The following is a 50,857-nucleotide window of genomic DNA, read 5'->3' as shown; positions in this document are numbered from 1 at the left end:
GCCCTATTTTGTATTTTATTAGAGACAAGTTCTCACTGAGTTGCTTAGAGCCTCACTAAATTGCTGAGGCTGGCTTTCAACTCACAACACTCCTGCCTCACCCTCCCAAGCCAAGGGGATTACAGGCATGCATCGGCCATTAGCATTAATTTTCTTAAAAAGATGTAATAAGGCTGGGGTTGTAGCTCAGTGGTAGAGCACTTGCCTAGCACGTGTGAGGCACTGGGTTCGATCCTCAGCACCACATAAAAATAAATAAATAAAATAAAAGTATTGTGTCCATCTACAATTTAAAAAAAAAAAGATGTAACAGGGAGGAAATTTGGTGATTACTGGCTAAGATTTGAATAGACCATAATTACAGTTTCTAGAGCATAATTTCAACCTACCGATGCACTTGAAGAGAGATTCAGTTTAATATCCCTAACTTTTCCTGAGTTGTCTAGGGAATTAGAGCGGACATGCTTCAGAAAAATAAGATATATACTCTACTTAAATGTATGACTTAATGTCTACTACCTGAGATTATACAAAAATTTCACTGATGGATGATTTGTGTTGTGTCTTCCAGTCTCTTTAAGACCTTAACATAACTCATTGAATTTTATTTTAGCTTCAGCTTCTTCATATGAAATCAGTGATGATAACAAGTTTCCAAAACAATGGAGTGTTTTTGTGTTTTCATTTTTAAGTCTTTTGGATAGTAGAGTCTCAATTCCTTATGGATACCTGCTATACACCCAATCTTTGACAAACAGAAAAAGGTGTCCTAAAGGTGTTAAGAAAGCACCCAAGCTAGAACTATAATACAGGGCTCCTAGTTTATTTGATTGTCTTGTGAAATAAAGAAATAGATTGCTACTACCTCTTTTGTGGATCTATCCAGGAACAACTTAGAGCAGGAAGTAGATCCCTTTCTGGGATCCAGATGCATCTTTCTGGGAAGAAACTGTTTTATAAATAGCATCTGGTGAAGTTGAAACCATACTATACTTCAGGTATATTGTGTCATTTTTATGGGCTTACTAGGAAACCTAACTATTACTATTTCCACGAAAACAATATATTTAGGATTTCTAACAACCAACTTGCATGTGCATTTCTGGAATAAAATCAATTCATAAATAGCCTCAGACTGTGGCCCCTGTCATATGGGTTTTGGAAATTCTTGTGTCATCTCCATAGTAACAGACACCCCGTGACTATGAGGTAGCTACGCTAGTAGGGAGTTCCCCCGGACATCACCACTGGTATTTCTCCCCCATATACACTTCCAAGTTCAGAATGGCTGTACCCCTAGCAGCTGAGGCAAAAAGTCCCTCCTGAAGATAGGTCTGTGGCACATCTCCATGTTTGCTACAGAGATTTCCTGAGATAGACATGCTGATACGATGGGCCTGGAGGAGATACACCACCCAGATCCACTGTCATGGAGGAACTCGTTGTCCACTTGCAAGAAATGTGACCAACAGATGGCCTCCAGTTGCCGTGGGTCCATCTCAGCTGGAAAGAGCCACTTGCCTGAGATTGTGCCTTCCTAGCATAGTCGACATCTAGTGGCCCATCACCTGGGATAAAGGTCAAGTCTGGTTCAACATTGGAAATACACATAGGCACTACTCTCCAGAGCACACCAGTGGGTTGTCTGAGGTTTTGTTAGAATTAATTGTGATTTAACTTTTTTTTTTTACCCAATCTATTACCTCCCCTTTCCTTTGATAGGTTTTTGTTTAAAACAGACATGGCTTTTTAGAACAGTTTCTGATATACAGAAAAATTGAGCAGATATTAGAGTTTCTATACACACTGCATCCAATTTCCCCTAAATTACCTTTTATTAGTATCACAAGTTTGTTAAATTCATAAACCAATATCAATATATTTACTATTAACTGAAGTCTATAGTTAATTTAGTTTTCCTTAATGTTTATCTAATGTCCTTTTCCTGTTCTAGGATCACATCCAAGGTACTACATCCCATTTAGTCATCATGGCTCTTTAGCCAACTCTCTTTTCACAGATTTGGATCCTAATAAATATCTGACATCCAAAATTCCATCTTGGAATCTGCTTCCAGAAAACCTAACCTGCGATGGTAGGTCACATACCCAATAAGCCTTTCTCCCTTCTTGCTTAAGAACACCTCGGTTTTTCATGGAGAACAGCAATGGGCCCAGTCCCAGGACATGAATCACAATGGGTCTTACACAATAGGTTCTTCCTAATTTTGTTAGGAATTTTGATTGATCCAGCAATGCACTTCTGACAGTCCTGACAAGACACAATGGGATATCTGTCAGAGGCTTTCTGGGAAAATGTTCCTACTTGATTAAAAAAAAAATACCATAAAGGTTCAAGGAGAAAGTTTGCTGTTTGTTTATTAGCCCATTTCCTATCCTATCTGCTTTGGACACTGGCACCTGAGGCCTGGAACTGCAGCGACCTCAGGCAACAAAGCAAAGTAGAACAGCAAAATCTCTAGACCTCTCATGACACCACTGAGCAGCAGAACCAACTCAGTAACTGGAATTCCTGTAAAGAAAATAATAAATGCCCTTATGTTTGAGACACTGATGGTTGAATTTCTGTTTCTTGCAGCTGAAAGCATTTCTAACATGCACTCACTCAACTTAGCACACACAAAAAAAGCATACTTTAAGGATTCTCATGGCTAAAAGACAGAACCTCATAAAATTTTAAGAACAGTATTAGAGCCTGAACTGAACACTAGTTCTTTCTATGGAAGCTGTAAAAACCCTCATTAGCAGTTTTAGAGGTCCTTACTCCATTGCTCAACTCAGCATCTTTTCTCTGCCTGGTAGCTTCTGCTTCCTCATAAATGTGACTCACTTGATGCTTCCTATGTTTCTCTTAATCTAATGCCGTTTTTTTTTCTTTTAGTACCAGGGATTGAATTCAGGGACACTCAACCACTGAGCCACATCCCCAGCCCTGTTTTGTATTTTTATTTAGAGTCGGGGGTCTCACTGAGTTGCTTAGTGCTTCACAGTTGCTGAGGCTGCCTTTGAACTCACAATCCTCCTGTCTCCGCCTCCCAAGTTGCTGGGATTACAGGCGTTCACTACCACACCCAGCCTATCTCATGACTTTTAATTTCAACTCCCACTAGAAATTCTCAATATGTTCCTGTTAAAACATTTCAGAGAATATACTTGATCCAGTACTTCTTTGTCTGCCAGGCCATACCATAGTACAATGGCCAGCCTACAGTTTCTCTCTGACACAGAATCCTATCTTAGTCCAATTGATTATCCATGGAAGAACAAGGTCCCCTGGTATAAAATGTAATCATACAGAGCTTCCGATTCAACAGTACTATTCAGGGGACAGAGGGAACAGGGATACACAGGGTCTAGCACTGCAAGAGTTGGGAGTAGAGAGATGGAGATATTGTTGCCCTGTGCTCTTGACCTAATTTTTGCTCCCAACATCCACCAAACTTTCTAGTTCCAATACTTTCAGTTTGTATTGTTATTAATGGAAATATTTCTGTCCCACATGCATAAAAGACAAGATGTGCCCAAATATGTCTCTGGTTACTGCTAAGAAGGAAAAGAGAGAGAGAAAAGAAGAAACAATAGAGCAAGAGAGGATTGTCTTTGACATGAATAGACAGGTGTTGATGACAAAGACTTGGCACTTTAGCAAGAGAGGGAGACAGAAAGCAAAGCCATGGAGGAGTGAGGTCCAAGTTAGCTCCCAACTCAGCCCAGAACCAATGGGAAACAGAGATGGTTTCATGGAAGATAGAGCTTTAAATGGGTGACATAAATTAGACTAATCCAAGAGGCTCCTGTGGCACAATCCTGCTCCACAGAAAGCATTCCACAGACTAAGCCTCGTCATCATAGTGTCCTTCCCACAGAAGTGTCATCTCCCTTCCCTGCCATCAGCATTGATATGTTTTTATTGCATCTCATCAGAGTGGCCTTAGCTAATTCTATTTCCAGAAAAACAAAAGTACCAACTTACCCCTGGGGAATAAGACAAGCAATGGGAAAGCTCAACCCAATGTAAAAACACAGAGCAAAGCTATGAAAATGGGATTTTACTCCATGACTACCAGAAGTTTCTTGCAAGCATTTGCTTTGCAGAAACCTTGGCTTTCATTCCTCTCTTGATTTTTTAAGCTGGTCTTTGAACACTACTCAGTAGGTAGTTGGCCCTTTTGATGTTTGGCACTTACATAAAAAGGATGAGTTATTTAATTTTCTGCAAAGGCGACCAAGCCTGTTCTGTATGTAAAAAGGCAAGCCGTTCAAGCATATGTGACCATGCGGGAGTGAAAGCTTTTCTTCTTTGAAGGTTCAAAGTTAACATGTCAATTGAATTCCAAGGAATTGTGCATCAGACCTTGAAATGTGGAAAATAAGTTAGGCATCTCAAGGTGCGAGGTTAAAGCAATTATCAGGGAAATTAAGAGGAACCACAGAACTGTTCATGGTTGAATTTTTTTTTCTCTTTTTTTCCAATTATCTAACTTGGCTGTCTTCTTACCAAGTAGAAAGTTAGCAGTCCAAAGCAAAACCCAAAAGGAACTCAACCTGGCTCTGTCTACAAAAGCAAGACAAATTAGAAGTCTGGTTTGATTATGTAGATGGGTCAGGATACAGGATACTAGGAAAGGCATTTTAACTGGAATGGCCCAGATTAGTCATTTTTATGGAATTAAATTGATAGGTGATGATTTAAGTTTTTAATTTGTGTATAAAGAGGGCCCGAGGAGACATGAACAATATTCAACAAATGTATTAAATGTAAGTATATGTAGATTGTATGTGCCAAGTGCCAGAAAGATAAAAATTTTTAAATCCACCCAAACTATTCTATAAAATGGACCTAGAAGGATAAACTGGAAATAAAAAAAAATCCATGTAGACCAAGTGTTTTGAAGAGGATGGATCATTTTGAGCTTCATGAACTTAGAAAATTCCCAACCTACTTGAATCTAATCCAGTCACCTTAACATGGAATTGAACACCCTCCACAATTTGGTCTCAAATACTTTTCTACTTTCTATGTCCCCAGATCCACACCCTACCCTCTAGGGTCAACTTGGCTGGCTTTCTTGCCACCTGCACTTCTCATAACCCCATTATCTCTACCAACAGTTCTCTGCCCTACCACATATAACCACTAAAGCCCACTTTTTTATTTTATATATATTTATATATGTTTTATATATTTTATTATATATATATATGCTGGAGACTGAACTGAGGGTCTTGTGCATGCTAGGCAGGTACTCTATCACTGAGCTACACCCCTAGCCCTAAGTTCACTTAAGTTCACTTTTTAAAGCATGATTAAATGCAAAAGTCTCCATGAAGAGCATCACTGATTCCTCTTCATCACTATTAGAACACACTGTTTTGAATTTTTAGTTCATTTTGTTTATACCTCTTGTTTGGAGCACACTGCTTTAACCTGGCATTAAAATAATATGCATATCTGCATCCCCCACCCAATGGTTGTTTTTCTGAAGGCAGTCATGGTCTTATTCATTTCCTTAGTTGTGCTAGATTTTACAATGCAGGTACTCAATACATGCTCATCGATGTATTAAACTGGGTTAAAGAGGCCAAGCAAGATGCATGACTATATTGTCCTTAAATAGCCAACAAGTAAATTCTGGTCAGCCTATGAAAATTAGTTTTTTTTTAAGTATCTTTTATTGTTTTCTATATCAGCATGTTGCTTTTTCCACAGGCTTCCCTTAGGGACTTCTGTAATTCTTGATATTTCTCATTTTTAAAATGTATTTTTGTTCAAAGACATTCTCCCTTTGTGTGTCTATCTGTACCAGGAAGCTGGGCCACTTCAGGAAAACATGGACCAGTATGTGGCTAACAGAACTTCCTTATCTCAGAACATGCTGCCATCCAGACATTTCAAGGAAATGCACATTTTTTCAGGAATATTCTTGACACTGTCAGAGGAGGTTTCTTTATTCCAGAGCATGCCTGTCAGTACACAAGGATAGGAGAGATAAACTCAGAATAAGGAGTTTCTTATTTGGAGTCAAAACTCATTAGATCCCTGGACGAATTTTGGCTCATTCTTCCAGAGACAAAAAGAAGAAAACAAGGTCTAGGAAGAGGATTATTTTGTCAAGAACTACAAATATTTAGGATAGAGAAAAGAGCAAGGGATGAGGTAAAGGCAACAGGGAAGGCATCCTGTACCTGAATCAACTTGCTTTCAACTTCACAGACATTTGAGGTTTCAAGGAAGAGAATGGTTTGCCTTACAAATTTATCTATCTAGTGAGAGTCATTCATTCAATCATTCAATAAATATTTATTGAGTGTCCAATATGTGGCAGGACTGTTGACAGGACAAGTCAAGACAGACATGTCCCTCCCATCATGAAGCTTTCAGTCTACTGAGGAGGCCGGATCTTAAATAATAACCACACAATTTAGCTCAGTGGCAGAGAGTGTGCTTAACATGTGTGAGCCCTGGGTTCCATCCCCATACCAAAACAAACAAAAGGCCCATGTAATTAATTGTGGAAATTGTTACAGTGAAAGTTGTGTGGTGCTATGAGGATGCATGTTGAGGGCACATAACATAGCATAGGGGTCAAAGAAGAACCCTCTGTGGAAATGACACCTAGGACCCAGAAAGACAAGGGATGCTTGTCACATTATAAAGTGAAGGGAACTCATACCAGGTGTGGTGGTGCACCCTGTAATCCCAACTTCAGGAGACTGAGGTAGGAGATTGAAGCCAGCTTGGGCAATATATCAAGATCCTGTCTTAAAAGAGAGAGAGAGAGAGAAAGCTGGGGATATAGCTCAATGGTAGAACATCCCTGGGTTTAATCCCCAGCACCAAAAACAAAACAAAACAAAAAAAAGGAAATTCATATGAAGAGAATTCACATTAAAAAGTGAAAAGAGAATGTGAACATAGATGTAATCAGGCCTGGAAGTTATAATGAGAAAATGGCCTTTAAGGTCAAGAAAAAGTGGGATGTGGATTTGGACATACATGGGCTCCCAACCCTGACTGCCCCACCAACCAACTGTCTCCATTATGTGTTTTTGTGGTACCCTGTCTTTATCCTCCAGGGTTCATTTTGTGTGCATGTTCATGTACACGTTTGCTCTCATCAAGAAAGACTGCTAGCAGTTTCCATTACTAAACTATAAGATCATGAGTGTGGGAATGATTCTCTATTCTACTCATTATTGCAAACCTAGTGCCAACCACAAAACCCAGAACATCATAGGCACTCAGTAAATATTTGTGGAATTAATAGATAAATAAATAAATGATTGATATGGAATAATAAACACTGCAAGGAGTTGGTTACAATTCCAATTCTAACATTAACTCCTTATTGATCTTGGATACTTCTCTCAACCTCTTTGTACTTATTTTCCTCCATGATTAAAATCAAAAAGTTGAACCAGGCGCAGTGGCGCATGCCTGTAATCTTAGCAGCTAGGGAGACTGAGGCAGAAGAATTGCAAGTTCAAAGATTCAAAGCTAGCCTCAGCAAAGGCTAGGCACTAAGCAACTCAGTGAGACCCTGTTTCTAAATAAAATACAAAATTGGGCTAGGGATGTGGCTCAGTGGCTGAGTGCCCCTGAGATCGATCCCTGGAGCCCACCTCCAGTTAAGAAATTGAATGTGATTATCTCTAATCTCTTTTCAGCTCAAAATTTAAATACATCCCATTCTCACAGGTTATTTTTAAATTTATTTTCTTGTTTTTATATTTTCCACTCAGTAGTACATATTTTCCCCATAACTTACAATTTTCCTGCTTATAGGCAAACCCCAGTACTCCAGATGCTGCTATATAAAGTTAGAATTTATAAGTTTATCAGACTCTGGTCAAAGGGTACTAGTCTTAAGGAGCTGATCTTTTCTCTTCCCGGAATCCTATGAGTTATCAAAAGACTAACATCAAAGCTGATCACTTTACCAAGAGGTCCTCAGCCAAGTAGCCCTTTGATTTACTTTCACTACTTATGCACCAAGATAAAGCTAGTTGAAAAACAAAATTTAAAAGCTCTTTTTACTTAGATTTTTGGTTCTTCTAGTAAAACAGCTTACCAAAATCTAATCAACCTTCAGAGGGCTACCATTACTCCACAATGAACCATACACACAGTGGCTTTCCAGAAAGAGGCATTTTTTCCTGAAAAATTCTTGGGATTAACATGGATCTATTTCAGTGGTTTATTAACATGCCTGCCTTAAAAAAATAATATGGATAATATATTATTTATTTTTTATCTGAAAAAGTCCCAATTTATAATCTAAAATGTTCCCAGTGGAAAGAGTTTAAAATATCTTAGGAGAGGGGGAGGGGAGAGAAAGAATAAGTACTGGACACTGAAATGGAATGAATTATATTTCATGCATATACGATTGTGTCAAAATGAACCCCACCACTATGTATAATTATAATGCACTAATAAATTTTTTTCATTTATCCATTTATGAAAACACACATAAGAGTTTAAAATATCTTATTTTTCACTCTATTGATTATAATAAGAGAAAAGATGTTAAAAGTCTATGTTTGCACTAATCTACATCATAATAATATCACATAGATATACAATATTTTAAATAACTGATTGACTCTACCATGTTTTGTAAACATAAAGCTTTTTTAGCAGGTAACAAACGTTATTTTAAAAACTGGTTTAGAATCCTCTGAAACATTCTTTCTAAACTTGAAACATGAGGCTACTGCAGTTTATGCAAAAGACGTCTAACACATAACAGTATATCTGAAGTGTTATGGCCACATTCAAGAATGTCGGCCTGGAAAATAGAGATAAATATCAGATCTACTCTTCCAGCCTGCCTCTTAATTAGTCTGCCTCAAGCACTTGCTCCTTATTGAGCACTCACCTTATTCAACTCAGGATGATGATATTATGAATGTAGAAAATAATGGCTATTCTAGCTACTTGGATACATATTCTAATAACACAAAATCAAATACAATTCTCAGGTGGGACCTTTATCAACCTTGTTGGAAGCAGTAATGAGACAAAGCAATAAAGTGCCAAAAAGTATTTCTTAGCAACCAGAGGCATCACCCAACTAAAATCATCTCTCTAGTCCAAGGCCAATCTATGGAAGTTTGAGCAATTTTCTTCTCACCAAGAAATCTGGCTTTGTTGTTCAATTGTTCCTTTCTTTGTAGAAAGAGACTTTTATTCTATCAATGTTGTTGACATATGTTGATATTTAATATATTACATATTTCAAATATTATATATTTTTCTTTTGAACTTTAATTACAGATATAATGCAAAAAGAGCTTTACAGAGATAGAATTCACATACCCTGTAATTCACTTCTTTAAAGTGTAAAATTCAATGACTTTTAGTGTGTTTGCATAATTGTGCATTCATCCTATAATCATGGTATCTCATGATGGCTTTTATCTATATTTCCCTAATAATTAACTATATAGAATGTCCTATTATGTCCTTATCGGCTATTTGTAAGTCTTCTTTGGGGGAAATATCTTCATATGCTTTGCCCATTTTTACCTCAGTTTTTGTCTTTTTATTATTGATTTATTAACAGATACTGATTTTTAAAAGGAAGATCAATGTGTCAAAACTCTCTATTTAATTAACATATATTGATCACGTGCTGTGTGCAATTTGGAGCAGTGCCATATGTGCAAAAGGCAAGGAAAAAAGCACCAAGAAACTTATATTTACAAAGGGATCAGCATGTGATACAAATAAACTAGTGAAGAAAAATCATATTGGGTTAGAAAATCAGAAAAGTCTTCATAGAAAAAAAATTGTATCTGAAGTTGTTTTAAAGTGGGGAGAATCTTGTAAGACAGATGAGGGAGAGTATTTCAGGCCATTGGAACATCACAAAGTGGGTGTGGGACACTGATGTTCAAGGCATGACAAAAGAACAGCAAGTAGTCACTTGGCTAGGTAATGGAATGAAGAAGAGGGCTAGATGATGAGGCTGGCTAAAGTTAGATGGGAATATATTTTGAAGGTTTAAGTGTCAGGTTGAGGGGGTTTATGTTCAAGTCTCTAAATCAGTTGTTCTCAACCAGAAGTAATTTTAGCCCCCAAATGAAATCCGGCAATGTCTGGCAGCACTTAGTTTTCACAACTGGGAAAGCTGTTATCAGTGAATAGAGGCCAGAGATGATGCTAAACATACTATAAAGTTCTCCAGGCCCCACAACAAAGAAGTTCATGTCCCAAATGTCAATAGTGCCAAGGTGAGTCCTATGATTACTTCATGTACCACCTTGAGAGGATTCCCCTTCTGGAGCAACAGGACCCCAAGCAGAGCCCATGATCCACCCCACTGTCCTCCTGAGAACTACATTAAGTACCACATGTATGTTCTTTCCCCTGGCTTTCCAGTTCTACCTAGGGGAAAGGACCCCCTGAAAGGATGAAAAGTAACCATATCTGGTATTCACATAGAGTAGGGGATAATGCCCACTCCTACTAACCAAACTGGAAAAAACATAATCCACACTATTCCCACCAAAAGGAAAAATTCATAATATATAGTGCCCAATCAAAACCTACCACATACATAGGGCTGGGGTTGTGGCTCAGTGGCAGAGTGATTGCATAGCACGTGTGAGGCACCGGGTTCGATCCTTAGCACCACATAAAAATAAAGATACTGTGTCCATCTACAACTAAAAAATAAAAAAAGAACTTACCACCTATATAAAGAAGTAGGAAAATATAACCCACGAAAAGAAAAAAAAATCAATGGAAATACACAAAAACATTTTGCAAAGAATTCCATTTGCAAAGAATTAATTAGAGACATGGAAGACATTTTTAAAAACATAAAACTTCTATAGATGAAACTACAAAGTTTGAAGAAAAATATACTGGATGAGATTATCAGCTGAATAGTCATGGTAGAAGAAAAGATGAGCAAACTTTAAGACACTGCAATAAACCCCATCCAAAATGAAATGAGGAAAGGAAAAAAAAAAAAAGGATCCAGTGAACTGTGGAACAACTTCAAGTGGCATAATACACATGTAATTGGAATGCCTGAAATGGGATAGAACAGAAAAAATATTTGAAGAACTTAAGAGAGAAATTTTTTTCAAATTTGTTGGAAAAATATTAACTCAGATCCAAGACTGAATCCTAATTATATGAAATAAAGAAAACTGCATGAAGATGAATAACAATCAAATTGCTCAAAAAGTATCATGAAGAGACCAGAGGAAAATGAGGCATTATATAGAGAGGCACAAACTTTTCTTTGCAAACTGGGCAAGTGAGAAGAAAGTGGAGCAACATGTTTAATGAACTGAAAGGCTGAAAGTTGTCAACTCAGTCTTTTACACCCAATGAAAATATCTTTCCAAATAAAAGTAAAAGCAAAATACATTTTTTAGTAATATAAAACCTGAAAGAACTCATTACCAATTACCCAAAAGTAGTACAGTGTTAGTTGAAAGTGGACTTTTTGTAAACTGTAGGACAACCATTTAAAAAAATTTTAAAGTATATTTATATGTATAGAGAGAAAAGAAAATAGAATCATATATATGTGTATGTATATGCATAATGCTCCATTAAGAATAGAAAAAGAGGGAAAGACAAATGGGATAGGAAAAGATATACTCTGCTAACACCGATCAAAAGAAAGCTAGAGTAACTATTAATTTCAGAGAAAGCCGAATTTAGAAAAAGGAAAGTTTTCAAAAATAAAGAGGGATACTACATAATAATAAAGGGGTTATATCTCCAGAAGGTATGACAATCCTTAGATGTACTAACAACAGAGAATCAAAATATGAGACAAAATTGATAGAACTGTAAGGAGAAAAGAAAATATTATAGTTGGAAACTTTAAGATTTTGTTTTTTTATTTACTTTTTAACAATTGACAGTTTCAGCAGGCAGAAAATCAGTAAGGATATAGTTGATGTGACTAGCACTGTCAAGAATCTACTGGCAATTGTAGAGTACTTCATCCAACAAGAGCAAACTATTCATTCTTTTCTCAGATTCACATGGAACGCTAATCAATATGGTCCACATTCTGAACCATAAAACATATTTAATGCTGGGCGTGGTGGCACATGCCTATAGTTACGGCAGCTCTGGAGGCTGAGGCAGGAAGATCTAGTTCAAAGTAACCTCAGCAACTTAGCAAGGTCCTAAAGCAACTCAGTGAAACCCTGTCTCTAAATAAAATACAAAAAAGGGCTAGGAGTGCTGGGATTGTGGCTCAGTAGTAGAGCGTTCGTCTAACACGTGCGAGGCCCTGGGTTTGATCCTCAGCACCACATAAAAATAAAATAAAGATATTGTGTCCAACTACAACTTAAAAATAGATATTAAAAAGTGGGGGCTGAGCATGTGGCTCACTGGTAAAGCACCACTGGGTTCAATCCATGGTACATATACATACACACACACACCCACACACACACACACACATATGTGTGTGTGTGTGTGTGTGTATCAACAACAAAAAGAAACATACTTAACAAATTAAAAAGAACAGAAGTGATTTTTAAATGTTCTCAGACCACAATGGAATTAAACAAGAGATCAATAGCAGAAAGATAGAAGGAAAATCCCCAAATATTTGAACATTAAATGATATATTCCTGTTTAAAAAAAAAACTAATATGTCAAGTATTGGTAAAGATGCTTAAAACTGGAACTCTGACACATTACTCATGAGACTATAAAGGTGTGGAAAATAGCTTCACGGTTTTTGAAAACTTAAGAGACCTTAGAAATACTTCTAAGTATTTACCCAAGAGAAATGAAAACTTTTAAAGATTTATAAATGAATTTTCATGTAGCTTTATTTGTAGGAACCCCAAACTGGAAACTACCCAAATGACCTTCAACATGTATACAGAAAAACAAATTTGTATAGCCATCCAATGGAATACACCTCAGCAATAACAAAGAATTGATGAATGTGACAATCTGAGTGAGTCTCAAAACAGTTCTTGAGAAGGTACATAACAAACAAGAGTGCATTCTGCATAATTACATTTATATAAAACTTAGGAAATGCAAACTAATCTATAACAGAAAGGAAATTAGTGGTTGCCTGGGGATGGTTGTGGGAGAAGGGAATGCAGTAGTCATGGGTTAGAAAGCAGAATGAGGAAACCGGTTATGATAGATATGTTCATTATATTTTTTTTAAAGAGAGAAAGAGACAGAGACACAACAGAGAATTTTTTAATATTTATTTTTTAGTTTTCAGTGGACACAACATCTTTATTTTATTTTTATGTGGTGCTGAGGATCAAACCCAGCGCTCTGGGCATGCCAGGCGAGCCGGCTACTGCTTGAGCCACATCCCCAGTCCTGTTCATTATATTGAAGTGATGGTTTCATTGGTGGAATGTGTGTGTGTGTGTGTGTGTGTGTGTGTGTGTGTGTGAGAGAGAAAATATCAAATTGTACACTTGGCTATTGGTAGTTTATTGTGATCAACTATATCTCAAGAAAGTTGTTTTTTTTTTCAATATGAGTAATGCAAAGATTCAGAACATTCTGAATTTTATACAATGTTTCTCTTGCCCTGAGGCCAAATTAAGGCATTCGCCTATCTAAGCTTTTTTACTGGCTAGTTCAGTTGTCTATCACAGACAACTGAAAATCTAAAATTGTTAGTGATAAACTTATTTGAGCAGCCCATCTTGTCTTGTTTTGATCCAGGAATTGTTCTTTCAGAAAATGTGAGTCTGAGGGTTGGGGCTGCAGCTCAGCAGCAGAGCGCTTGCCTAACATGTGTAAGGCACTGGGTTTGATCTTTAGCACCACATAAAAATAAAATAAAGGTATTCTGTCCATCTACAACTATAAAAAAAATAGAAAGAAAATGTGTGTTTGGTTATGAGGGTAACAGGGTGAGAGTATGTGGAGAGAAAAGAGGCTCAAAAATAAATGTTGGTAGTTCAAGAATGTTACCTTCTTATATATAAGAGCACACATTATATTTCTACAAAAAGGTACTTTATATCTACACTCTTACTGAGCGCCTCCTTGCAAATGTCAGCTTCTAGAGATGGAAATCGCAAGATTTATGAATGCTTCACAGAGCATCTGGGGCTTAAACATACTATTTGATGAGAATGAGGATGTTCCAACTAAATCTTGATTGTGCTTTTAAAAAAATCTATTTTGTTATTTTGCAGCTGCTTAAAACAAGTATGGTCTTTTAAGTCTCTAAAAGATGAAAATGAGCAGACAACCCATTCCTTTAGACACCACCTGAATACCATGAGGCTCACTTTGTGTAACTGTTTTAGATTCTGAACATGTAGGCTTTTGTTTTCATGTCAGACATCAGACTTAAGTACTCTCACCTTTGCAAGCTTTCCTTAGAAATCTGCTGATGGCTTTTTTTTTTTTTCTTTTCAGTACAGAGAATTGAACTCATGGGTTCTCTACCACTGAGCTACATCCCCATCCCTTTTTATTTTATTCTCTCACAGGACCTCACTATATTGCCCAGGCTGGCCTCAATCTTGATATCCTTCTGCCTCAAGCTCTCACATCGCTGGGGTTACAGGTGTGTCACCACACCCAGCTGCTGATGACCATGACCTCTTTCTTTCTTTAAAAAATATTTTGTTCTTTTTAATGTTTTTTAGTCATAGAGGAACACAATACTTTTTTTAAAAATTTTATTTTTATATGGTGCTGAGGATGGAACCCATTGCTTCACATGTACTAGGCAAGCACTCTATCACTGAGCTACAACTCCAGCCCATGCTGAGGACCTCTTTATTTGAGTTATCCAGAATCACACAGGGTGATTTATCCAGAATTTAACTAGCTTAGCCTGTCACCTCTAGATATCATATATTCTAATCATGTGGTGAGCCTATCCACTACGTTGAGGAAGAAGAGGGAAGTTAATGTATTTTACACACAATTAATAGGTCAGATGAAGATATTAAGCAAAGCAATGCTTCTATATTTACACTTTTATGGGTAACATGAATAGCTTTTCTCTCATGAACCAGATTCTTCATTTCTCTCTTCCATGAGATGGCTTTTCTTTCTTGGCACCTTTGAAATGAGTACTCTTTGATAGGTAAAACTGGACCATTGCAGACTCTACCTGAGATAGTAAACACCCTTCATCAGAACATGGATTTAACCTACTGTGTTAGTCAACCTTCCATTACTGGAACAAAATACCTAAGAAAATCATCTTAAGGGAGGAAAGGTTTATTTTGATTCATGATTTCAGAGCTTTCAACTCATGGTCACTTGTTTTGGGACCCTTAGCAAGGAAAAGGCTCATGGTGGGGAGTGCATGGTAGAGCAGAACTGCTTACCATGGCAGGCAGGAAGCAAAAAGAAAGGAAGAGGCCAAGTTCCAACATCCCTGTCAAAGGCATATCCCCAGTATCCTTAGCTTCCTTTCACTGGGCCCTACCATCTCCCAATAGCTCCATCAGCTGGGGACCAAGCGTTAAACACATGAGGTTTTAGAGGACATTTAAAATTCAAACTATAATATCTATTGCCTAAGCCTTTCATATGGACTTTAGCAGAGCGTATTCAGCATTTTGCTTTTATTTTCATGCACAGATCCTTTCCCAACAACAAAACTGTGTGTTTACTGAAGACAGGGATAGCTCCTCTATCTTTGGATCTTGATATTAAACATATCTCACTTTTAATATTGTTACTTTTAAAAAGTTCTCTTCAGAGACTAAGTATAAAACAAAAAGAAAAACTTAAGAAGATCCCATCATCTTCAATCAACACATAGGAAGCACTACACTTGGTGCCTAGATTTGTAAGAAATGCAAGAATATGTTAAGTTATCACAGAAACCCAAGAGATCGGGCTGAAGAGGGTCGCCTGGGTGAGGCTAAGGAATCAAGCAGAATAGATGTTATGGTTTGGATATGAAGTGCTCCCCCAAAGTTCCTGTGTTCATACATGAATATTCAGAGGTAAATGTGATCGGATTATGAGAGCTCTAACTTAATCAGTCCATCCTAGTTTGAATGGACTGATTGGATGGTACCTGTAGGCAGGTGAAGTATGGTTGGAGGAGGTGGGTCACTCAGACATGCTCTGGAAGAGTTCACCTTACCTGCACTGCAGTCCCTTCCCCTTTCTCTCTCAGTTTCCTGGCTGTCGTGAGGTAATTAGTTTCCCTGCACCACACTCTTTGGACACGATGTTCTGCTTCACCTTGGGCCGAGAGCAATGCAGTCAGCCAACCCTGGACTAAATCTCTGACACCATGAACCAAAATATACTTTCCTTCCTCTAAGTTGTTCTTGTCAGGTATTTGGTCACAGCAACAAAGAGCTAACTGACACAATAGAGAAGCATTACAGGTCTTCAAGAATAAGTTGAAAGAGCAAGGACAAGTTGAAAGACAAATTGTAGGAAGAGTCATCTAATGGAATTACACAAGATAGATAATTGCAGGGAAAATTAGAGGCAAAAAAAATTATATATGTATATGAAAGGGATATACACATATCCCTTCTTCCAAAACAGAATTCAGGGAGTTTATAAAACTTCAAGGAATTTTCATAAAAATTCATACCAGATAAATTTTTAAATAAGAAGGTTATAAAACTGAATCTAATTATGGTTAGATAAAACTGAGAGTGAGATTGTTTTACAAAATTTATGCTGTGTGGAGAACACAATCTGATCCATGAATCATTGCCTAAATAAGGTAAAAGTAAACCATTTTTTAAAGATAAGCTTAATAGTTTTCAGTCCTAGAAACAGAGAAAAATTTGTCTCTGAGGTATTTAAACAAAGGATATTTATGCTGTTTGATGAGTAAAAAGTGCCTTCAAAAATATTCTTAGAGTAAATAATATAGGCAGTTGATTACATAATATGGGGATGGGAGGAGGAGACTGGATGTAAAAAATCAGTGAGGATACTAGAAATGAGAGGTTCCAAAGCAAAATGGTATGCTTCTGTCTAATCTGGTTTAATTTCAGGATGGATTCTTCTTTTTTTAAAAAAAAATATTTTTTAGCTGTCAATGGATATTTATTTATTTATTTATTTATTTATTTATATGCGGTGCTGAGAATCGAACCCAGTGCTTCTCACATATTAGACAAGTGCTCTACTGCTGAGCTACAACCTTAGCTCTCAGGATGAATTCTTTAACAATCTCTAGATGTCATGTTTCTAAAAACATGGTGGATAGACCATCATGGAGGTACTTGATTAAAAAAAAAAAAAAAAAAAAGTAGATTCCTGGGCCTTCCCCAAGAGGTAATAAATCAAAGTCATTGGGGGAAGAACCTCAGGAAGTTTTAAAAAAAACCTCCCAGTAATTCTACTGCACACTGATATTTGAGAACCTTGAGGAAAGCCAAATTTTTAGTCTTTGGGTAAACCTATTGTGGGTTGTGAAATAAGTACATTGAATTATAATTCGTATTTTTAAAATGAAATAAAAATAGGAAGATAGACTCTATCTGAGTGTATCCAACTTAATCAGGATAAGAAATTAGGATAAGTACTATTTAGGGTAATTTTTTTTTTCAGTGCTGGGAATTGAAATCCATGGCCTTGTACATGTGAAGCAAGCACTCTACCAACTGGGTAAATTTTGTGAAGACCTACAGGTTATTATATATGTGTGTGCATACATATATGTATATCACATAGTGATTATAGATTATATTATACCATAAAATTATATAAAAAAAATATCTTATAGTTGAGCTTTCCTACTCTAAATTTCCATGTTACTGGGGATTGAACTCAGGGGCACTTGACCGCTGAGCCACATCCCCAGTCCTATTTTGTAACCACTGAGTTTCTTAGTGCCCCACTTTTGCTAAAGCTGGCTTTGAACTCGTGATCCTCCTGCCTCAGGCTCCTGAGCCATTGAAATTAGAGGTATGTGTCACCCACAGAGCTGAATTTCCATGTTCTAAAATTCATTATCATAATATATCTTTTCTAAATCTATGCATTTAAGCTGGGAACAGAACTCAGTGATAGAACACTTGCCTAGCAAGTTCTAGGCAATCCATGCTATTCCCCTTCTCCCTCAATCCCAAGTACTACAAAACAAATAAATCTATGTATTTACTCCAATATTTATTAAGTGCCTATTGTGTGTAGGTATTGCGATGGTAGAATATTCAAATGGATTTGAACTGCCCACACCACTTAGGCAAAGGACACATTGTTCGACTCTAAGTCAAATGGATATTATTAACTAATTGGCTATTAATATGCATTTTGCTTTCTGTATATGTTTTTCCCCTTTTGTCTTTTTTTTAACTTGGGTAAAAATAGATGCGGTGAAAGAACGTGAAAGTTCAGAACAAATAGCTGTGCTCATTTTGTTAAAGCTTTACAACATAAGGCTGCTCTTGTATAGATGTGACCTTCTTAAATCATTTTAATCAAATTAAAAACACTTATCTGAATACATTCCAAGCATCATTTATCCTAAAAAATCATATCTCTTGAATACATTATAAACTTTTTCATTTGTTTCAGTTTGATCAACCTGAGATGCTTAAATGAATACATAATACACTCTCATCTCCCTTGAATACCCTAAACCAAAAGCTAAGAATAACTGGCCTTTCTTTGTTATACAAAATTTAGGAGTAAATCTATTGCCTTTATTCAGTTTTTAAATATATATGTATTATAATGTATAGTATATATAATATATTATTATATATAGTAACATGTATTATAATATATTATATATCATATGATATATAATATATATTTAGTTGTAGATAATATATTTTTTTTATTTTTATGTGGTGCTAAGGGTTGAAACAGTGCCTCACACATGCGAGGCAGGTGCTCTACCATTGAGCTACAGTCCCAGCCCCGCCTTTATGCATTTTTTTAAAATTTTTCTTTATTTATTTTTGCATTACAATTCTTAATACACCATTATAACATAATTTATCATATCTCTGATTATATATAAGGTATGTTCACACCAAATTCACATCTTCATACATGTATTTTGTATAATGATGAGGGTCTCCTTTCACCATCCATGCTATTCCCTTTCTCCCTCCCTTTTCCTCCCACCCCTATTCCCTATCTAGAGCTAATCTTCCTCTCTTGCTCTCCCTCCCAACCCCAGCCTTTATGCATTTTTAAGCCATGAAAAAAGTATTTTAATATCTTCTTGGGATCAGAACAATTTATACTCGATTTCTGTAATTGACTAGTTTGAAACAGCTAGGAGCTGAATCCATTCCCCTCTTATGATAAAACATTTGAAATACATGGTAGTATATGTTAGTTTTAGAAATTTTTGAAAGTACCAACACAAAAGGAAAACATTTTTTAAGTTACCAATAACCCTACCACCTTTGTTTATAACAATAACACTTAGAATATATCCTTCTGGATCTGACTTAAGAATCTTCTTGTTCATCATATATTTATACAAAATCTTTGGATTTACCAGCCCTAATGATAGAAGTTTGTATCTAATCTTTGATATAATTGTAGAATCAGATAGAAGAAAGTAATGTGAAACAGTCTGTTCAGAGAAAATTCATTATGCACCTTTCTTAATGCAGTTATTAAAATAGGGGAGAAAAACATGTTAACAAAAGGTAACTTTATCACCGGGACAAGATATGCTATTATTGTCTTAATAACTAAATTACTGTGCAATATTACTTTCACTCAAGAATGTTAGATGCTTAATAAAAAGTGCCAGGACGGGATGTGCTCAGCATTTTCACACTCATTTACTGCAATACTTCAGAGCATTATAGAATGTTCAATTGAAATGTAATTTTCCAGCTAAGTTTCAGCTCTGCAAAGGGCTAGGGAAACTCAAACCCTAGATTTTGTCCTAGAGATTTTGAAGTTTAATGTTATTATGACTATTTCACATGCCAAGGTAAACCCAACAGTGTTAAGTTACACTCCTGGGGATGGAGTACAAATATAATCTCCGGCTTACAACTGACTTGCAACCAAAAACCCGCAGACTTGAACTGCTTCTCAAAAAAGAGATGTAACTGATGTCAGCACTGGAAAGATGAAAGCAAATTGATCCCTACATATCAATGCCAATGTGCCAGTGCACATCCAACTATGGCAATAATACAAAAACGGAAGGAGATCAGGATATCCAAACTTTAGAGGCTTTAGAGGCTAGACCAAATTAAATTTGATCAAAGATCAGAAACATTATAACTACCAGTCTAAATGCACTCTGTTAAGTTTAATTGCAAGTGTATCCATAATTTATTTCCAAGAGCTTCAAGACATCCTGGCCAGTACTTTGAAATTTTTTTACCTAATGGTTCAAGAATAGAGATATTTTAAGAATCTAAGACTATAATGGCATATTTATAGGTGATTATATACAGTGGGATGTATAACATGATTCCCTGATCTTTTGATAACACTTGGACCGTTGAATGAGAGCCTGAGTGAAAGCAGTAATTCAAAATTTCCTTCCTTTGTGATTTTTTTGGTCTAAATCTCACCATTACTTTTTCATTGTTTGGCCCTTATTGTATTAAAGGGCAGGGCAAGTCTGATAAGAGCAAAGGAAAGGCTTAGCACAGTTTGGAGAAGGCAATATGGACTTCCTCTAAAACCAGTACAGGGACCCACCCCGGGGGGCTGGAACCATGGGAATTTCCTTCTGTAGCATGTACCAGCCTATAACTTAACCTTTACTATAAGATTGATGAGACCAAAGAATGGAGCATTCTCGACTCAAGGTAAAATCAAATACCACAAGTTAGAAGTTCAGGTGAATTTCTATTTCATGGACAGCATATTGTCGAGAAGACCCTCAGATTGCAAGAAGGGAGAAAAAAGTTTTTCTCCTACAACTCCACTCAACTGTGATGAATTGAAATTCTATGCCTGAGGACAGCAACCCCACAGAGCCCCAGAAGAAAAAAAAGAAACTTTAAAGTCACTTCTAAAAACCGATGAATGTCACATATTATGCTCACAGGATATCCTATCCAAAAGGATTTGCTTCTTTCCACCGTCAACTTGCAGCTGTGACTGTCACATTCTTGGGGTGAAACTATGCTCCAAGTCCACTTAAGCCTGATCTGCTTATGAAAACTACCAACCACAAATATGCAGCCATTGGAGCATCCTGACCTCCCATCACTAACACAAACACTTTGGATCTGCTTGATTTATTAATATGATGAGTGATTCTACTAGAACAATGGTTCTCAATATGGGGCTGATTTCCCCCACACACAGACATAAGGGACATTTGGCAATGTCTGAGAACAATTGATTGTTATAATGGAGGGGACAGTGAAGAGGGGCTTACTATTGTCATCCAGTGGTGGGTAGAGCCAGAGATTTTGCTAAACATCTTACAAAGCAAAGAATAACCAGGGAGGGGAGGCAAGCAAACAAACAAAAATCTTGCCCATGTCAATAGGGCTGAGAGTGGAATACTCTGAACCTCTAAACTGGAGTTCTTTTCTTTTTTTACAACTCTTTTGTGGAAATGAGCATGTATGTGACTGGGTGAGGTTGGGGTAGGAATGTATTTATTTGCTCCCATATTTCTCTACGTCAACACCTCCTCTATTATCATTTTCCCCCCAGTCCTGGGGATTGAATCCAGTCACATCTTCAGCCCCTTTTATTTTTAATTTTGAGACAGGGTCTTGCTAAGTTGCCCAGGCTGACCTCAAACTTGCCATCCTCCTGCCTCAGCCTCCCTAGTCCTCTTCTCACCTTTTTTGTAACTGTTCACTCTTCTCTTTTCACCTGAATTCCTGGCTCCTTACACAAAGGATGACTTTTAGAACAAAACAAATGTTGCTGTCTTCCAGAAGCCAAGTGGTAAGTGCTAACTTTTCAAGTGACTTCAACTGTTTTGATGAATAGAGCTTCTTTTATAGCTGGTGAAGAAAAACAACCCAGATAATGGTCTCTGCAGCTGTTGGGAAGTTTGTCAGTTTATTTGTTTATTTTGTCTAGATTAACTGCCCTGGCTACATCAACTGCACTTGACCAAGCAAAATGTCTCATTCCTAAATTAGGATAGTCAAAGACACTAGATGAACGTGGAAAGAAACATGAAACCACGGGAAAGAAGATAAGGCTGACCACCTAATCATCTTGTTTTCAGAAAAATCCAGACATCACCTGCTATAGTCCAGAAAAAGAAACATGGAAGAAAACAAAAATGCTAATAAGAATGAAAAGACAGGCCAAACTAGAAATTGAGATCAGGAGAAAGAGGAGACCACATTCTTTTCCATAACTACTTTATACTCATCCTCCAGGATACAGGCATTGCCTGCTTTCTTTAAAAGTGCCAAAGTATAATCCACATCCTTTCTAGTTACATATCAAAAAGCTCACAGCCCTATTCTAATCAAAAGGTAGGGATTCCCAAGGATAGTTGAGTCTGGAAGCAGGGTTATCTAAATGACCTGATAAACCCTTATCTGTTATCATCCTGTGATATGGAGCACATTTTTATTATGAGTTGCTGGATTACAGGAAATAAAATGAGAGGGAAAAGGCTGTATATCTTTACCTAAAGCCATATACCCTTATTTGGGAAGGAATTTAAAAGTTATAATTAAACAGAGTGACATAAAGGAGCGTCAGTAAGTTTCCTCCTGTCCATCACAAAGCTAACAGTTCATCCTCAGAGACCCAGTTCTCCCTGCCCCTGACACTCCAGCTACACAGGAAGTTTGATTTTTTCACACTTCAAGATTCTGTTTCTCACCCCCATTCCCTTTATCATGCTATTCCCTCAGTGGACAATGCTCTCATCTTCATCCCCACTCTTGTCTTCCTCTTTATTAAGATAGGATCAGGTGTCATTTTTGGAACTTCCTTTTATTCTACCCCACCCATTTCTGTACTTCCATAGTAATCAGTTCATAACATCATCATTATTATACAGAAGACCTTTTCACATCCATTCACTTTTCCAGTAGATCTCAAAAATTTAGTGAGCAAAATGTTCACTTGAAGAATTTGTTAAAATACTTATTGATTTGCTCTGTACAAACTTTGATTCAATAATTGTGGAGTAGGCTCAAGAGACTACATTTGTAAATAAAACCTTCCCTAATAATTCTTTTTTATGATTTTTTTCAGCTTTGTTGAGGCATAATTGAGACATTAAAATTATATTTATTTTTTTAAGGTGTACAATGTGGTGTTTAGATACAAGTATACCTTATACACACAATGGAGTTTTATCCAGCCATAAAGGGAAATGAAATTATGCCAATCACAGGAAAATAGATGGAGAGACCATTATGTTAAGTGAAATAAGCCAAATTCAGAAGGTCAAGGGTCATGTGTATTATCTCATATGTGAAAGTAAGAAAGGCAAAGGAGAAAGATGGGGTCACGGGTATCTTATGAAAATCAAAAGGAAATTGATAAAGGATGGGAACTAGGAGTAGGAGGTGGGAGGGAGGGGGAAATGCTAAGAGTGATACTAAATTAAAAAAAAAAAAAGATAAAAGCCTACCAAGCACAAAGATTCACACAGTCGAGTTAATTAATATGCCTCACATAGTTCCTTGTGTGTGTGTGTGTGTGTGTGTGTGTGTGTGTGTGTGTGTGGTAAGAAAATTTAAAATCTATTCTGAGAAAATTTCTAGAATATAATACATCATTATTAATTATAGTTACAATGTTGGACATTAGGTCTACAGACTTATTCATCTTTTAAATGAAAGTTTGTACCCTTTGTCAACATTTCCCCATTTCCCTCCTCCTCTCCCCTGGCAACAACTATTCTACTTTCTGTTTCTCTAAATTAAACTTTTTAAGATTCCACATATAAGTGATATCATGCAACATTTTCCTTCCTATTCCGAGGCTAGTGTTCAACCACATTGGAGAGACTGGCTTCGTCTGTATGCTGAGCTCCCTGATAACTCCAAACTAGAAGCCATCTTTAATTCACCTTTATATCCTCATTCCTCGCCAGGATCTACACAGAGAAAATCCAAGTTCAGTAAAAGTCTTTGAAGGGATAAGTCCTGAAACATCTTAGTAAGAGAGCAGTAAAAGAAATTAGAAGGCAGGAGTGATGGAAAATCTTTGAAGTCAAATTTCCAGTTACTTCAAATTTACCAAGAAATTTACAATTTGCTTTCTTCACTTTGGGCATCAGCTCCCTGTACTGAGCTTCCCTCTGCCCACCATACCTGAGGTTATACCAATCAGCTACCTAGGGGCTTCTCTATCTCTTTATACTGTATACCACACTCTCCTAGTGTTGCAGTCAGGAAAAAGGTGTGTTTCATGTTAAATGCTTCCCTGTACTTTCTCATTGTCCATTCTTTTGTTGTTACTGCTGTTGTTAGTTGTTTTAGCTTTGAGATGTAATATACAAAAAAAAGTATACACAGTGCACTTCTTGGTTAGTTTGGACATATGCATATAGCCACGATACCATCACCACAATCATAGTATTAAATATATCCATCTCAAAAAATCTCATTTCCTTCCTTCTTTCCTTCCTCTCTTCCTGAATAATTAACATGAGAGCTATAGGTGTAGCTCAATGGTAATATGCTTGCCTAGAATATGCAAGAACCTGGGTTCAATGCCCAGTACGACCATCAGAAAAAAAAAAAAAAAAAAACATGAGATCCATCCTCAACATATTTTCCTCAACATATATATTTTTTAATATCCAAAATGTGTTTATTGGGATGTTTTCCCACTCGTCTTGATTCAGGCTGCTCTTAGTGCTGCTTCCTCCTGAAGGAACATCCTTCTGTAAGCCTTGCTTTTCCTCCTGTAAGCTCACAGAAGACAGTGGAGCAGCCAACACACAAAATTACTGTTCGTGCATGGCTAAAAACTGTGGTAATTTTATAGCATTCTGGGCATTTCACATACATGAAATAGGAGTTGGGGCTCTGCACCAGGCATTTCTTCCAGTGTTTCTGCTTCTCTTCTTCCAGAGAGGAATGAAGGAGATCTTTTGCAAGAGGCATGTTCTCATGGGGAGGTCGTCACCGCTGGAAAGACTGAACATACTGTAAAGTGCACAATACAGTATTGCTGTTACTATGTTGTATAGCAGATCTCTAGAACTTAATCCTTATCTATTCTTAATTGAATAGAAATATCCTACTACTTTTACATAAATATAAAGAAAGGTCTGTATTCATATACTAGTACAATTGGGAAAGGAATACAGATCCTGGTTTTTAAAGCAAAGTCTCAATTATGCTTTCTTTGGTATAGATGTTAGCTGGATTACAAAATAAAGGAGTATGTGTACACACATGTGGGTGTGTGGTTAAATATGAGCTAGCCAAGAATTTTCTAGTTTCCTATTAGAGCAAAATGGGTTTGATTCTTTGTCCTGATCTCTCCCATCCTGGTTCAGTGGGAGCTGAGAATATTCTTCCACCCAACCCACAGGTCAAAGAGTTCTGTGTTATTGGAATGCTATTATCTTTCCAGGCTCTGTAATGTTAATGATTTAATTATCAATATAATTATGTAGCAAGTTTGTTTGATTTTGGGAGGTCTTAGTACCATATGTCAACAAATACTAACAAAAAAAATTCCTTCAGATCTCCAACAGAGAGAGAGAGAGAGAGAGAGAGACCAAACTTGACCTACTTCCCTCCCTACAACAAATCTCTTTCCAAACATTCCATCAGAAAAGATTACCACTTTAAAAACTTTTTAAAAATAAACTTTCTATTTTGGAATAAGCTTAGATTTTCCAAAGAGTATAGAGAGTTCTCATTATACCTTTCAGCATTTTTTCCCAATGTCTTAATCTTACATAATCTTGGCCCATTTGTCTAAATCAGGGGATGACAAACTGCAGTAGACTGCAGATCAATCCAGTTGTCTGTTTTTGTAAGGCCTGCAAGCAAAGTGTAGTAGTCCCTCATTATCCACAGTTTCAGTTACTTGTGGTCAACCACTGTCCAAAAATATTAAATGGAAAATTCCAGATATAATTTGTAAATTCCATATGCAGCTGTTTTGAGTAGCACAATGAAATCTCAGGCTGTCCATCCCCATCTCAACCAGGATGTGGATCATTCCTTTTGTCCAGGGTATCTATGATGTATATGCTACCCTCCCATTCATGAGTTTTTAGTTAACATATCAGATTCCCTGTATGGAAGTGCTTGTGTTCAAGTAACCTTTATTTTACTCAATAATGGCCTCAAAGTGCATAGGTAGTAATGTTGGAAATTTTACTACGGTATATTGTTATTATTCTTTTATTTTTATTAGTTATTATTAATCTCTTATTGTGCCTGGTTTATAAATTAAACTTTATCATAAGTATGTATGTATAGAAAAAAATCATACATAGGGTTCAGTTCTGTCCATTGTTTAAGTTTTCGCTGGGTAAGATTAATATGTTCATATTTTAAATAGTTGGGGGGGGAAGGCTATAATTCAAGACACATGAAAGTTATGTGAAATTCAAAATTCAGTTTCCAAAATTGGGAGTTCATAACCCACTTCAATCTAATGTATGAAATATGATATGTCAAGAGCTTTGTAATGTTGTGAACAACCAATAAAAAAATAAAAAATTTAAAAAAATTCAGTTTCCATAAAGTTTTATTGCAATACAATTATGTCCATTCCTTTACATATTGTCTGGTTACTCAGACACGTCAGAGAACATCTGGCCCACAAAACCTAAAATCTTTACCATCAGGTTTGCTGAGTTCTGGTCTTAACTAAGAAATGAACATTATTACATTACTATTAACCAAACTCTGAGCTTCGAATCAGTAGTTTTTCTACTAATGTCTCACGATGCAATCCAGGAACCACGAACCACGTTGCATTTAACAATTGCTTTTGTATGGTGAGCAGGTGCGTGATCATCCTACTTTGGAAAATATTCCTGCCTAACAAATGAATTTCAGCTGGCCACTTGAACAGGGCTTGTTTTTTGTTGTTTGTTTGGAGTTGTTTACGTATTTTACACAATAGGCAGACAGTTGAAAACAACATCTGGGCTAGGAACGCTGTGAACTTGAAGATGGAGGAAGAGCTATATTTGTTCAAGCATTCCACACGCCGGGCCAAGGCAAAAGGGACCAACTCAGCCCCTTGAGAAAAGGAGGCTCCCAATGACCCTCTTGGTTCATACGGTATGAGGCCTTCCTCGGGCCCCACGCAGTCTCGGCCCCAGCGCCCCGGTCCTTTGTTTCCTCTTCCCCCACCCGAGCCTGTGAACGCGGCGGCTCCGGCTTTCACCCTACGGCGGCTGCATTCAGCGGGCTCCGCGGGCGCGGGCGGGCGGCGTCCGGTTGCCGGGCAACGGCCTGAAAGGCAGCTCACGTTGCCGCCAGGGCCGAGACACATCCGCACCAGCCAGTCTGCGCCGAGAGCCTGTGGCCTGATTTCTCCCCCTCCATTGTTGCAGCTCATACAAAAGGCTACACCGCTAGTGTGGTCACCTCGGCTGCGATGAGTCACTCGCCAGGGCATTTTTCGGGCCGGAGCCTTTGTGGGCTGAGATGCGCCCCCTCCAGGGCACAGCTCCGGGCCTGTCACTGGCAGGCTCGGCGCCTCGCCGCCACCCTTAGCGAGGGGTCTCCCTCCCTGCCTCCGCCCTACCCACCACCTACCGCTTTTGTTCCTTTCAGCAGGCAGCCAGGCCCTCGCTTGCCTTTTGGCCGCTCTGAGATCACTCCGGCGGCGGCGGCCCTGGGCAGTCTTTCCTCCCCACCCGCGCCCTCGCGCTCAAAGTAAGCGTCGCCTATAAAGTCCCAGGCCTCTCGGGTCATCTTTTCTTATCTCTTTTTCAGCCATCTTCCCCGGACCCGCCCCCATCCCTCTCAAAAGTTTCGAAGGCTGCGGTTGCCATGGGACTCAAAACAACTTGAAGACTGAAGGGAAGATTTCTATGGTAGCTGACAACCCTCCTCCCAAAACTAGAGAATGAAGACCGAGGGATGTCCTTGGGATTCTCCAACGTTCCCCCTGTCCACCAGTCTTTCGAATTACATTTAACCCACCACCCTTTACTCCAGGAACCAGTTTTCAACATCGTGTTTGGATTCTGGGAAGTTCAGTGGTGAATTGGGAAAAGAAATTTTGTCATGCCTAGGAGCAAATGTATGTAGAAGCTGGAAGGGTCTCCCTCCAAAGGAAAACTATCCCAAGAATTTTCAACAGTGTAAAATAGACAAAGAGCACCGTTAAGTTAGCTGTTTGTTATCACATCTTAGTTGCTGAGGAAGAAGTGCAGGAAGGTAACAGATAATTGGCTTTTTTTTTTAAAGAGAGAGTGAGAGAGGAGAGAGAGAGAGAGAGAATTTTTAATATTTATTTTTTAGTTCTCGGCGAACACAACATCCTTGTTGGTATATGGTGCTGAGGATCGAACCCGAGGCGCACGCATGCCAGGCGAGCGTGCTACCGCTTGAGCCACATCCCCAGCCCCATAATTGGCTTTCTTTACATGTGAAATGCCTGCTGTTCAGGTTCCAAAGAGTGGGCACTACTCTCAGCGCCTTCAGCAGGCCAGGAGCAAAAGCACAGGCCCTTGCCCCACATCTCAGCACTGGCTCCTGCCAGCGTGGGAATCCAAGTGTACCATGCATCTGACAACATCCTGCCATCTCTCATAATTCCTATTACTGTCCCCATAAGATGCTGTTAAACCCCAGGCACAAAGTAGTAAGACCATAAGAGGGATTCAAACTGTAGTTGTAACTTAATTTTTATATAGAATTCGTATTATAGGGGTGACAGGGAGAGACCCAAAAAGTCTATATGCTTTTCATCTGTTTTACCTCTTTCAGCTGATCTATAGCAAATTGCAGTTACCATAAATCAGTAAATCAGATGAAGTGCAAATATTTGTCTACAAATGTGGCATAAACCCTGACCCCTCAGAGCAGATGCCTACCACTGGGAAACAACTAAACACTGCTCTCTTGATGACTACTGGGATCATATCCCCATGCTAGGGAATTGGAAGTGGGTTGAAAGGAATCCTCAAAAATAAATTATGGTTTCTTAAGATTATTGTTATTCCACTAAAAAAATTCTAAATATAAATTTCATACATGGAATGATCCCCAGTATAACTATTCATAGCTAGAGTTTATCATTAATAATAATACCTAAACTTTCACAACAACCTTATGAAATTTTTTAAATTACTACTATCTCCATTTCACCTATACAAAAACAAAGAATCATTGGAAACTTCTTGCTCCAGCTTTTGTACATGTAGGAGAGACAAAAGGAGAAGGAGAAGGCATTTATTAACTGCCTATAGTGTTTCAGGTGTAATTCCAGGCAAGGTAAATCATGCAAACAAATGACACTTTAGAACTATCAGCCATGTGTAGGACAAACAGAAGGAAGGAAAGTTGTGCTCAAGAGCACTGATAGAAGTTTGGACATATCTAGATTAAAGATTATAGAGGAAGGAAACTAGGATTATAGTAGTGACTAATTTTAGTTACCTAGGAAGCTCAGGGGAGCAAAAACAAGATAATTATGTTTTGCAGAAAAAGGAAAAAGAATGTCCGGGTTATGGGGGATTCCTGAGAGATGGGGCCCCAAGTTTCAACCACAGACCTGAGGTAGCAGTTAGGTAATAAGGCCTTCAAGACGCAGATGAAGAAAGAAAAGTGATGTAAGAGGCACTTGGGAAAGAATCTTGGCCACTGATATATGTGGGGGATGTGAAATAGAAGAGTCAAAAGTGGTGGAGTCTTCAAATACGCAGAAGTTTATTATAAAAAGCTCTCAAGTAGGTTAAAGGAGTTAACTCAGCATCCCAAAATGCCTAACCCACTCCTGAGTAGTTTCTGACAGAAAATCTGAACCAATAAATAAATATTAAATTACATTATGTAAAACAGTGCTAGGCTCACAAAAGAAGTTAATTGAGTATTCATTGAACGACTGACTGCTTAAATAAATTTAGGAACAAAGATGTGCAAATCCTAAGCTTTCCTTCAAATCAATATGTTTTCAGTTTCTGCCCTGGTGACTATCTGAATAAAGTGTCCAAGACATGGAGATGCATTGGGAAGGAGCAGGAGCCTGGGGCTCATGTCCTATTCTGCATATAACTCGAAGGAAGTTGTTTATACAGGGTGCAATGGCACATACCTATAATCCCAGTGATTCAGGAGGCTGAGGCAGGAGGATCACAAGTTCAAGCCAACCTCAGCAACTTAGCAAGGCCCTAAGCAAGTTAATGAGACCCTGTCTTAAAAATAAGAAAATGAAAAGGGCAGGGGATGTGGCTCAGTGGTAAAGTGCCCTTGGGTTCAATTCCTGGTACTGGTACAAAAAAAAAAAAAAAAAGCTTCCCTGTACTTGGACCTTCTTGTCCATTAAGTGTAAAGGGTAGACTGAATCTTAATCATCTAAACTACAAAAATCAACATTTTACAAAAATACCTCCATCCAAAATACTTGAAGAAAAATCAATGAAGCATTTTTCACTGAGCAGAACTTGGCAATTTTCTCCCACAGTAATAGAAATGCATCATACTAAATGGTGAAGGAGATATATTTCTAGGCTCTTTTTCTATAAGAATACTGGCAGTGTGCACAAGTTTGGTGGGACTTTCCCATCAATTTTGATTCTCGTGATTTCACACTCATGGAAATTTCTTCAGAGAAGCAGTTTCTTTGGCAACCCCATGCTCACAATCATCTTAGTATCAATAGAAGTTATGCAGACATGTCAGCAGGAGAATAGACCTCTTCTGGGCAAAGGGAAAAAGGAGCTGTCTGCTTTTATTTCCAAAAGCTAAATACAGAAGACACAAAAGATTTTTACCACACTTGTCACATATGGTAGAATAAGTTGAAGATAAAACTCAAATCTATTCCATAAAACAAAAGGCTTTGTGTGTGTTTCAAAGGCATTTTATATTGCATGATATGAAATTAGCTCCAGCTCTTTGAGCATTACATATATATTCTAAAATGAAAGTATATATAATTCTTCCTTATACTTTCCCTCCCAGGAAAGTAGACTATCATTAAAATAAAGAAAAAAAAAGACTGAAGGGAAACATTGTTTGTGGTGAGCTTATAAATAATGAAGTGTCTGAATACCAAACAGTTCCAGCAATCTGTATCAGTGGTAGTAGTCAAACTCACTCTGCTTCTCCTTAGTATTGATTGTATTTCTAAAATCTAAATTTAGCTTTGGTTCAGTATTATCTTTACATTGTGAGGTGTGGGTCAGCAGCAACATCACCTGGATGTTGATTGTAAAAATATGCAATATCCAGGCCTATCCAGAATGTGCTTCTAATGAAATCATCAAGTAACTTGAACATTACTATTGGAGAAGGCATGCTCTACTCTACAGCATACATCTACAGAGATGATGTTTTGAAGCAGCAGTTTTCCTTTCTGGGGAAAATAATTGTAGAAATTATTTGCTATAGTGGTCAAAAGGGGGGGCTAACCTTTCCCTAATGACAAAGAACAATAAAATATAACATGCTCTTATTAGTATGAGAAAATGCCATCAGAGGCCTATAATCAGGGATGTTTATATTGAGGGCAGATTTGGAACTCCTCCATCCACATTCTCCTGGGCCAGTGTCTTCATGTGACCAAGCATTCACTTTTGCAAGATGGCTGAGGTTAAGAGTGCAATCTGGCCACAGAAAGAAGAAAAGCTCGCTGACCCGTGCTGACCTCTGACACTGACCTCATTAGCTAACCAAATGAGGTAACCACCCAAGAATATCAGAGCACATTATATTTTGATTACACCAAAGCATAAGAAGATGCAACAAAAGATCAGTTACATAAATGGTTCTATCTTGATCATCCTTACTTATTAAACATAATATGAAGAACGCACACACAAATTATCTTCCATCTTCCGGTATTTTTTCCCATTATACCAACATATATTTAAGACAACAAAAGGTTCTTTTCTTTTATAACTCACTAGTCTTTCCCTTCAAAGTACTTAGAACAAAGTAGAATTATAAATTTATTTGGGGTTTACTATTTTATGATAACCTCTACCACTAAGTTCCCTAAAGGCAAAGATCTCCCTCTGATTTGCTCTCTATACCTAGCATTTAGCCAGATGCCTGGCACCTAGTAAGAGTTCAAGAGACAGTTGTTGAGTAATTGACTACATGAATAAATGATTGAATATTGACTCATAGCTCTAAAACCAAACCTATCTAAATTATCTTATAATATTCAATAAAATTGACTCTTCTGTTATGCTAGGGATTAGATAGACAAATTGTCTCTGCCTTTTAGAATCTCACATTTTAGTAGAAAAAACAAGATTTAAAATAAATCGGTAACCTCGTAGTCACTACTCCAGGCTCATTAAACATGTTAACTCATTGAGGCCAAAAGTAACTCTAGGAGGCAGATATTTTGAGCATCTCCATTTCGCAGAAAACCGAGTCACAGAGAGGTGAAGTATCTTGCCCAAAGCCATATGTTTAGTGTTAGGTGAACCTATATGTGAACCGAGGTCATCTGCTTTCAGAAGCCATATTTTTAATAAGGCAGTTTGGTAACTTTTTTTCTAATAAGCCTTCAGGGACCTGATGCCTTGAAGAAGGATGAGAGAAGTATACACAGGATCTAGGGGAGCAGGAAAGGAACAACTGTTAACAAATCCAGTCTGTGCTTTTCAAATGACAAAAGCAAGAGCTTGCTGCTGGTGAATTCCCTGGGAAGATCTTTGTAGGGGATACAGAGAACAACACAGTGTTCCCCAAAGGGTTGCAGTCAGCCGCCTGGAGTCAATCTCACCTCCCCTCAGCTTGTTTTTTGTCAGCCTTGGTAACAACAGAGATCCCAGTCCAATAAAAACATATATTAACCTTTACTGTGAGCTTGGTGCAGGAACCAGGCTCCAGCTTCAACAGTTTAATGGATTCAGAGGAAGTTGGAACAGGATATCAATGACATCCAGTTTCAGAATTTAGGACACAACAGGATAATCACTTGCCCAGGCACAATACATGTGATTGTTTTCCATTTTGGTCATCCATCTATCTTTATTCTCCCTTTTTAGCCCCTCCAGGGAGGGACCTATGTCCTCCTGTCTTGATGTACATTAAGGTCTTTCAAGTGGAATTGCTTCCTTTAATTCCTGACAGGTTGAGTGTGGTCACTAGTTCCGCTTCAAGCTTGAGTGTGTGTTTCCAGCTGAGATACCATCGCAACTCACATTTCCCTTTCAGGGCTCCACAAATTACTCTAGCATGTAGTTATATTTTTTAAAAAAATTACTCTCAGTTCCTCGAAGTAGTTTAACAGAACTTAGATGTTGGGGGAAATTATGCACTCTGGCGCAATTTTTAATTAACTTAATTAGACCAATTAGTTTGAAAGGAGAAGATGCCATTTAATTCATGTCTTCTTGGAGGCAGCAATCTTTAGTTGGTTCTTTGGTCACTGAATCAATAAAGCTGGAATCTTTTTCTAAGGATAAGTTATAAGTAAAAGAAAAATCTTACACTAAAAAGTTATTTATGTGGGCTTTACACTTTGCCTCTTTCAACTTTCTGCCTCTTCTTTTGGATAATGGTACATCCCAATGTTTTCTTATTCCTTTTATATTTAGAAGGTATCTGTGTTTTTTTATTCAAAAGAAAATCTTTTTTTTACTGAACACATTTATTTATATTCATTATTATTTAATAAGACAAATTGAGAATTTTCTGCCCACAGATCTTTAATAAAGAAAATTCTAAAACCAGGGGGGAAAAATCACCCAAAGAATATTTAAAATACCAAACAGAAGATTGGTGTAGATGAGTTTAAAGATTAACACATTAATATGCACTTATTTACTTGTTCACAATTTTAAAAAATTAAGATAATCTAAAGACAAATCATCCAGAGTAGTAAAATGGCATAGTAACAACTTTTGGATACATAATTAACTATACAATTAAAAACAATTATAATTCTTATGCATCTAAGAAAATCACTTCTTATGAGGATTCTATTTATACCTTTGGTTACTCTTCCCTCTTTTTTTCACTGGCCCTGCTCAAATTCTTTGCTTTCCCTTCTCCCTATTTGCTTACTTCCCACCATGGTAGATCCTGTTTTTCTCCCTCTCATAGACCTGCATGGTGCAAAATGAATAGTACAAGGATATTTTTCTATGTGACATTACATCTATTTGCATTCTTTTCTCTCTGTGGATATGTTATCATAGAACTTGTATACGCCTCAGAAAATAACACTAATGAATTACAACTCAATATTAATAATCTCCCAATCTACATTATTTTCTTGTTTGTTTTGTTTTGTTTGTACCAGGGAAGAAAACCAGTAGCACTTAACCACCAAGCCACACACCCTGCACTTTTATATTTTATTTAGAGACAGGATCTTGCTAAGTTGCTTAGGGCCTCACTAAGTTGCTGAGGCTGGCTTTGAACTTGTGATTCTCCTACCATTTGCACCTGGCTCCCCATTGTTTTCAACATATACTAATTTGTAACCATATCAAGTAAAAGTAATGGTAAAATGTGACAGCTAGGACGCAGCTCTCTCTCCTTGTTCAGCAGCCTTCCCTGCTGTGGCCTGGGTGTAGGCATTCACCTAAGTTAAAGCACGCTGAGCAGGAATCAGCTAGGAGTGCTGTGTTTCTCTCATTTGCTCTGCGTGGCCTGTCAACAGAACCTGAGAGCTTTAAACTCGACATGAATTACTAACCACTTATCTGCGATTTCCCAGCCATGTCTACTTTCTGTGTAACTGAAATATTTTTCTGTTCCTGATTTCAGACAAGCTTTACTTTCAATGTGCCACTGCCTAAGGCACACAAAAAAAAATGAATATGCAAACTTAATGACATTTGGTAGATATACAAATGCAGTCATGAAATGTTTCATTATTAACCTCATGTAGTATAGCATGATTCAAATACTTTTAATACTTGGGTAACCGCTTCCTACATTTAACATTTAACTAATCTTTGCTAATGAGAATTATCCTAATCTAACTGAAATTTCCATTACCCTCCTAATTAACAGTGCTGTTATGGTGGTTCAACTCTTTAGCCCACCAAAGACATAAACAAGAATATCTGGCAATTTTACTTTCATTGTGAATATCAATTTCATTTACATCCAAAGAAAGTATGGATGAAATAAGTGCAATTGAGTGATTGGACTGAAATGGTGTGTAGCACTGCCTAATATATCAAGTTTTCTGGTAATAGTGTTTCTAAATCCATTACCTTATTAATATAAAGTGTAACTGATGATTCGCTTTGCACGCTGTGACAATAGAAATCAAATTAGGAGCTCATTTCTTCCAGAGGATTTCTGCACTGTCACCGTTCAAAACAAAGTCTCTTTCAACAAAATGCCCACATCCGAGGAGAAATGTTGAAATATGAAGTGATTTGTAATTCCTAATAATAACTTTTGTTAAGTCCCTTTCTACCCACTAGCATCTTTCAAATCCTTAATGATCCTTATAATTAAATTACAACTCAGAATGAGAACTTTCTGGAAACATATAATGCTAGAAATATAGATTTTTGTTTAAAATCAAAGCAGTGTAATTTAAGGACAAATAGCTAGACATGATTGAAATTAAGAGTGCCTGGGCCTGAAACAGAAGTTCTTCTGATAAAGAAGCAAGTTGATGTGTGAGAGGGCAGAGAACCACACCCCATGGGACAAGGTCAAGATTAATTCACTTTCTAACTAAGACAGATGAGAATCATTGCACAGGAGCCCATGGAGATGAGGTCATGCATCAAGCCCTGATGCCTATGGATCTCAAATGCTACAAATGGCTACTGAACACTCATCAATTCCATTTCATAGGGGCAGTCTTAATGAACAAGGAGCAGGGCTCATGTCATCATATGAACAGACTTGAGGCAGTTTCTCCCAAGGAATAAGTAGTGTTGCATTCCTGCTAGAGACAGAGACACAAGGGAAAAGGGAAAAATTATCCTGGCATTCATATCATAGGAAAACAAGCTGCTGTTTTGTCACCTGAAATGATAACTGTACCGCTGATGGTTTTGAATGAGGTCCTGCTGTCCTCAGAGATAAAAGAATGTCTGAGTGCAATGTCTGAAGTTTGGCAATTTCCTCAATCTAGACTTCATAATTGAAAAAGAAAGAAAAAGGTTAAGGTATGAAGTGAGTGTGAGCACTTATATGCATTCACATATGTGCAGTAAGCATACATGCTTAATATATTGTGAGATTTCTTATTGCTAGAATAGCAAATTAGCCATGCTCTTCTAGGTGCTCAGAGGAGAGAGGAAAGAGCTCATCCTCCTGCTAGCCCAGCCCTCACATAGTCATTGAGAACTGTTAGAGGGGCATGTTAGAGGGTGATGGACCTGGTCAGGCCCATTCTTGCATAGCATTTTAGTAGAGCACATCTGTTAGAATTTCTAGACTAATCCTCAAAGTCTGCTCCCCAGAAACTTAATTTAGCACATCTACCAGAAAGAAATCAGAATCTCTTGATATTACATGTTATCTACAGATCAAAGTAGTTGGTCAGGTAACAACGCTAGATCCATCTAGCAGTTTCCAAAATAGCTTGCTCTAATCTATTATCTGCAATGATGAGAATACCATTTTTGAATTGTAAATAAATAGTTACAACTCAGATTAGACAGAGACTTCTTTAGATTTCTCTTCCTGCCCATTAAAGATTTTAACTGCATTTTTCTTACATCTTTTTAATCACACTTATTGAAATTATAACAGTTCATAGCACTATGGTGCTTTCAAATTATCAGGGAGGAGGTTTTCCTGAATACCTTTGATGTATGTGAAGAATCCATTTGGAGGGATAAGTACCAGTTCACAAATACCAACTCAATTTTGTTTGGTTTATGCTACTTTGATTACCTGCATTTAAGTCATAGGAGATCATCTCTGATTCAAGGCCCAGACTAAATTATGTGGGGTTTTTTATTATTATTTTTATAATGACAGTGCTATTTTCAAACAGTCTTACAGAATGACTTATATATTAAACTTCCTAAGAATTCCTGAAAGCCAAGACACTGATATTTCAGACCAGTCTATTACCCAATTGTTTGGCATCCAAACCTTTTAGTGCCTTTTCCGAATCTCCAGGCTAGTCATCCCTCTCTTCAACAGGGATATGTTAAATAGAGTGGGGAGAGGGGGGCTGGAAACAACAGGTGGGAAGGACATAAGGAAATCCATACAGATATGCCTAAAAGAGCCTGGAAAGAAAAAAATAATAGTAAGCAGAATGTCCATGAAAATCTTACCAACTGAGCAGTGTCATAAAGAGAATGGCTTTTTAAATATCATTTTTTGTATATATATAAAACTACCATAGTTGTAGTAGGGAAAGGCCAAGTAGAAAGACAAATTTCCATATATTCTACATACTCCAATGAAAGATTCCCACTGTAACTTGTTTGCCCTATATTTTAAACACAGGAATTTAGGACAATATAACTCCTTCCTTTCAAAACAAGCAGTTTTCCCTTCTGGCCAACATAGCATAATACAATTGTAACCCTGGCGTGCCTGATGGGCCCCATTGAGCCCACAGCCTCCCTTCCTCAGCACTCTGGGAGCTTCCTCCACACGCAGTGTGTGCTCTGAGAGTTTGCTTTGACTCTGCCTGTTTATAGCACTGAGGAGGAAGAAACAAAGCAATTGTGAAGCTTGTTAAGTGGCCGTTCATATGATATTAAAGGTGACCTTACCACTTCCAGTTCTATTTATTCCACTTCCTTCCAAACCGGGGCAAATCCTTCCTTTCAGAGCAAGAGCACCGCTCTGTGGATACAGTCTGTGGGAACAGAGAAAAGTTCAAGCCCTCAGAGGTTATTCATTACCCAAGTCTGGAAATACAGTATTTCCCATTCACTCACATGTCGGGTGTATAAATCACTGCTGCTTGGAAGAAGGGGAGGAACTTCTATGAAAAGCAGTTTTATTTCAGTGAGGTTTAATTTTATCACCACCCTAGGGAATCTTTAAAAAAAAAAAAAAACGTAAAAATTCCCACATCCCAAAAACTCCATGTACATGAAGGGATTTATACCTAAAGCCACAGTAGAATTGATACTATGTAGATTCTCCAAATTTATATAAGAATTTCTCTTGTGAACTTGGCCATAGCATACCTGCAAATATTCATCACCCAAATGTCTAACCCTGACAGAAAGGGACCAAAGATCACAGTTTCATATCAATGGGCTTTCATGGTGCTTTCTGTTGTAGTTTGTTGCATTCTTCAGAAAGTAAAGGCATTTCCTGAAGGACCACGGAAGCCAGCAAGTGTATAGCTAAGTATAATAGTGGATGTTGGTATGGGTTGTATCTGCTGGAGACAGAAAATGGCTTATCAAGACTTAACCTTGATTATATTGAATAATGGCTCAGCAGTTCAGCTTGGTAATTTCCTCACTGACAGTGTCAAGGCATTTGCACCATCACATACAGAAGTACTGTTTGAATCTGGCAAAGCGTAAATCCACATGCACCATTAAAACTCTTTCAAGGGCTGAGGTTGTAGTTCAGTGTTAGAGTTCTTGCCTAGCATGTGTAGGACACTGAGTTCAATTCTCAGAACTGCATATAAATAAATAAATTAAATAAAGGTCCATCAATAACTAAAAATGATTTTTAAAAAACTCAAATTCTTCTTTTCTCCACCAAAAACATTTTATTTTTATCTTTTCCCTCAGACTAACTGAATAATCCTTACTTCTTCATCTTGTGGACAAATATGCTGCCTTTTAGACCTGCTGATTATAACAGATGTTGTTGAGACAGTGAAAGGATTAAAAAGCAACCAGAAGTGCCAACTCCTTTGCAGAGGTCTTCATCAAGCCCCTTCTGAAAAGTTTTGATGTTCCATAGTACAGAGGGGTGATTATAGCCATGATAATTATTATATGGTTTATGAAGAACTCCAAGAAAGGAACTCAAAAGTCTCTTAAGATAAAAAAAAAATGCTAATCACCCTTATTGGTTCATGCTATATACATATGTTGGAATATCACATTGTACCTTATAAATATGTACAATTATTACATTATTTTAAAATTCCAACCTACCCTATTCCACTAAAACTGGGATTGGGGGAGTTGAAGTTGGGGCAGACTGTGGTTTGGCTTACCTTTCAATTCTGGTCTCCCCTTTCAGGCCCCTCCCTCTTAGTCCTGGTTTTCCCTGAGTTCATCTCCATGAATGGCTCAGATGGGAAGTTTCAACTGAGTCCTCATGCCACACAAAAATTCAAGAGCAGTTTTAATACTTGTCAGGTTCATTCCATGTCTGCAGAGAACATCTGCATTTGGCTCCAAATTTCTGCATTCACTTGGTTATTCATTTAGTCACTAACCACATAACCAGCATACTTTATAACTACGAGGAGATATTAATCTGAACAAGATTGTTCCCTACCCTTATGTTGTTCAAAATCTAATTGGGAAAGTAAAATACATATTCACACGATTTTAATATAAGATAAAGGGCAAGAAAAAAACATAGAATATAAATTTTTCTGAAGGTACAGAGGAAGGAGTAAACTCTTCTGGCTAGGTGATAAAGGAGAACATCATGGTAACTTCATATAAAGTGACTTATAAAATTGGCTCTTGAAGAGCTGAGACCCCAGAGATGAAGGAAAGGCATTTTGATTGTGGGAAATGCATGGTAAAAGGCAGAGAAGCAAGAAAGTACATAGGGAGAGATCAGGACACAAATAATAATTGATCCTATTCAGCAGGGGCACAGAGTATCTGAAGAGAAGGAAATGGGTGAAGGGTAGGGTTGACCTGGAGTAGAACTGACAAATTTACCTAAAACACACAGGAAGATTTTTTTTCCAGACCATTGGGAATGGTTTCTAGGTGTAGTGGATGACCAGTGTTCCCTTCCTATTAGAATACATATTAAACCTTTTCTTGGGCATTTATTTCTTTAATCATTCTTCCAAATAATAAGCACAGCTCTGAGGAACATTTTTGTTCAAGCATTTTTGCACATATCAATACTATGTCCCTGTAAAATATTCCTAGGAGACTTCATGTACTATAGGAGATGAACAGTCCTCCAGCCCTGGTGAACCAAGGAACACTCCCCAGGCAGAGTCCTGTTCCTCCTAACCCCCTGACACTTGGTAGTCATTTTAAATCTTTATTGATTTGATAGTCCAAAAACAATGATTGAATTGTCATTCTTACTTACTTGATTGCTAATAAGTCTAAACATATTTATCAAATATTGGTGGCCATCTAGTCAATATATAAAATTCTCTAAATTGGATTTTATCCAAAGTGAACTAAAAAGAATGCATCAGATTCATTTTCATTTTGTTTCCTGAAATTAAATTGTAAAACTATTGATTCTGAAACTGCATCTCCAGGAAAATAGGGAAGGGTGGCCTGATTTTCCTATTGATTGCCCCTACCCTCATCTTCAGCCTTCGTTTGACTGGGAACAGCTGGCCTTTGAAAATTGGCCATGCAGTAATGCATTGTACCATAACTCCAGCTCTGCACCTTATCTTGGGCTCTTTGAACCTTGACCTACTCTTTCAGCTGTTTGAAGCCTCATTAAAATTTATTCCTCTCTAAAGGCATGTATAATATTTTGCTTCAAATAGATATTTATCTTTCCCTTCAAAGATCTAAGTTTCTTTGAGAGCAACTTTGTCTTATCAAGTTATCTCCTGCAATGACTAACACGATTTCTCCAGTATTTTTTAATGGAAATAAATATAACAGTCTAAAAAGTATTTATTTCCTTTTCTTATTTTCTTTATTTTCCTTTGTTGTCATTGGGATTTTTTATTCTTGGAAAAACTTGCCAACATGAAAATAAAATCTCAAAAACAGATATAATCCAATTCCCAATCAAGTAACAATGAATTAAATACTGACATTAATACATAAGCAATTCTCAAAGAAGATATTTCTTCCTTTCTAGAAATGCTCCCTTTCATGGGCCAAGTGTTGTTGAATCATTAAATTACTTTGACTTCTAGTGGAGGTAAATAAGAACATATTTTTAAGTAGATTAAATATGTCTATTTTTTTGTTTTGATTCGCAAATAAATTTGGATTTTTTTTACATATACAGAAATGTGAATTTGAAACCTCAGATTAAAGCATTTTCTAAATCATGTTGTATTTCTTCACTGAAAAGGTTCACCTCCACTGAGCACAGGCTCTCTGATACAAAACCTTAATAGCATACTTAGCAAAGGAATAGTCACCAGCTGACTAGCTATTGATTTAATGTTCCATCATTCCATGGTTCAATCATACCTACCATGGTGAATCAGTTGGAGCATTCTCAATGAACCAATAAATGAGCAATTTCCCCCACCGAAGGAACCTGTTTCATATGTGGCAGAGGCATACATAACTTATCACAAACAATGTGAGGACCAAGTGCTGCATTGATTTACCTTGGATCATCTAGCCTTCTGTTTTCAGTAATGGTTTATTCCTCTAATTGGCACTTGCCACAGACCAGTCTTTTATTTAAACATGTGGGCATGTGATCTATCTCTGCCTGAAGTCAGGGACCATTTCTTTTATATACACTTAATCATTTTCTAGGACATACATTAGGTGGTCAATATGTATTTGTCAAATGAGAATCATAAGTTAACACAGAATAGGGCCAGTGTTTGCTATATGCCTATGGTTCGAAATTCTGAATGCTGATTAGCATCATCTGGGGATCTTTGTTAAAAAGGCCCAGGCCCCTGGGGCTGGGGTTGTGACTCAGCGGTAGAGCACTCGCATTGTACATGTGAGGGCCTAGGCTCCATCCTCAGCACCTCATAAAAATAAATAAATAAATAAATATAAAGGTATTATGTCCAACTACAACAAAAAAGAAAAAAAGGCTCAGGATGTGGATATCTTAGAAAAACTAAGTTCAACTATATTAAACTCAAAACATAAAGCAGGTTATTCTTCATGAAACAACTCTCTAGACCCTAGAGCCTCTAGTTATTCTTAGTGCTAACCTTTTGGGCACCTGACAGTAAATTTCAGCATATGTAAAATATAAAAATAAAAACATTCTGCTAAGGCCAGGCCTCAAGATGACTGCAGTTGGCATTTGATGCACACAGATACTTGGCCCAGAAGAAGGACCAGCCACAAGTCATCAGCCCCTTCTCTAAATTTTGTGGTGGCCCTTAATGCTTGGGCAAGAGACTTGTTACTCAACTTCACTTTCCACACATTGTAAAATAAAGGTGGCAGGAACTGCAAACTATGGGCCCAACTTTCTAACTAGTTTTGCAGACCTTCTTAAGCAGCTAGGGTCAGAAGTAGGTGTTTCTTTGCTCTGAGACTTGGAATTGTAAATGTAGAACTGGGGAACCCTCTCATCCCATCTTCCTAAATGACTTCTTCCTCAAGTGCTCAACACATGATCTGACTCAGCCTTGGAGAGTGAGGAGAAAGAGGGTAGTGGCAGTTGGTGGTGGCGAGGGGAAGTGACAAAGGGAAAACTTAAGGGTTGGTGGCAACAGCAGAAGTGGTGACTGGCAACACATGATGTGGTGAGAGGGTGATGCTGTGACTGTTATACCTATGCTACTGGTGCCTTTTTTTCCACACCTTTATCCAATAGCTATTCAAGAGAAAGGTAGATAGAGTCCTTGGCTTAAAAGTGATCAAACACTTAACGTGAGGTTGTTAATGCTAACCTATGAACTGATTCTCCGGGATCTATCCCCATTGCTCTCTGGGTCACCATCACCAGAGGCCATAGTAATGAATGCTATAGCCTCCTGGATCCTTACCTTAAACCTACTGAACCTAAAGGTGGGGTCCAGAAAAAGGGACTCTGATACAGGTAGTCCTTAAGATCTTACTATCAGAAATCTACGTAAGCATAGTTTTGTTGATTTGAAATTTCAAGTTGCTTCACATTCAACATTGACGTTTCACAGAAAACTACAGGGCATACAAAAGTGAGTTTTAAGTTAGAGTCCCTCTAAAAGAGGTATCAGCCATAAGTAATGGTCATAGTAGCAGTAGTAGTGACAAGTAAACAAATACAAGTTTAACTACAACAAATTAGATGAGTTTAGAAAAGCAGTAATGAAGGCTTGTGGGTGTTCACATGAGAATGATTAAAACTCTGAGTTTAGGAAAGTCACTTGGAGGGAGGTGGCATTTCAGAGTTTTCTTTTCTTTTTTTAGTTGTTGATAGACCTTTATTTTATTTATTTATATAAATAAATAAAGAATTGAACCCAGTACCTCACACATGCCAGGCAAGTGCACTACCACTAATCTACAGCCCCTAGCCCCGCATTTCAGATTTTTTAAAACCAGAATATATGTATAATATCTGCTTGTGTTTTATAGATACCTGAGATCATTCTTGAAAGAATGGAGAGGATTTCAACAGGTAGAGTGGGAAGGGAAAAAGCAGGATTCTGGGAGGAACGTACAGCATAGCAGTAATGTGTATCAACTAGCATTTCTGCCATCTCTGGAATTTGCTCTTGGTAAAAATCCTCAAGAGCCTGGAGGTAGGACCTCAGGAAACTGGTCCTACCAATTGGTATCAGTTAACACAAAATAGGCCCAGATATTTATTGGGTCCAGTCATTTCCTTTGTAATTTTTTTTCTGGTTCCATAATATATGTAAAATTGAGGTACCAAATTAATAGAAAAATTATTTTTAAATTATGCTGCTACACAGGAAAGAAAACAGATGTCAACAGCTCATTTTGAAAGGCTTCCAAAAAATAAGATAGAACTAAATAGGGATGGGTAGATGAGTTTAGTAAAATGTTCACAGTAAAATCCAGGAAGTGAGAATATAGGTGTTCCCTGTTGATATTCTTTCAAGTGCTGTGGGGTTGAATTTTTTCATAATAAAATGGGGAAGAGGGAATATTCTGCTCCCATAGATCTTGTGACCTTGAGCAAGTTTCTACTTAGCTTGCCTGGATGTCATTTTGCTCAGATATTAAGGGGATTGAACTAGTTAATCGCCAAGGTCCCCTCTGGTTCTCAGATTCTCTCATTCACTCTTCCTCTCTGACAGGGAGCACCAGGTTGACCACCACAGAGAACAGTCATCTAACTACCATGACTTAGCTCAGCTAATAAAGGTAGTTAATCTTCCTTAGAGTTGGCAGGGATGACCTGACTTGGGCCCAGACAAAGTTACACTGCTGTCTACAGCTCCAGAGCAGGTGCTGGCAAGTCAGACCTTGAAATTTGTTTTGAAACCGACCACCTGTTACTGTGATTGTGTGGCCGTTTTCCTGGCTTATGGGATTTTACTTCAGCTGTTGTTCTCAGGAGAGAGTTTATTTCCTTTAGGAATCACCCAGTTCACTTACCCTAAACTTAGCATGTGTGTGCAGGGATCTTCCGGAGACTGAGTCAACTATGCAAATGTGAATAGTCTGTCAAAGATCCTGAAGTTGCCTGCAAACTTGAGTAACAGATTTTTAAGGGGAACAGTGACAAATCCTCTTTCAAAATTTTTGTCACAGACAATCATTACTATGAATTTTTGCTTCAGAGAGAAAGAACTAAAGAATCAGATTTAAAGTTGTTCCTGACTCCATTTTTAACCTGCCAACCCAGCCTGGGGATGAGTCAGCTCTCAGCATCATGCTGAGTCAGCACTTCCCTGGCATTCAGCGCTTCCCTTGAAATTCTTGTGCCCGTGAAATTTTATTGCAAGATTAAAATTTATCAGACTCAATTTTTCCCTGGTAGTCTGAATAGAATGCTTTGATTTTGGAGCTAGAATGGACCTTAGTGATACACTAGTCCAGCCCTTCATTTTAGAATTGAAGCAAGTGACACTCACTGACATTATTATAAAGAGACTTTTTAAAGGTTTGTAAACAAGGTCATAAACCTTGTTAAAAGCTGAGCTAGAAATCTGATGTTGCAGAGTATGCTTCTATAAAAGGGAAAATAGTAAAAGAAGCTTCATGAATATCAGGTTATTTTCTTTAAAAAAAAATTGTGGCGTTCTAGTTTACTATTACTGCCTAATAAAAATGAAGTGGCCTCTAACAACCACTTATTATTACCTGTCATGGTAATAATAGAAAATAATACTAGGCTTCTTTAGGTGGCTCTCATTTGTGCAGTTTCAGTCAGATGACTTCTTAACCCACATGTCTGGTGCCTGAACTAGAGTAGCTGGGACAGCTGGAGGCTGGCCAGATGTCTCTCCACGTGGATAGCTCCAGTTTCCTCACAACATGGTAACTGCAGGAAAACAAATTTCTTACATGGCAGCTGGTTTCCTCCAGAGCAAATATTCCAGGTGGACATTGCAAGGCTTCTTATGACCCAACCTTGGAAGTGCAGCAGCAGCATTCCTTCTACTACACACATACAGGACCAGCCTAGATACAAAGAACTATGTAAAATAGGCATGAATATCAGGAGGCAGGGCACATTGGGGATCATCTTTGGAAATTACCTACTACTTCATAATACTACTACTCTTTAGAGATAAAATGTTTTAGCAATTTGAAAACAAAGTGTGGGCAATCATTCTAAGACCTATGATTTGTGCTTAGGGTCAGCATGGTATCAGTAAAGAACTTAGAGTTTGGAGTTTAAAAAAAAAAAAGGCTTAAATTTAACTCCACTACCATGTACTAACTGTGAGAACTCAAGCAAGTAATTTAATTATTTGGAGCCTGAGGTGCAATGGGTAGGTAATTGGATTAATATCTACTAACATCTACTTCAAGGTGTTATGTATTTAAATTATATAAGTAATGGGCATCATGCTCTTTGCTCATATTAGATACTCAATACGTTTTAGCTCCTCTTACCCTCAGCCTCTAGACTCTGGACCTCTCAACAGGTATTCTCTACATGCATTTGAATGTCTCTGATGGGCCAGGAGGTCATGATTCAAGCATTAATAAGATAGTTCCTTTCTTCAAGGAGCTCATGCTCTAACGAGAACAAAATATGAACAAAATATGCAACCTAATGAGCATACTATTATTATGAAGGCAGACACATGCTAGTTTGGGCGCAAAAAAAAGGGAAGAGTCTACTCTATACAGGAGGCCTTGGGGAAGGCTTCACAGGGAAGAGAATACCTGAGCAGAATCATAAAAAAGTTGGGGGGCTGGGGTATAACTTGGTGGTAGAGCATTTGCTTAGCACACGCAAGGCCCTGGGTTCAATTCCCAGCATGGCAAAAACAAACAAATGGGAATTTGCCATATATATGAAGTGGGGAGAGGAATATCAACAGAGCAGAAGTAGCATATGCAAAGGCAAAGGAGCATACAGCGTCATTAAGAAGTGAAAGCATCTTAGTCATGATGTATGACTGACAGTGAAGGTATGGTGATATCTCTCTCACAAAGAGTCCAGAATGGGGGAAATTGTTTTAAAAGGGGAAAAGAACGTTGCTGAATATTTTAGGGAAAAAAAATGAAGGAAAATAATGCTTCTAAATGGGTACCATCATTGAATGAAGTTCCCCTTCATTATTTGAGGTGTAACAATCTCGTAAAATTTTGTTTGACCAGGAGTTTTACAGGAGAGTTTATGAAATAGTTAACTGAAACACATAAAATACAGAGAAGTAAAGATGTAGGAAAATCATCAAGAAGTTGATTTAAACTCTTCACCAACGTTGGAAATGGACTTTATTGTGTTCCGGTGCCTGGGGAATCTTTGTGGGTAAGAGAAACCTGTGTTAATGCCAACCAAGCTCCATTCAACATCCTACCCTCCCCACTGGCACAAAAGGACCCATCACCCAAATAAAAAGACCAACATGCAGGTGTCAGAGAAGCAGGGACTGTTGGTGGTTTTCAATGTTGTGAGAGCCAAAACGTTTAGAAACTAAAGCTCTATGAGGCAACAACAATACTCCTTGAAGCTCTCTTCTTTTGATCTGAATTTTCCACTTCTAGGAGAAAAGAGTCCTATAGGCCTTGTGAAAGTAATGAAAACTTTCACAAACCTACCATTGACAAAGTTGTGTAGTGTGTCTCAGAAATTTAAATGGAATTTTTTTTTTTTTTTAGAAAGTGAAAGCAGTTGACAGTGCTGAAGCATAGGTGAGAAGCAAGGAAGACGGAAATGAAGTCACGAGGGCACTTTGGAATCCATCATGGTTAAGCAAAAGATAAAAACCAGCCCATTGTCATGGAATTTGATTCTACCTAGTTTACAAAGGTAGGAAATTGGTTTAGGGTCTAATAAAGCTAACAAAACTACTGAAAGTTTGATTTAAGCATTTTTTTTAAAGATCAATATCATTTGTAATACACCTCTCAAGGCCTTCTACAAGCATGATAAGTCCTAATCCCCATTGCATAATTTTTTTTGTCACATTTGGTTCAATTGGTTTTCAAACTTTTGGAAACTTTACCATTTCCTACAGAGCTGATCATATATATATATATATATATATATATATATATATATATATATATATATATATAAAATTTACATTTGGAGCCCCAGCCCCAATGGATCTGGATCTAGGAGAAATCTCAGGGATTTGCAAGTTTAAAAAGCATCTCAGGTAACTCTGATAAAACTGTATGACCTTAGACAGACCAAATTATCCCTTAGGATTCAATTGCTTCATCTATAAAATTTCTCAGCACTTTTTTTGAAGTCCAGAACTACAGTGATAAATGAATAAGGGCTTTGGACACAATAGAATCTCCATCCACATAAAATGATATTGTCTGGAGCAAAGCCTCAGCATTACCCAGAAGACTCATTAAAACACAGGCTGCTAACACCTATTACCAGGTTTCCATTCGAGAGGTTGTTGTGTGGCCTGAAATTTTTCTTTCTATCCTGTTCCCAGGGGATATTAAGGCTACTGATCTGGGGACTGGGCTTTGAGAACCATCAATCTGGAGATTCAAAAACATTGGTCTTATTTAGGTCAATTAGTTGAAAGCTGTTGGGTTGGTCCAGAGGGTGCCAGATGTTGCCTTAGAATTGTCTGAGCCCAGGTTTTCATGGTTCCTGATCCCAAAATTTGGTTCATTCATCCAATAAATATATGCTGAGTATCTTCAATGTGGCAGGCATTGTTCTAGGTACTGAAAATATTACCTGAATAAAACAGACCCCAAAATGAATTAATAAAATGATTTCAGATAATAATAACTGCCATTAAAAAAATTTAAAAACCAAGTAATTGGATAAAGAGGCTGAACTGATGGTGATTCTTCACAGACAATGGTCATAGAAGCCTCCTCTAAGGTTGTAGCCTTTAAGCTGAAACCACAATAAAGTAAGGAATCAGCCATGCTGAGAGGGAGCAAGAGCATTCCAGGTAGGAGAAACAGTGAGGGTAAAGGCTTGGAGGCTGGAACAAGCAAGGTGAATGGAGCTGGAACTAGTGATTGAGAGGTAGAGTGATGTGGGATGAGGATAAAGAAGTATGCAGGGCCAGAGAAATGCAGGGTTTTGCAGGCCTTGTGGATTATTATGAGTCAGGTCTGTACACAATGCCTGTATAGATCAGCCCTTCCCAAACTCTGGTGTGCATGCATATCACCAAGGATCCTGTTAAAAACTGATTCTGACTAAGTAGTCATACGGTAAATCCTGGGATTTTGTTTCTCACAAGCAGGAAACTGGGATTTAGGCCACACTTGGAACGACAAGAGCCATAGAAGAAAATGTTAGGAAGAAATAGGTCCAATCCTTCCATTAGGGAGAAATGTGGATACAATTTAAAAGAAATATGGGAAGATGGGGACTGAGGAAAAATCATAATGTTGGGGAATTACACCCTAAAAATTATTATTCAGGAAGATCTAGGATGTTCCCTTTTAGCTTTCAGATCAAAGGATCAAAAAGACTGTCACCAAAATGAGAAAGTTAAATAATAATTCTCTTGGTAGTTTATTTAGAAGCAACTGGTATAGATTTCCAAAGAGAATTTGCTCACAGTTTAGTGCTGTCACCCCCCACCAACCTTGCTTGAGAATGTAATGTCTGTTTCTACAACCTCTCTAACCTTCTGTAGCTCCCTATGGCTATTGCCTGCCTTTGCCCCTTTAAATGTTCTCTCCAGCCCTGATTACCAATGTTGCTGGCCCTTCTTGTGTCTTTAAATAATGGCCCAGAATTTAGATGGGGTGAAAGGGGAAACAGAGGGAGGAAGAAGAAAGCATTTCAGAGATCTCCTCTACAGCACTGCCTGAAGTGCAACCATGAAAATGCAGCGGGATCTGCCTCCCCTCCTCCATGCTTTTCTGCAGGTGGGAATGGGAACAGAGTAGTTTTATGTTAGAAACCCACATGTGTTTTCTTTTAAGGAATGATCTTCCTAGAATGCATCCCAGCACAGTCAAAAACAAAACAAAAATATTTAAAATCAGATGCCTCTTTGCGTAAACCTCTATACCACATGATGGATCCCTTGTTTGTTATCAAAAGCACGTGTTTCCCCAAAATTTCCTGTTTTTTAGATGATTTGTGAATTGAAAATTTTGTCAGTGGAAGGAAAGTCACATTATTGAAGCTGTAAACAATAGAATGACTACGGCTTTAATCCTTTGAATAAGGCTTTGTTTCCCATTGACTGAAAACTTCCTCAAGGAAGGAAAGCTAGGAACATTCAGGAAGGATTTGTATTTTATTTTACAACAGCTTTGTGAGGGAGAAAATCATTTGGAAGCCATAGACTCCCTTTCCTGGTTGATGGGCATCAGAACACGCAGCCAGCGGCTGCAGACAGTGGCTCCCCGCCCACCTAAGACTTCCCTACCCGACTGCCAACTTTGTTTTCTTATTGTTAGACTGACATCCACAGTCATTCATCCGGTACTGGAGTTTCACATATTCCCAGGACATGACTAGGAACAGGTGCACCTACGAGTTAACGCTATTATTCTCATAGATCAAAAATATTTCCCGGGCTGGGATTGTCGCTCAGTGGCAGAGCGCTTGCCTAGCATGTGTGAGGTACTGGGCTCAATTCTCAGCACCACATATCAATATATAAAATAAAGGTCCATTGACAACTAGAAAACAAATTTTTTAAAATTTCCCGAATATATTGCATGAGGCTTATATTGTGTACTCCTTAGTGCATGAATCATGTTGATTGATGAGATATAATAATTGCAATTGCAAAATAACCATCATCCATTAAGCTCTTAAATTACTTTAATTACACTTTCTTCTCTTACCCTTACTGAATTTTTATTTGCTTTGAACATCAACAATAATTTTTCTTAAAAATCAAGTAAATCTGGGCTGGGGTTGTAGCTCAATGGTGGAGTGCTTGCCTAGCACATGTGAGGCACTGGGTTGAAACCTCAGCACCACATAGAAAAATGAAATGAGGATATTGTGTCCACCTACAACTAAAAAGTAAATATTAAAAAAAAATCAAGTAAATCAATGAACTGAATTACCCTTACAATTTGGGGAAAGGGTCTATGAATAAGAGAAGCTAGCTTTAAATCCTAAAATGCTGATGTGGTCACTCTGGTTTTGTGCAGATTCTGTGCTTCAGACATTAATCATAGAGCTCAGTGCACAGGCTGTCAGGCCCCATTGCGGGAGTCAAAATGGCTTCTTGGACACCTGCCACTTCCAAGACTCTGAGTTAATATCATCTTCATTTATTAGTCCCCACTGAATGAAGAATATCATATGCACTTCATTATTGCCATCAGCCCTTAGAGTTTTCCTTCAGGTATGTATCTAGGGACATAATTTAGATATTCATTATCCTGAGAATTATGTTTCAGGTAGCCAATCCTAATTATGAGTCTATTCCATAAGTGACTTTCCAGAGACAGAAGGTGCAGCTGAGTTTAGGCTTTGGTCTTTGTTAGCCATGATTACAGCAGGCACTGCCTCTTTATCCCTGT

The 50,857-nt window shown here is 37.7% G+C and overlaps 1 protein-coding gene across 1 annotated transcript; it reads right to left on the bottom strand.

The window, feature by feature from the left end:
• Nucleotides 1–24,671: 24,671 nt before the first annotated feature.
• LOC101956595 (small ribosomal subunit protein eS27-like) lies at nucleotides 24,672–28,022 on the bottom strand. The gene is made up of 2 exons (XM_005315836.4): nucleotides 27,618–28,022; nucleotides 24,672–25,031 (listed from the first exon to the last, which is right to left on the bottom strand). The coding sequence occupies exon 2, from the start codon at nucleotides 24,987–24,989 to the stop codon at nucleotides 24,735–24,737; it is 255 nt and encodes an 84-aa protein (XP_005315893.1). The 5' UTR covers nucleotides 24,990–25,031; nucleotides 27,618–28,022; the 3' UTR covers nucleotides 24,672–24,734.
• Nucleotides 28,023–50,857: the final 22,835 nt, after the last annotated feature.

The sequence above is a fragment of the Ictidomys tridecemlineatus genome, chromosome 7 (genome assembly GCF_052094955.1).
Source record: "Ictidomys tridecemlineatus isolate mIctTri1 chromosome 7, mIctTri1.hap1, whole genome shotgun sequence".
Lineage (NCBI taxonomy): Eukaryota > Metazoa > Chordata > Mammalia > Rodentia > Sciuridae > Ictidomys > Ictidomys tridecemlineatus.
Note: the sequence above shows the minus strand (reverse complement) of the source record. Positions and strands in the feature narration are given on the sequence as shown.

Bases quoted from the DNA above. Each gene is read 5' to 3' on its own strand.
- LOC101956595 (XM_005315836.4), bottom strand. From the start codon at position 24,989: ATGCCTCTTGCAAAAGATCTCCTTCATTCCTCTCTGGAAGAAGAGAAG.